The sequence below is a fragment of the Lygodium microphyllum genome, chromosome 1 (assembly GCF_053477565.2).
Source record: "Lygodium microphyllum isolate KBCC chromosome 1, Lygodium_microphyllum_v1.1.10, whole genome shotgun sequence".
Taxonomy (NCBI): domain Eukaryota; kingdom Viridiplantae; phylum Streptophyta; class Polypodiopsida; order Schizaeales; family Lygodiaceae; genus Lygodium; species Lygodium microphyllum.
Genome location: NC_141135.1, coordinates 128131985 through 128204073, shown reverse-complemented (window position 1 = coordinate 128204073; position 72089 = coordinate 128131985).

Genomic DNA, 72089 nt, shown 5'->3' with positions numbered 1-72089 from the left:
TACTTGCCATCAACCCTAATGGCTCTGTCCAAGTGCAGACCGTTGATGCCTCTGATGATCCCTTCCTGATCAATGGATATCGCCTAAAGAAGTACTTCCCTCCTTGGGGATCTTGACAATCATGGTCATCTGATCCTTTCCCTCGTTGGCGCGGCACTATACTTCTTATGATGCTAATTCTGATAGTCGTTCTTCAGCCATTCCTGATGAGGTGGATGCAACCCTATGTCCCCTCAATCCCACCTTCCAACCTTGATCTCTTATCCTCTATTTTCCACCAGCGACAGTGGCGAGGTGGGTTCTGACAAATGGTCTTTCTACCATTCCCTTGTTTAATTCGAAAAAAAAAGAGAGAAAAAAAATGTAAAAATACATATCGGTCATGGGAGAAAAGGACTTAGGTCCCTGTCATGCCAACCTATTCTTCGAGAAAAGGTGGAAACACCCTCGGGAATAGGGAAAAACAAGAAAAAAAAAGAGAGAGAAAAAAAAACAAAATTGTTATGAGAGAAAAGGAAGAAATTCCTTGTCATAGCAGGCCTCGTTCCAAGAAAATGTGGTAAACACCCTTGGGCGGGAAGCTGGCTGTGGAAAAGGTGGCAACACCCAACAGTCCAGAAAGTGGATTCATCACTTGAAATTTCCAAGATCCAATTCCGAAGCTGCCTTCCGTGGTACGCTGTGTCCTGGGTCTCTCTGCAAAGCATCTACCTGTCCTCTAGCAGACGCCATGTTCTATCCAACTCAACGTTCGATTTGATGGCTACTTCCTTGGGTATGCCTCTTCAACAACTGACGACGCGATCTTCATCGACAAACAATCGAGTGATATGAGCTTTCATCCTAATCGGATGGGGAAGTGAGTATGGTTGCCCCCTGTATCTATCAACAGAGAGTGAGACAGAGGGTGGGGCGAGTGACCAGTCTTTTCCCTTCAAATCAAATGAGAGGTGAGAAGTGTGAATGAAGTGTTGCACGCACGGGATGGGCCTCTCAATGCACAAAGCACAATTTGTTTCTGTGCACTGCACCATAAGGCTCCCTGGCCTTCCTTCTCACACCGTATGCCAGCACCAGGCGGGATGCATAGTTGCACCATCAAATGCGCACAAGGCATACAACCTTTGCACAAGTGACTGTGAGGATTACATCAACGGGTTTCAGGACAGGGTTGCCCCCTGTATCTATCAACAGAGAGTGAGACAGAGGGTGGGCTGAGTGTGACTGGAGTTTCTTCAATCAATTACCGAGAGGTGTGATTGAGGGATGTTACGACACTTGGAGTCAGGTACGTTCCCGTTTCCCTATACACGCACGGGATGGGTCTTTGCCGTCAACACAGGACACGTCACCCTGTTCTGTACACTACACTGTAAGGCTCCCTTGCCTTCCTCCTTGCACTTATGCCAGACGGGTTGGACGCACTAATGCACCATCAACTGTGCACCCTGGCATACTCCTTCTGCACCATTCCCCCTTGTCGATTCCTAAATCGGGTACGAGATATGGGTTTCAATCCTTATTCCTCGAGTGATATTAGTCATGGGACGAGTGACTGTTCTTTCATTTCATTTGAGTGATTGTGAGTTGAGTGCAATATCCCTCGAAATCGAATTTCCTGCGATTCCTTCAACCAGCTATCTCCTTGTTTCGGTACACGTTTTTTGAGTTATTAATTTTTGAAGCATTTTACGTAAATTAGCTGGTTTTCCATATGAACGCGCTTTTCTTGCTTCGGAACCATGATTTGACATCATAGCCCTAACAATCATTTTTCCCCTGATATTTTTTCTTTTTACTCTGAGTCATTCCGATGCACGGTTTGTCCAATATTAATTTTCCGGGCTTTTTAAGACTTTTTCGTGCATCTTTTTGACATTTTTCCATGTGAACCTGCCCTGTTTGCATCGAAACCTTGTGCCTTCCCCCACCTTTTTCCTTTTTCCTCCACCCTTTTTCACCTTCTAGATTTTTACTTATTAATTTTTAAATGAGTTTTTGGGCGTATTTTTGGTGTTTTTTGCATGTGAACCCCTCCTCCTTCCATCGGAACTGTGGTTTAATGTGACAACCCTGTGCCACTCCTTCCTACGGAGATTTTTCCTTCTTACTACATGTCATTCCGGCGCACGGTTCGGCCAATATTAATTTTCAATCCCATTTTTGGGTTTTTCCCACGTGAACGCGTCTTATCTCAGTCGGAACTATGTTTTGATGTGATAGGATTGTCGGCCATATCTTTTTGCATATTTTTCCTTTTTCTTGCACCTCGTTCCGATACACGGATCTTCCGATATTAAATTTTAATTACGTTTTTTGATCCGTTTTTTGTGTTTTTTGCACGTGAACGCCCTGTCTTTCTCCCGGAACTCCCGTTGCACATTTTCCCTGTCTTCCCCCTGCCGTCCTGCCCACTTTTTGTTTTTACGCCCTTTCGTTTTGACGTCCGGGTTGGGAGTTATTAATTTTTCTTTATTTTTATGAGTTTTTACGCGCTCCGTCCCGCGCGTGAACGTTGCCGTCCTGCCCACTTTTTGTTTTTACGCCCTTTCATTTTGACGTCCGGGTTGAGAGTTATTAATTTTTCTTTATCTTTATGAGTTTTTACGCGCTCCGTCCTGCGCGTGAACGCGCCCTTTTTTTATTTTACACGTTTTAACGCGCCTCAGTCGCATCCGCGTGCCTCATCCCCATATCCGGGCGCCCTTTCACTCCCGTCACGGCAAATTTTTTTACCCCCGCCCTGCGCACACGCGCGGGACGGGGGGGTACGCCTCTTCTTTATGGGACCCCCCACCCATTTTCCCCCTTTGGGCCCCTGCCCATCTTCCTACCCTACCCTACCCCCCTTCCCACCCCCTAGGCACCCCGCCCATTCCCAACCCCTGGGCACCCCCCCTATGGACCCCGCCCATAACCCTTTCCACCCCCCCCCCCCCGCCCCCCCATGTCCTTCTCTATCTCCCCCCCTCCCCCGACCCCTCCCCATCCCAACTGCCTCCCCTCCCTCTCTCCCTCTCCCGCTGCTCCTTCTGCGTACCTACCTCCATCCCTTCTTCCCCAAATCTCTTTTGAGCTTGTTCATATGCTCTTCTCAACTAAGAGCCTTACTCCCTCACACAAGCATCATACTAGGCATAGCTATTAGAATAGTTATTTTCCTTTTATAAATAAAACCACTCTCCTTTCCTTTTATACCAAAAACACACAAATACATCAACCTGGTGGAGCTCTTCATTGGAAAATCTTTTGTGAGGGTGCACTTAAAGGAAGATTCTTTTGTGGGTTAAAGTCAGTAAACATACTTAATCTCACACTTCGTTTCTTTTCAACCTTTTTCAGCTAGGTCTTTATATTGGGCACTAAAACACTAACCTAGGATAACTACAGTTTCCCTCCATATTTCAGGAGCGGCTCCTTATAAATTTCTCCTGCCATACTAATGGCGGTTTATCCAGGAAGCTTTGATGTTTGACTTTAAGAAGTTTTTTTCATGGTGTAGATCCCTTGGATCTATTTGAATACCTCCATTTAAATTTCCTTTTATATTTCTCTTCTCCAACTGATTAGAATTAATTCATTTTATTTATTAAATAACAGCAAACATTCAAATTAAAGCATCTAACGTTCTAAAAACCCATAAACTTTAATCCCTTGATAAACGTTTCTCCACTTCATACTGCAATTTCGTCGTTGCTTTTTAGTATTTAAATACTTAATTCGTTTTGCGAGTACGTCATTTCCTTCTTTCTCTTCACTAAATATCAATCAGGATAAAAATAGGTACTCTCTCTCTCTACTCTAGCGATAAACACATACATAATTCATTTTAAATCCCCATATTTCCGTTTAATTTATCAGTTAGTCCTAGTGGCCCTCCACTCTTAATCACAATCATCAGATGACTTCTTTTTAATATAAACAAAATGTAGATCTTAAATATGGATGCTGAGGCTTTCCCTCATGCCATCAAATAATTATTTTATTACGTTTCTGATATGTGTAAATTAAATTTAAGGTTATCATTTTCTTATCATCAGCAAACATCATAAAATACTATTGCATCTCTCATTTTTCACCCATCCCTGTGTTATTGAATAGTGCACCACGTATCGTTTTATTTACTTAAAATAAAAACACAAGGTTCATGTAAATGTTCTTACAGTAAAATATAATTAAACTGATGTTTCTTTTCATCTTAAAGCTTACAAAAATTCATCAGCAATCAAGAATTGTCTTTTCAGCTTTTCATGTAAAGATTCATATTTTTATTGATAGCGAACATTTTTAATTTAAATGTAAACTGCTATTTTGCTTTAAAAATAACTATTTTTGAATTTTTAAATATATATAAACCATCTTTAAAATTTTTAATAAAAATTTAGTAAATATTTTGAGTTGTAACCTTTATAGGAAAAATATCAAAACTTATAAAAATTCAATCAGTCATTTTATAAAAATTTATTTGTGTCATTTTTAAGTCATTTTAAAGCATCTTTAACAGTTTTTTATTTTTAAAATAAAAATAAGACCTACATAAATTCTAAAAACTATCTAGAGTTGAAATTGAGTTTCAAAGACATTTTGTAAAAATTCCAAACTAAAGAAATATTTATGTAAAATTATTATTTTTTAATGTTAAACAAGTTAAGGCACTTACGTAAAGTACGAGATTCGTAATTGCGTCTTTGGGAGCCGTGTCCTTTGTAGTCCAGCAAAGGGGAGTCTATCCAATCGTTCCCAATGGTGAGCTCATCATTTTTCCTCTCCCAAGAGATCAATTGGTCAATTGCATTGTTGCCATGGAAAAGCCACTTGTAACTCTTTTAAGACTTAATCTTGATTAAGTCCAAACTTACGAGCTTAGCTTCCATGGTTTTATGTTGATGACTAAGAGAGAAGAGAAGAGAAAGGCTTAAAAATGGAGGTAGAAGGAGAAGACATGGTAATGGCTATGGAATAGGCATGGGCTTTAATTCTCTCTTCTTGCTCTCTCCAACTTCAATTGTTTCTTCAAATCCTCTTGCTTGGATGGCTTGAATTGATGGCACTTCCTTCAGGATGATAGTGTCCCCTTCTTGATGAAAAATTCCAAATTAATTTCTGAAAAATTCCTAACACTTTCTTTAATATTTTTATTTATCTTTGGCATATTTTTCTTAGCTGTCATAATCTTTCCTTTCACACCTAAATTCCTTGAAATTTTTTAAAAAATAATTTAAAAAAATTCACCCAACACCCCAACTAAACGTCTAGAAAAAAATCCAGATATTTTTGGATTGAGGAGAGCACATTCTTTGCATTTCCATACATCCACTACCAGGTATTTTCCCTTTTATTTGTTATTTTTTTTCAGCTACCCCAAAACCCACGATTAATATAAAAATAAAAAAAAACAAACAAGAAAAAAAACCAAACAAACAAACAAACAAATACTACAAAAAAATGAGACCTAAACACCACCATGGCACGCGCATTCGCGCTAAATACACCATATTTTTTAATTAAAAATAAACCCGCCGTTCACTTAGCACGCGCTAAGTGCGCTACAGATGCACTTTAATTTTTAATTAAAATGAACCAGCCATCAACGGGAGCATGCGTTGGCAAAAAAACGCTCCACATCACCTTAATTTGTAATCAATAAACTTGCATTTAGAGACCCAGTCTGGGTATCGAAGTCCGGGATTCGAATTAAAGCACCGTTTTCACCTAATAATTGGTAATTAAATTTATAAGAAGAAACCGCTGTTTTCTTGCTAAGGTTTATCACTTAATAAAAATTCACCCATTTTTAATAATTTATTGAAATGAACCCTTCATTAAATTAATTCCCCCTCACTGTACTTAATTCCCCTTTTTAATGAACTCGTTTTGTGGGATGGGTATGCGCAGTCATTGGAGTTATTTCCATGGTCCAATACTGGTTTATCCAAGATGTAGTCTTGATATGTGTCGGATGTGGTGATGTTTTGGTTTACTGTCTTTGTTACGGTTAAGGGTATGGTGTGTACTTTTTTTTTCTTTTATTGCCTGATACGGGGATTTGGGTGTTTGTCTGATGCATAGCATGAAGCTTTCGGTCGCATATGTCTCAAGGTCATGTCAAATTTTTTTTAGGCTATGGTTTGCTTGGGGTTAGTTGGTCGAGTCACGTTTTATTGTTTTGGTTGTTCTCTTATCCTTGGTTTTTTATCTATTGCTTTGCAGGCATTCTCCATGATTGTTTGTGTTTGTGGTGTGTGTGTAACCATCTGAATGGCGCCTTCTCACGCTCCTCCTATCTAGTACGTCCCACTAGTCAGTAGGGATTACTCTTCCCTACTCACTTTTGAGCCTCTCACGAAGGCGGGACTCGCTGCTTCTGTGGCTACTTCCTTTCCATTGCTTCCCGAGTATCCGTCGTTATGTGATGAGTTTCTGGCCTCCTACAGCAAGAAGACAAGACTAGTCCAGGGAATTTCTATGACTTTGACACCTCGAGGCTTAGGGAAGGCTCTGTCTCTTCCCTCCAAAGGTGAACCTTTTGTTACCACTCGTCAGCTTTTCTCTAATGAAGAGATTCTGAAGCTGTTACAAAAGCAAACAAGGGAAATGCTGGATGTTAAGAAGGTGATCAACTCTTCAGGAGTTTCCTTTTCCATGATCACTGATCCCGTATGGAAGATGGTCTGTCAGTTTCTCCAGGATAGGTTTATGCCTGCCAAAACGCCATCCTAGTACTTGTCCAAAGAGCTTTTCACAGCTTCTAGGATGGTGTTGAAAGGATTCGCTATTGATTGGAGCACTTACCTCCTCACTAAAATGGATCAACATTTCGTCAAAGTCACCAGGGGTAATGTTACCAATGTCACATATGGATCATATTTGTCTGCCTTCTTGACCTATTCAGGTTTATAGACGAGTGTGCCTCCACCTCCTCCATCAGATCCAGTACCTCCTTCTCCACCTTCAGATGAATCAGAACCTATTGACATAGAGGATGATGATTCCCCACCTCCCCTGGTCATCCAGCGCAAACGCTTGAAGCGGGTAGCGGATAAAGCTCCTTCCGTACTTCCTTCAGTGCCCATTCCTGCTACCTCTGGCAGTGATCTCCCTGGGTATCTCACTTGTAATAACCTGTTCAGAGCACATCGAGAAGGTTCATTGGATATATCAGTTCCCTCACTGAACAGTCTAGTCTCGGGAGATGCAATTCCTTTTCTCTGTAAAGATATTCAGAGTTCCATTGAATTGTCAGTGACAGCCTGTGTTCAACAGTTGTAGCTTCCTTTTATGAAGAGCTTATGCAGTCTAAGGACCAGTTGCATAAGGCAACATCCGAGTTAGCTTCTGCTAAGGATACCCTAGCAGATTTGTTTAAGTAGATGGAACAACAAACCCAACTGGTTGCCACCCAACGAGATGAGATCTCTTCTTTGAAGATCCAGTTACTAGAGGCTCAATTAGAGGTTACTAGCCTTTCAGAGGAGAAGGAGAGGATTTCTAGAGAAGCGCAGGAGTTCCAAACTCTCTTAGATGACAAACTTTCAGCCTTACAGACTGCTAATGACACAGTGGCATCCCAAGCTTCCCAAATTAAGCAGTTGCAAGATCAACTGGCAAAGTCACGGTCTGTTCCTCCAAGCCCTAATGTTCCCTTGATTCCTTCTCTCTCACAGAAGGACTTGGCTACTCTTCAGAGACAGGCTACCTTGTGTCCTCTATTCCAAGATAAAGTGGAAAGATTGCAGTCCAGAATGGACTTGTTATGGTCTACCTTTGAGCAGTTTCAGGAATATGTTTCACCAGACCATTCTTTCTTTGTCCACTACCACTTACAGAAGTTGGTTTTCTACATGAAGCTTTCCACGATGGATTTACCTCTTCCAAAGGATGGATGGAGTGGGGCTTGGTCTGCTGAGTTGCTGACAGAGGTAGTCAGGATGGTGTTTGAAGATTCTGTCACGACAGATACCATGTTGATGTCATACATGTATCTACGAGGAGACTTGTTAATTCTAGATGAGGTGGATATGGCATGATATGTGGGGGATGTGGTTCTACAAGCTGTTTTATATGTCAACCATTTGGAGTTGCACATAGCTGACATGTTTCAGGGTTACTCCTCCAAAGTGGCTAATTGTCATAATAATTCCTGGCATACCATGATTGATTCTGTGGTCCTGAATCAAAGACAAAACACAGCCCCTACCTATGCCCAGAGTATTAATCAACTGAGGATGGATCTCTTAGCCTATCTTTCAAAACATAATCCGTTTGATTCTACATTCTTTGATGCCTATCATAGACGATCTCTCTTAGGACCTTCTGTTCCTACCCTCCTATATTACCAACAAATGGCTCACTGATATGATCTATATCTTTCCCTTTGTCAAACTAATTCCACCACTATTTTACCCCTTCTTTTCCAACCTTCATCTTTCCCTCAAATTCCCATTTTTACATACTGTTCCTTTATTGAGGATAGAGTATTTTCCCTTTCTCCACCCTGTCCTTCTCCATCCATTCATGTCTCTTCCACCTTTCCTATTTATCATTAACACCCTTCCTTAGTGATTCCCTACCAATTTCTGCCACTCCTTTTTTAAATCATTCTTCCTTTTATGATTTTTCCTATCCTTCACTTCATCCACTTTTCCTTATTCCACTACCCTCTCCTAACACTTCTATATCTCAACCACCTCAGTTGGTTAGTGACTATGACGGGTTTGATAATCAGATTCCCAGAAGAAGGGGATGGAGCTCGAATGATTCCCTTACAGGACCTCAGATCAATTGGTCAGTAATTCCAGGAGAATGGACAACTGCCAGTCAAGCTTATCAGAACTATATTCATTTTTCTTAGCAGCATTCACAATCTGCAGATCCTTCAGTGCGATTAACTACTCACTTTGCTTGGTATTTGGCGCATATGCATAGGCACTCTCATAATGATTCCAAGCCTATTCCAAATTTGTGCATGAATGTCAATGTGAGCATTGATTCCCAGCAGCTGGATATATTGTATTTTCATGCCCTTTGTTTGCCTAGCAGATACCTGGTCCTATTGGAAAGGATGTGCTGTCTTCAGTTTTTTCAAAATCCTCCCAAAACCTTTGTAGATGAATCCTTGTCTATGGATCGTTTCCAAAATCATCAATCTTTTAAGAGGGATCATCTTCATTGATACCTTTCCAATGTATGGTGGATGCTTTTTAATGAAAATCTCTCTTTTTGGAGGAGTCATTCAGATGGTTGTGTTGTGTGTAGTGTTTGTGTTGTGAGTTACTTTATGTAAAAAGAACATATTGGATTGGATTTTTTGCAAGCTACATTTTGAAGAATTGTGGTGATGAGGTCGTGGTTGGAGAGTTGAAGCTGATGCTGATGAAGAAGAAGAAAATTCTTATATCCTTTACAAGTTTGTTGTGATTTTCTAGTTTGATAAGTGTTAATGTATAAAGGGTTTTCCTTTCGTTGTATTTTTATATCAGATACAGGTTATAAGTTGGGGTCGTGGTGGATGGATTGTTTTTCAAGAGATATTGAAAGATCGAAGTTACGATTTTAAATGCACTTGTATTACCTTTTTCCTGGGTCGCGAGGATGCTTCCTTATTAAGTGTGGGGATATGTTGAGTGTTGAAATGACTTGTTTTTTGGCTGATTTTTGTTGTTTTTGAGAGCTGAATGGTTGATTTTATGAGATGATTGATTGGTTTGGAAGTGGTTTGAGAGTGTTTTGGATGACATTGATTGTGTTTGGAAGTTCGTGATGTTTATTAGTGGTTCTGTGATGTTCTGATAGGTTCTGATTGATTCTGTATACATTTTGTATAGCTTCTATTTTGTTCTGTTTTGTTCTAATTGTCTTCTGTAAGGAGGGATGGAGTATTGATTGATGAAGATTGAGATCTTATGAAAGCTTAGTGAATGGTTTGTGAGAGTTTGGAATGGTTTGAGTATGAGTTATGAGGTTTTGATGACCTTCTGTAACCTTTTGTAGGTCTTCTGTAGAGCCTCTGTTTCTGTTCTGTTCTGTTCTGTACTGTAGTTGTTCTGGTACTGTTCTGTGACTGTTCTGTATGCTTCTATATGTGTTCTGATGGATGAGAGTGTATCTTGGGAAAGTTTTGTAGCCTTGGAAAGATGTGAATACAAGTGCAAAAGAGCTGAAAGAAGTAGCTGTTGAAGACTCAAGTAAAGACTAGAGTGAAGTGACAGTAGTGAGCTATGAAAGGACACTGTAGTGGCTCTGGTGACTCTTCATATCAGACATGCCTCCTGGGAGGGGTATCCACGACCTAAGAGGGATTATTGAGAGTGATTTTTTGAGAGATTGTAGTGAGGATATGATGTATTATTGATGGAGAGAGAGAGAGAGAGAGAGTCAGAGATAGCCAATTCTACTGAAACAGAGTGATTGTATGTGAGAGATCGAGAGAGAAGACTATGAAGATATTGAAGATGAATACTATGTGATGTATTTCCATTCAAAGATGGTGTATTCCTTTGCTTTCTTTGTTCTATTGATGGATTTTGTGAAGATATTGAAGAATATGGTTGATTCTATCAAATCTGTGGGAGATCTACATGATGCTGTATGAAGATTTGTTGTGCCTGGTGTTCTTTTCTTCATTGTGATCATATGAAACATGATAAACAAGCTTGTTGATGTTACAAGATAGATTTTCTTGCAAGAGAATTCCCTTCTCCTTGGTGTTCCTCTTGGGGCTCCATACAACGTGGCATGCTTGATGCAAGGTGTATGACAATTGTGCACAACCATTTTACGATTAAAAAACCAGCCATGTGAGGTGCGGAAAACAGCCCTTTGTGTTACGCGCTGCGTTGCTTTAGGGACTAGCAATGGAACTTCCGTACTACTAATCACCTATATTTAATTATGGAACGATCCATAAATGCTATACACAAAGAGAGAAATCAGAATATCTTTTCAACAATTAGATCGTCACACAACCCTCATTCTCCCCTCACCGTTTAGGTGTTGCTGCGTTGCATAGGTGTAAATGGTTGTTTTGTATCATTTTTGTATGTAAAAACCAATAAACACGTACTATAACACAAAGGATGAGGCTAAATTGAGGCTTAACCTCATGCTTTAACCTTGCCAAAAGTTCATGCACATAAGTCTTATTTTTCCATATTTTTTAGCGTGAAAATTCTAATTTTCTCTATTTTTTACTAAATTTTCTATTTATTATTCATGGAAAATAGGTATTTTCTGATTTATTTGTGTTGGCTTGTTATTTTGACTAAAAATTAACATTTTCTCTGATTTTATTCCATTTTCATTCCTTTTTCCTAACTCAAAATCGAAAAAAACCACTAATTTCCATTAAAAATGACATTTTGCGGATTTTAGCAAATTAATAACGGCTCTAAATCATTATGGTTTCTATATTTTTGTAGTTATAGACCTCAAACATGATGCAAAAAAGGTTCAAACAAAAATTCATCGCATATAAACAACATTTGGACCATGAAACAACAAAAACAAGCAAATTTCTTCATAAAATTGGAGCATACTGCGTGTCTTGTGTGTTGCAGGTTTTTTAATAATTATTCCGGGCAGCCCACTGACCGAACAACAACCATTCTTCAGTGCTCAACCTCTTTCCTCAGCCTCCTCTTTATCTTGAAGCAATCAGATCACAGCCGACAAGCATTCTTCAGCCCCTCTTCTTCTTGATTTCTTGCACATGAATTGCCTCTATGCAGGAGAGAGAGGGAGGAGAGAGAAAGATTGATTTTTTATCTCCACAACCAGGTAGCCAATTGGCGCATGGTCTGGAGCAATGGAAAGTGAAGATCAAGGGTAGAACAGCCATGAGATCAGTTGGGGGGGTTGCTTGTAGGTGCCATAGCCCCCCTCCTCCACAAATAGAAGAATGGTTCCCTCTTCTTCTTCAGGCGGCAAAAAAAATGCTACCCCCCCCCCAGTTTTTGATTTTGGGCTCCCCAAAGGGAGTCCCAAAGGGTCACACCCTTTGGGCTCTCCTAAAGTCCATTCTCACTTGCCATTTTGGCCTTTGGCCTTCTGGGCACTCCCTCTTTCACGTCCGGTATCCGATTCTTGGTCTGAAAAATCCTAGGCATTCGTCTTGAAGTATTCCACTGCTCGGCATCTCCCAAGGTCTTGTCTCACATTCCAAAAATTTACGAATATTCTCTGACCACTGTCCAGTGGCTCTTTTAAGCACTTTTTGAGCATTACCGCTTAAAATCGTACTGATTGCCACCGTTGCCTTCGATAAAGTGTATTTTTCCCTAGATACTCGTAATTTTTGGCTATTTTTAAGCACTTCTCGACATCAAAAATATCTATCATTGGTGACCATGGGATAGGGCGGCTCAACTCGTCAAATCCCACGAAGAGATCTGCACATAAACAACAAAAAGGAACATCAAGCTAATACAAAAAATACACAACAGAACACATCACAGCTCATACCCTACCCCCTGACAAAACCAAGGCATGAAATCCACGAGGAGTAGGCCCAGCATTATCTGATAGAAAACCCAAGCTAGTCACTAACCAACTGCTGCAACACGACCAAACTATAAAGAACTATGAAAGAGGTCATCCTAAGTGGTGGTCTGAACTACCTACCTAACTAAGGACAACTCAACCAAGAGCTCCCACTAGGTGAGGACTCCTATAGCCTGATCAAGAAATAGTTTCTTTTAGCACATTACTCTTTTAACCTCTCATTTTCCATACTCAAGCGTCTAAAAAGGAGGGAGCTAAGTGTAGTGACCCAAGGAGAGCAAGCCATTGGCCTCAGGTCCTATCTCGGTACCCAAGAACCTACCAAGTCCCCCTTGCAAGGCGACATTTAATCCTTTTCTAATGCTCACTTTTATTTTCACTCCAACCTTCTTTTATTTTCTTATTTTATGGCAAGATGTCACCCCAAGGAAGACAAGGCATCGGCCCCAGGTCTTACTCATCCCTAGAAACCTACCAAGCCTTCGCAAGGCGATGAACGACTGCTCAAGATTTTTTCTTGCTTTTCTATTGTTATAGGGGTTAGAACCCCTTTTTACACACCTCCGTATATTCATATATTGTCTTTCAAATCTTTAGGGTTTTGTTCCTTTCCATTATTAGTTTAGTAGGCTTCTCTAATTGCCTCACAACTAACATGAACTCCTAGAACGGCTGCCTAGCAGGTCAGTAGAACGGGGTCACTAGAACTCCCATCTAAAACAGGTATTTCAATGCCTGACAATGCCTTGCAGGAGGCAAGGAATACTCAGACCTTCCCGAGACATACCTAGCCTAAAGTTGGGACTTCATGTCTTGATTGCCGATCCCCAACAAGAAAAAAAACCCCCTTCAAGTACACATATACATATAACATGAAAGAATGGGCACTCGTAAAGAAGAGATATCATCTGGATAGGGCCACGAGAAGCTTCCGCGCGACAAAGGCTCCTTCCAAGCGCTTCTTTGAACCTGTCTAGCATAGGACTAAAACTAGAAACCATTAATTACACCCGTACTAAATAGACAAGTGGCCCTCTTGGCCTAATGAAATAAAGCATTGCACTGCAAACTAATTGGCCCTCTTGGCCTAAAGAAATAGATTATTAAAACCTGAAAACAAAGGCCCTCTTGGCCTAAATAAATCAGACATTAACTACTTAAAGCTTCTGGACCTCTTGGCCTAATGAAATCAAACAAAACAGCTCATAGAGATCCCTCCTTGGAAGAAGGCAGATACACGCAAATATGCTCCATTCCAAGGGGAAAAATAGGGCTCTCAGTCCTAAACTAAATGCATCAAATTATGGCCCATACCTCTTGCATATATAGCAAGAGGCATATGCATAACATGTCGTCGGATCAACCTATGGGTTCAAGTTAATAGTGGTAGATGGGTCTCGACTACTCTTTTCATTACCCATATCAACCATCACCTGCCATATAACGTGTGGTCTGATAACATTTCCCACACGCGATCAAGTCCTGTCTCATTATCAATAATGACGTCCGGACTAGGACCACAGTTGAAAAAGATGTCCTCTTCATAAGCAAAATTAGCTAAGGAATCCGCAAACTCATTCCAATAACGTGGCATCAGCTGAATAGATATGCTCTCAAATTCATCAAGTAGGGTTATAGCAGTTTGATGATACATACGAAGGAGAGGATTCCGGACTGTATATGTCCCATTGAGTTGATTTAAAATCAGCTTAGGAATCCCCTTTTATTAACAACTGCCTAATACCACCTTTCTTAGCAATATTCAATCCCATAATCAGGGCTTTATACTCGGCCATGTTGTTAGTAAATCCTACCCCGAGGTAACCAGCTAATTTCATTGTAACTCTACGTCGGGGATCTCGGATAACTACTCCAACACTTCCTTTTCTATTAGGGCCCCTGGACGCTCTATCAAAGTATAATGTATACGTCCATAATGGGTTTACACAACCAGCCACCATCAAGAACTCCCCTATTCGTAATTATGATAGTCAAAGTTCAACATATTTAGAGGATAAACTGACAGCTCCATCGCACCTTCTTCTTAAACTCAACATGGATGTTTGTCAAGATTTGTAAGCAGTGATGGTAGAAAACTTTAATTTTCCACACAAAGGTACCGTCTTCTTGCTCAATCACTTTATATCCCTTGCTCCACCAGATAAGCCTTCCCTGATGATATCTTTGCTCAAGATATGGGTGCTCCAAATAAGAAATTAACCACACCATCAACCAATTTAAGCTCTCCTACAAGTCTCAAATCAGCCCCAGCATGGACCTGTAATGCATTTTTCCGTGTTAGCATACTTAGAAATAATAAGGTTTGATCTTATTAAGATTAACCTTATTCTTAAATTCCACTCCTTGTAGATCAGCTCTAATAGAACTGTGGACTTATTTTTACCTATCCGAACTATCTTGTAAGGGCCATCCCATCGAGGTTCCAATTTTCCTGGAAATAGCTCCCTATGCACATCGTAATATAGAACTAACTGCCCCTTTTTAAAAGCATATTTCTTCGCTTTCAGATCATGCAACCATTTCATCCGCCGTTTAGCTACCTCCTAGTGCAACAAACTCTGTAACTTGAGCTCGTCCAAGTGGGCTATAGTCGTAAACCGCTCAAATAGGGCATCTTCATCACCCAAAGAATGATTGATTGCGAATCTAATGGTCGACGACTCAATTTCTAAGGGCAATACACACTCCTCCCCGTAAACTAAATTGAATGGGGTATGGCTAGTGGCTCGTTTAAACATCGTATTATATGCCCAAACTGCCACATATAATTTTGTATCCCAGTCATGCTTCTTTTCAGAGACTATCTTGGTGGATAGTATACCCACAAGCTGCCTATTGGTACTTTCAACTTGTCCATTTGCTTGCGGATTATAGGGGGTCGTCTTGTTATGCTTGATTTTCCAATCTTCAGTCAGACTTTTAATCACTTTATTTAAAAAATGCATTCCATGGTCCGATATTATTTCCTTTGGTAGACCAAATCGGCAGATGATTTACTCAAGTAGGAAACTAGCAGTCTCTTTTGCATTGTCCTGCCTCGTCACCCGTGCTTCTGACCACTTTGTAAAGTAATCAGTTGCTACTATAATATATCTCTTCTGAGTAGTAAACAACAGGGTAATAGGACTCACAAAGTCAATGCCCCACTTCTCAAATGGAAGGATACCCATGATAGGTGTAAGTGGACGCTTCCTATTCTCTCTAACGTCATGCCTTTGAAAAGTATCACATCTCTTAATGTACTCAAAGGAATCTTGAAATATGGACGGCCACCAATATCCAGCTCCTAAAGCCTTCTGTGCCATTAACTACCCAGCAAAGTGCCCTCCACAAGCGGATTCATGGCACTCTTCCAAAATAAAGGAAACCTCGTCAGGCATCACACATCGGCGATAAATAACATCAACACCCTACCAATATAATGTTCTTGCGATCAAGGAAAATTTTAATGCCTGCTGTTTAATTTTCCTCAAATCTCCGATTTTGATAAAGTACCTCCAGTCTCTCCCGTAGAAAGATAGTGTGTTATAGCAGCATACCAGGAGAGAATAGATGCTGTATCAATCTTGAACAAAGTCTCCATGTCACTTCCTTCAGCCAAGACCTCTTTTGGTTCTTCGAAATCCACAAGACACTTTACAATGCCCTGAAGCTTTGGTGGCTTGCTCTTAATCTCATAATCAAATTCCTACAAAGTGTTTAACCACTTTGCTAAAACGATCAGGCAGTTGTAACTTATTCAACAACAATCAAAGCCCTTCCGCCTTTGTATAAAAAACCACCCTCTCATAAAGAATGTAGTGCCTAAACTTTTTGGTCGCAAATACCATCGCAAGGCACAACTTCTCCATAAAGGTATAGTTAATTTTTGAATGCCCAACTTCTGACTAGCAAAAGCTATCGGATGGTACCACTTTTCCTCCCAAATTTGAGCTAAACAAGAGTTGATACTATACATGGTTGCTGCTAAAAATATATAGAACATTTCACCCCTTTTTGGTGCTTTTAAAACAGGTGCTTTGAAAAGCTCCTACTTCACATCCTCAAAAGATACTTTGCAAGCATCACTCCATGTAAACTGACAATTAAAGGATAATAGGTTTGTCAACAGCAACGTTCTTTCTGCCAAGGCATTGATAAACCTTCGATAATACCCTACTGATGACAGAAAGCTATGTACTTCCTTTAGAGTATGTGGCGGACTCATGGCGACTATGACCTTGATCTTTTCAAGATCATCCCTACAAAACTAACCATATGGCCTAACAAGAGCCCATAAGGGACTCCGAAGATGCACTTCCGTGGGTTACGAGCTATGCAAAATTGTATGCAACGCTCAAAACACTTGCGCAAAATGATCAAATGTCTATCCCCTACAGTGGCTGCCCCCCCAAATCGTCAATGAATACTTTTTGCTCCTCTAGGAGATGTCACCAAAGGTCTTATCGGCTGTTCTTTGCCACGAACCAGGTGCATTACACAACCCAAATGCCATCACATGGTACGCAAAGGTATCGAAGACTGTAATAAATGTCGTTTTTAGCTTGTCTTGCTCACCGATCGCCATTTGATTATACCCTGCAAAGCAGCCCATAAACGAATAGATTTCTCTACCCGCTAGTTGATCCATATTTTGGTCAATAAATAGCAATAGATAGTAATATGTAACAGTCTGCTTATTCAACTCTCTAAAGTCTACACAAAGAAGGATTTGATTATTCTTCTTCTTCCTAATCACAACTGATGAAGCCTAAATATGCTCAAAATCTAGCACCCTATCGCATCTACATTAATAATATCACATATCAATGAAGTCTTATTACGGTTGTAAAAATGGTGTATTCATAAAGCAAGCCTATAAGTTTTGAGATCCCCAAGGAAACAATGGCTAAGGCCAATGTAAAAGAAAATATTATTCATTAATAAATTTTATACGAAGGGGTGCATGTGGGGGATGAAGGGGTGTGCTTCTTTCCATAGACACCCCTTCTCTCTCTCATGCACACCCTCTCTCATTGTGTGTCAAACAAGAAGTTCTCTCTCTCTCTCGTGTGTTTCAAAAAGGATAATTATGGAAAGCAATGAGGATGAAGAGGACGATGATGCAGATATGTGTTCTTTTCTTTATGTTCCATGAGCAAGAGAGATGAAATCTCGGCATAGATTTTGCTTTGATCGTGTTCCTGGGAGAGTCATTCCTACATGGCTCCATTTTTGGTGCATTGGCCGGGAAATCAATCGCTCATGGGGAAGAGATTCAAGACATTAATGGCAGGGTACTATTCAATTTGACTACAAAAAGGCGATTCAGAAAAGAATTGGGTGCATCAGTTCGCCATCATCAGGTTTCCTCTAATGTGATCAAGAATCATCGCAGCAACTGTCCTGTTCGGAGGCTTATACTACTATCTAGCAGTGCCACTTCGACGGGCATCCCCATCGACGTCCTATTCGAAGTGTTCATCTCCCTCCCTAATCATCGCAACAAGGCCGCCAATTTGCGACGGGTCTATTTTCTCTTTGTCGACATCTTGGATGTGCAGTTTCGTGTTCCATCAGAAGTTCTATAGCACTATTTGATCATCATGCGTAACAACTTTTCCATTATGAAAAATCAAATCACAATATTTTATGTTATATACATATTTAAGAAGGGCCATTGATACTAGTGTTTCTATTCAACACATCCTCAACACATGGTTCAATTGAAGAATCCTCATGAGCATGAAGAAGATGGTCATCCCTTTGAGATTTTTTGAGTGTGCAAGCTCATGACAAAGCAGGGGATAGCATCCTTGGTGTGGTGGTCCCTAGGTGGTCTCTTATGGCTCGGCTTCGTCATCGACGCTAAAGACATGTTCAACGGTGTTCTGGTTCTTTTTCTTCGTGCTTGCCGAGGATGGCTTCGCAATTGTGTCCGGGGAGAATGATGAAGCCTAAATATGCTCAAAATCTAGCACCCTATCGCATCTACATTAATAATATCACATATCAATGAAGTCTTATTACGGTTTTAAAAATGGTGTATTCATAAAGCAAGCCTATAAGTTTTGAGATCCCCAAGGAAACAATGGCTAAGGCCAATGTAAAATAAAATATTATTCATTAATAAATTTTATACGAAGGGGTGCATGTGGGGGATGAAGGGGTATGCTTCTTTCCATATACACCCCTTCTCTCTCTCATGCACACCCTCTCTCATTGTGTGTCAAACAAGAAGTTCTCTCTCTCTCTCTCGTGTGTTTCAAAAAGGATAATTATGGAAAGCGATGAGGATGAAGAGGACGATGATGCAGATATGTGTTCTTTTCTTTATGTTCCATGAGCAAGAGAGATGAAATCTCGGCATAGATTTTGCTTTGATCGTGTTCCTGGGAGAGTCATTCCTCCAAGGCTCCAACAACTAGTGATCACCATTCAGTATGCTGAATAGGGAAGATTAAACCCACGTTCTGCAAACTTCTGTAGTTCCTCATACAACCCGTCCCTTAATTCAAAAGGCATACGCCTTATTTTATGATGTACAGGGTGGGTACCTTCCTTTACAGGAATAGTATGCACAGCTGGGAGGAATACCCCGAAGTTCATCATAGCTCCAAGCAAAGATATCGTGGAACTCTCGAATTAAGGACACATAATCCTCTCTTTCTTCTGAACTGAGCATGGACCCTATTTTAATTGGCCGCGAATCATTTAGCATACCAAGGTCCAGCTCAATAACGTACATGTCTCTTATTTGATCATGAGGCTCTATTGGCTCATTCAAGGTTATCTGATAAATATCCTCTGTAGTGGGCCCTTCCTTAGATCCATCAGACGTCTCACTACCAGATGAATCATCTACTGTTTTTAGTTTAGTGGAGGATAGTGGAGCTCTCTCACTTTGAGGAGACTCAAGGTAAGTATCCACTATTACACGATGGGCACCTCGACCTAGAATCACTTGACCAACGGGTATGTCAACTTGAAAGTCTATCCGTAGAATCCATGGCCTGCCTAGCAAAACCCAATAGTTAGGAGGTCTTGCAAACCTTATCACCCTAAAGTCTAGATAGCATTCCACACTCGCAGTTGTAATGCGGACCTTAGTAATGCAACCTTCTAGTTGTCTTAGACTATCATCAACTATCCTAAGAAGTGCGAAGCCGTCTTTTTGGATCTCTAGACCTAACCTCTCCATCAAGTCTGAACTTATGATATTGATGGAGGATCTAGTGTCCATGATAGCATGCTCCACTAATATTCCATCCACATATGCTCGAACCCTAGGGCAATGCTTTTCAACATGATCGAACCAATCTTTCCCCACTCTAGCTATTGCCTAAAGGTTCTACTATATACCCTATACGCAGGATTTTCTTGAATTCCTTGTGTACTCCTGGAGAAAGTTAAATCAATTGCAGGAGGTTCATGTCTGGTTTGACTTCGCAAAGGGAACTTGCTAGATCAAAGTCGTGGTAATTAGCCAAAGTTCTCTTCTCACGTCAAACCATTCTCTCCTATGGTCTTTCCATCGGCTTTGGTGCCTCTTCTTTAGCCTTTACCTTATTTCTTGGAAATCCTTTATCCTCCTCGGGATTGGCTTTACTACCAACAGGTCTTAACGGTCCACCTTCTTTATCAGGATTCAGGACTCGCTTTTCCCTAGCATCTTGTTTAGGGCTTCCCTAGACAGGTTTTAGAATTCCTTTGTCACCCTCTTTAATCTTTTGACCTCTTGTTATGGCTCGTAGATTAGAAGTTTCAGCATCATCAACACGTATAGCCTCAATAAGTGTAATAGGCCATAGGAACCCTCCCCTAAAAATTTTTAAAAGAAAAGGAAAATTTTTATTATCCCTAGTTCAAATTACTCCCCCCTCTCTCCCGGTCGACAGCAGTCGGGGGAGGGGGAGAGAGAGTGGGAGTGGTGGATGATGGGGGGGGAGGCATGCAACGTCCAGGTGGAGGGGTGGCCATGCCACCTACCTCCTCCCCTCCCCTATTTAAGGGGAGGCTTCTCCCTTCCCCAAGCAGAGAAGGACAGGAGGCTACATTGTCATGTCACACCCCTGACTACTGCTATATCACCCCCCAAGCCATCAAAGCGAAGTCCTTCCCCCCTGTCAGTTAAGGGTTCCCCCCCCTCCTCGCTAGCGGCGCTGCTGGGCTGCCGACTAGGCATCTTCCCTCCCTGTCCATGCTGTTGAATAGCACTAGGCCATGACCACAATCCCACTCCCTTTAGCTACCGTCGTGCTACTGAAATGGCACTAGACAACAACCATAACCTCCCTTCCCCTGATCACCAGCTGCATGGCCCCGTGAGGAGTAGTAAGAAGCATTGGTCTATGTCCATAACCACCCTCCCCCTAATCACCAGCTGTGGGGGGCTCCGTGATTAGTTTGAAGAAGAAGGAGTGGTAGAAAAAGGAGAGTGTGGGAGAAAAGAAAGAAGGAGAGAGAGAGAGAAGAGGAGGAAGAGAGGGAGAGAAGGAGAAGGAGAGAAGAGAAAGAAGGAAGAGAGAGAAGAGGAGGAAGAAGGAGAGAGAAGGAGAAGGAGAGAAGAAGGAGTGGTAGAACAAAGGGAAATAGTGGGAGAAAAGAAAGAAGGAGGGAGAGAGAGAAGAGGAGGAAGAGAGGGAGAGAAGGAGAAGGAGAGAAGAGTAAGAAGGAAGAGAGAGAAGAGGAGGGAGAGGGAGAGAGAAGGAGAAGGAGAGAAGAAGGAGTGGTAGAGAAAAGGGAAGTAGTGGGAGAGGAGTGAGGAGATAGAAAAAGGAGTGAGAAAGAGAAGAGAAGAAGGGGAGAGAAGTAGAAGAAGAAGAAGAGAAGGAGAGAGGTAGAAGAAGAAGAAGAAGAGTTAGAGGGAGAGAGGAGTGAGGTAGTAGAAGAAGAGAAGAAGAAGAGAGAGAGAGGGAAGGAGGAGAAAAGAGGTGGGAGAGAGAGAAGGAGAGAAAGAGAGAGAGAGAGAGAGAGAGAGTAGAGAAATAAGAGAGAAGGAAAAGAAGAGAAGGAGAGAGAGAGAGAGAGTAGAGAAATAAGAGAGAAGGAAAAGAAGAGAAGGAGAGAGAGAGAGTAGAGGAATAAGAGAAAAGGAGAAGGAGAGAAGGAGAGGGAGAGAGAGTAGGAGAGTAAGAAAAAAGAAGAAGAAGAGAGAGAGAGATAAAGAAGGAGGAGAGGAGAAAAAGAAGAAGAAGAGAGAAAAAGAGAGTAACTGCCCACAAGTCACCCAAACCACTCTCTCAGCAACGAACCCCATCCAGCAATCTTTCCCAACCAAATGTGTCAAACCGAAACCGTTAAGGTCCGGACTACCCAATCTCCGCGAGGCGAATGGCTCCTAAGAAGAAAGTCGCGGGAAGCGTAGGCGTCCAAGCCAGTGACCAATGCAGCACACACGAATCAAGCCCATGTTCTAAGCATTAAAAATTAGTTTCGGAATTATTTCTCATGGAAGGATTGATGTCGTGCATAGGGTTTTTTGTTTACTCTAAGAACTAAGTTGCATGCGTGAACGGAAGAGTTTGAAATTCACATAAAATGATAAGACTATCGCCTTACCTCACATGGAATGATAGCTTTTACTCACATGAAATGATAGGGTTTACTCACATAAAATGATAGCTTTTTAACGAGTTCAGTGCACGAATAGTCATTTGGAATTTACATTTCGCAATCATGGTTAAAAGAAACACATGAAAGGTTAATTTCTGTTCATGAGATGCACTTCCATCGTTAGACAAAACCCTAGACTTTCATAGACGCAAGTCACATGTGTTCCGGTGCATTAGAAATAAGTATTCGTTGCCAGGAATAAAGAGACATAAAAGTCGCTTAGGAGGTACAACTATACTAAACACACAATGTGCACGATGGTTAAGGTTGATTGGGAAATCGTGTATAAAACTGCACTAAGAAAATTGGAAGGACCGCATGCATCTAGATTGCATCTTGAAAGTCTAAATGAAAAATCATGTGTTGCCATGTGTGTTAACTGAGCTTCGTTGGAATTAGAGATTAAAAGACCCTTGGTTGGGTTGCGAATAAGGCATGTCTATTGCCTTGACTAACCAACTAATACTTGAATTAGGAACTAAGATACCCTAAGGTAAAACCCAACGTAAAAGGGAAAGTATAAGTCAACTTACCAAGACCATTTGCTTGCGAATCTTGTTTGAAAGTATTGGGACCTCGCAAAGTCACGAAAAGACCAAGATCGGATGCTAGGAGCATCCGGGGAAAAAAAGGAGTCACACCTTAGCGGCCAGTCGTACAAACAACCTCCGAAATGTTCGTGCTTGTACTTAGGTACATTAATTGATCTCTTTGCTCAAGGAACTAATTCAAGGGAAAACACTTAATGCTTCAAATTGAAAGCCTAGAGGAAGAGGCAAGAACAGTTACCTCCGATTGTCTGCCTGGCCCTATCCAAGGGGGTTGTTAGCCGCGCCGGGTATATGGACCTAACTCACCGTGAGAGGTCTCTTTGTAGGTGCTACTTGGAGCGGGAGGACGCTTGGGTGCCAAGGGAGGCTCTGGCTGTAAATCCCTTGCCTTTAGATCCCGTACAAGATGTCAACGTGACTCGAGATGGGATCTCGAGGCCCGTGTACTAGTCAACGGGTGAAACTTGGAGCAGTAATCCTGTAGATTGTTGGGATAGCCTTCGGGCATGATATTGGATGTAATCTAGAATTATGATAAATAAAGAATAGATACTTGAGAAAAAGGAAATAGCTTGACATTGTTTTTGTGTCAATGCCTAAGTTACGTGAATGAACCTGTGATTAAATTATTCAATTAAGGAAGCTAATTTTGCATGTCAAAACGTAATGTGTTAGGTAATTAGATAACTAAAGCAAAGTGAGGAAAGTGCGGTGGACGTGACTTAGGTAAGGGTGGTTCTGGTTAGCTGGGAACTTTTCTCAAATGATGATATAATAAGACAATGAAGACCTAGTGTCAGTAGATGTATAATTTTCGGTTTATTCTATTTTAAGGGAAAGGAATGGGGCTATGCCGTACGGCAGAGAGGTTGAGCTTCGCATCCCTCTCGTTTCCCATTCTCCATGAACCAAGTGCAACTTGAAACTGCTTCGTCTCTGTTGTCCCTACGAAAGGTGGTACAACTAGAGCTCGACACTAGCTCCTTCCTAGAGACTTTGTTGATAGGAAATGAACCCCAACCTCAAGTCGATCCCAAGTGGGAACGGCTGGACACTTCCGCTTGGGGCAGACTCGGGAAGACCTAGATTGCAAACCCTTTATCATTCCCTGCGAAGAGTGCCAGGCGGAGCCTTCTAGACCCTCCTCCCAATGGGCTGCTAAGATGTGTCCCGCAAGCGGACAAGCGCACACGTTACAATAAGGCTGACTCCACTACCATGAGGTAACTCCTCTACAACAGCCTTTCCTCTTTGCAGTATTTTCATTGGTCCATCATCTTGCTGGAGATTATTCCCTTGTGTGTGATGGTTAACTCGACCTGGTTGTTTACTCCCTTGTTGGAGAGAACTGATCTTACTCCAACATGTAGCAGCTGAGTGGCCAGACTTCTCGCAAATATCACATTTGACATTCGGGCAATTCCAGGGGAAATGTTGGCCCCCACACCACTTACAGCTGAATCTTGAGGGGCCACCCTCTTCAGGGCGTCGCCTCCCTATCAAATTTTGTTGCTTCTTAAGAAAATTGGCATCCACAGCGATTTGTCGATACTATTCAGAGATCATTTTGGTGTAGTGCTTCATCATATCCTTAACTTCACCAAGGACATTAGAAGCACTCAACTCATAGCTGTGATCATCAGTCTGTCGTCCCATGGGCCTAATCACTTGATTAGGAATCATTCAAGATATTTATACTTAACTCAGTTTTATGATTTGCCTATGTGCAAGATTTTTTTTGTTTATGCACATATATTCAAGTGTTTTTTGCCCATGGTATCCAAGAAGTTTGTCATGTATATTCAAGGATTCAATGATATCCAAGTACCAATGCTTGGCATTTCCAATGGGTGTGGATTTGGTAACATATGCATATTCGACATAATACTCCCTCTGCCACTCATATTTAACATGGGGTCCCCTTGACTCCCATTGGTCAAGGCCAAATTATTATCATTCCAATTTATCATTGCTGCATAAGCCGCTTGCAAACGCGACTCTACTCCTTCTGCTTGGGTAATGGCAATGTCAATATCAACCAAAGCAACACTACTCAGCTGCACCTGGATATGAAAATCCAATCTCCATGTAGGAAATATTGTAGCTGCGTAGCCGTTGGAATGGGAATATAAGCGTTAAGTTTGGAAAGAACTTGCTTTGGTTTCTTGGTATATGTCTGGACATTCTCATTTGGCTCTTGGCATGTTACGTTCAAAACACGCAACTAATATTTTCCACCCTTCTCAAGGGCAAACTCCCTACGAAAAGCCGTAAAGAATTGGGCACTGCTAGTTATGGTTCCAGCTTCTAGACCGTGATACCACACTGCCGCTCTTCCTTTTAATGTCATGTTGAAGAACATCATTAGGTGTCCTTTGTTTTGGATTCGATAGTTGAACATGAGCGTTTGAAACTCCTTAATGTGGAGTTCTCCATCTTCTTCTACTAACCCATGGAAAATGGGCAATGGTGCTCCTAATGCCGGTAAATTCGGTGTACTTGTTGGAATTGCGATAGGTTGTGCCATGGCTACAACCGGATTGACAACAGGAGTTTGTATAGGCAACACTACACCCCCACTTGTTGTGGGTTGATTAACTGGAAATAGGGAAGTACCAAGACTTCCACTTGCACTCGAAGAGCTACATGTAACACCTAGGTTACTAGAACCGCTGCCACTGATGCGTAACGGGATACTTCTTTGAGGAGAATAGCATCTTACAATCTCCAACCACCATCTAGCTCTCTCAACACATTTTGCTTTTTGTATTTCGGCTTGACGGTCCTTATCAGAGGACATAAACCAACTATTTGGTCCCTAAAAATCCTAGATTTGAGAACCACCACTTGTTGGTGGCTCCTAGCAGACACACCACTAATGGGACCTAAAATGGGCTAGCACTAGCTATGGCACTAGCCGCGGACCTCATGCATACGACAGAGAACCCCACCACATGGCCTCGCGGGCTAGGAGCGTCTAAAACTCACTTTGCACTAAATACTTATGACGATTTTGCATTTGTATCCAATATACAGTCCAATGTTCACCTTTCCTTCTCCTCAGAGGGAGATCCCGTAACATATAGGCATAATTGGTGCACAAATCGGACGCTCTATGCACGCGTAGTGAGCGTCAGAAGGTCCCCAAGATCAGAAGAACTCTACTTTTTGCACAAAAAACAATGAAGAAAGCTTGCACGACATGAACAAGAGACCAATTGGGTGCAATCTCCCCCCATGCCTTGTGTGAGCGCTTCCCAAAACATGTATTTTATATATTATTTATCTTCAAGCTCAAAAAATAGCCCAATTTACAATTAGCACGCTTTAGCTTTTATTTTTGCTTTTGTTCCACTAAAGAATTAAAGCTATTGGGTGCCCAAGTAGTCAGGTGGTACCCAAATACAATGTCCAATACAAATATTTAAATCGTGTGTCCATGCGCATATAAAAGTAATAAATAAATATCAAGTGCTTTAGTAAATAAGCACGACAAAATATGGACGCCATGCCTAAGATATGCGCCCATAAAAAATCGATGATAATTTGAATACACGATATCCTCCAATGCTTCCCAATGCCACCGCTGCTTGCTCTACACATCAACTAAAGCATTCATAATTGTTAGAAAAATAATACTATTAAACTGACAAAAGTGAATACCTAGCATTCTTCAGCTACAAAAATAAATTGGTTTGAACTCAATCCTAACCTTAATTTATTACGAGTGCGCACTCTAAACTCATAAACGTTTATTAATTTAAATATGTATTTTACGAAATCACCTGCTATGGAATCACCCACTTATACATTAAATTAATAAAACGCCCGAAAAGGATAGGCATCCCCATCAACTTTTCGCACAAAGAATCCACCTTGTGTATGAGCCCCGGTAATAAAATTTTATGGAATCCACCGCAAAACCTCACGGAATCCACCGTGGAATATGCCTCCTGGCATCATACCCCCGAGGTGGGATAGAAATTTTCCTCAATTGCTATTAGCTCAATGTGGAGCTAGTAGTGTGGGGAAAGCACTTAGGTCTCTAGCGTACATCCATTGGGCCTCTTCAACAGGATGATTTTTAAACTTGACCAAATATCTAGAATATCTACGGCCAGTTCTAGTGGTCATAAATTCAGGATCTATAATAGTTTCAGGCTCAAGGATTTCAGTTTCATCATCTAGCAAAGGAGGGTTTTCATAGATAGGGTGTATAGGTAATTGTCCTCTAAAGGGTCGTAATAAACTGATATGGAAGGTGTTGTGGATTTGCCAATGTTGTGGTAATTCTAGTTTAAATGCATTGTCATTGATTTTGTTTATGATCTTGAATGGTCCATAAAATCTAGGTGCTAATTTGACAATGGAGTGTTTATCTACACTTTGTAATCTTCATTTTTCAATTCGTAACCAAACATAATCATCAACTTTAAAATTCATAGCTTTGTATTTTCTTGTTTGCTTGTTTTGTGTATGATTGCTGGGCTCTAGCAATCATATCTTTAACTTCATTAAAAATAGTAGCATGCATATTAGCAAAATCATTAGCAGTTTGAATTTTGTTTGATAATGATGTAACAAGTGTAGGCAATCGATATCCATAGATAATTTCAAATGGTGCTTTATTTGTAGCTGTATGTGGTGTGTTATTATATGCAAACTGAAGTAAATGTAGATATGTATCCCATGTATGTGGTTTTGAAATGGTGTAAGCACGCAAAATATCTAAAATAGTACTGTTAGTAGCTTCTGTTTGACCATTTGTTTCAGGATGAAATGCAAATGAAAAATCAATCTTTGTTCCTAAGTTAGCAAACAAAGTAATCCAAAAATTATTGCAGAATCTAGAATCACGATCAGAAATAATGACTTTTGGTAAACCATGGTTAGTGAAAACAGTTTTCAAAAACAGTTGAGCAGCTTGAGATGCAGTTAAGGTTTTTCTGCATGGAATAAAATATGCTTGTTTGCTAAACCTGTCTACAACAGTCCAAATCATATCATGATTAGCTTTAGTGTTAGGTAGACCACTGATAAAATCCATTGAAATCTGTTCCCATGGTCGTGATGGAATGGATAATGGCATTAATAAACCATATTGTTTACCATGGTGTCTTTTTACTTGTTGACAAATTAAACATTCAAAAACAAAATTAGATACATCAGTGTCCATATGTGGCCAATAAAAATCTTCAACCAATGTACGCAAAGTAGATATAATTCCTCTATGACCTTGATATGGGGGACAATGAATTTCATGCAAAAAAAAAAGATCGAAATGGAACAGTTACACATAATCTTTTTTCATAAAACATAAATCCATTAGTGTAAGACAATGAATCAATAGGAATCCAATTATTTGCAACTAATTTATTCCAATCAGCTTGAAAAGTAGGATCTTGGTGATAAGTATCTTTCATAGGAATAAGGGAATCAAATGATATCACAGAAATATTTTGAATTGTCGGTCTTCTACTCAAAGCATCAACAACAACATTCTCTTTTCCAAGTTGATATTGTATAAGGGGATGAAAACTTTGAATAAAAGCAGCCCATTTAATGTGTCAGTCAGATATTTGTGGTTGACTAAGAAGATGTCTAATGCTTTGTTGGTTAGTTTTGATCATGAATTCAAATTCCATTAAATAATGTTTCCATTGACGTAAGGCTTGTACTATGGCTAGCAATTCCTTGTCATAGGTAGAATATTTAAGTTCAGATGGTTTGAGTTTACAGCTAGAGTAAGCTATGGGATGAGAATCTTGTATAAGGACTGCTCCTATTCCAGATCCACTAGTGTCAGTAACTACTAAAAAGAATGGTCTATTTAAATAAGGTAATTGTAATACAGGAGCATGAGTTAAAGTATGTTTCAACAAATCAAAGGACTTTTATTGATTGTCAGACCAATTATACACGATACCCTTCTTTAAGAGTTTTGTCAAAGGTAATGCAAGTAATGAGAAATTCCTCACAAATTTTCTATAAAAGCTGGCAAGACCTAGAAAAGAATGTAATTCATGCACATTTTTGGATATCGGCCAATTTAAAATTGCTTCTATCTTTTTAGGGTCGACTTTAATACCTTCTGATGAAATAATATGTCCTAGATATTCAATTTCTGTTTGGAAGAATTCACTCTTTTTTGGATTAGCATATAATTGATTGTCTTTTAGTAACTTAAAAACTAAAGAAAAATATTCATAATGCTCATTCTCATTTTTACTGAAAACAAATATGTCATCAAAGAAAACAATGACACAGTGCTAATGTTTCAGAAATATGTGCATCATACAACTTAATGTGGCTGGTGCATTAGTTAAACCGAAAGGCATAACCAGAAATTCATAGTGTCCAAATTGTGTTCTAAATGCAGTTTTGAATATGTCAAATTTGTCCAATCTTACTTGATGATATCTAGATTTAAGATCTATCTTACTGAATATGGCAGATCCTTGTAGCTTATCCATAAGATCATATACCCTAGGAATTAGATATCTATTCTTAATAGTAATTTTATTTAGGACACGATAATCAATGCACATGCGATAATTATTATTTTTCTTTTTCACTAATAAGACAGGTGCACCAAATGGAGAACTACTAGGTCTAATTAATCCTCTGTTAAGCAATTCTTCTATCTGGTTTTGAATTTCTTTCTGTTCAATTTGGTTATATCTATATGGTGCTTTACATGGTGGTTGTGTTCTAGGAATTAAATCTATCTTATGATCTTCAAGACATGAAGGTGGTAATCCAGGTGGTAAATCAGCAGCAAACAATCTTGGAATTGGGAAAGAAATTGTATATGCCTAGGATGCATTTGTTTTTCTTTAGCTTAAATTTCATTCACCCATATTAAATAGGATTTGCTACTTTTACGTAATGCACGTTTAGCTTGAGTATGAGTACGCAATGGATAATTATTGGAAGCGTGCATACCATGCAGTGTGATTTATTTTTCTTGAAAATAAATTTTAATTGAATGCATAGTATAATCTATATCAGGATTGTATTGATGACGCCAAGGCATTCCTAAGATAATGTCACTAGACTGCAAATGTACAACTAAGGAATTTCTTCATTCAATATAATCACCAATTTTAATTTCTAAATTATGCACCTCTTGTGTTTCATTATATCTCGTACCTAGGAATGTAGCTTTGATGAGATAATTTGTAGAAACAATATGTAAATTCAATTCTTTGACCAATTTTGCAGAAATAAAGTCATGTGTGCTCCCATCATCATGTAAAATAGTCTTTTCTTTACCATGCACAAAACATTTCATTGTTAATAAGGAATGGGGAGTTGGCATACCTGGAATAGTATCAGAAGTAGTACCAATGTCGTCATCTTCTTCCGTAAAGTCTGGCATTTCTTCACATTCTTCATCTTCTATTGCTCCCAGATAATTGATATGAACAGATAGCTTTTTGGATTGACAATTGGCTGCTAGATGTCCAGGTTGATGACATTTGTAAAAAACTATGGGTTTTGCTTTGGATACATTATTGGTAATGGCAAGAAGTTTAGGAATGTTGGGATTTGACTGTAGAGATGGCTTAGGGTTCGGATTTGTGTTTGATGGCAAGGCAGGTGGTCATGTCCAAGATTTACGAAATGAAGATGGAAGAAAACGACTTTGATTGAATCTTCGAAAATTTGAATTGAATTGTTTGGAACCAAAGTTATCATTAGTTGGAAATTGTTGTGGTCGCTTGTCTCGTCCGTGAATTTTGTCTTCAATGTCATAGGCCAAGGAAATTGCATCTTCAAGGGTTGTTGGCTTAAACATATTGACCTCCGCATAAAAATGTCCAAGTAGGCCAGACATAAACTTGTGTTTATGAGTTGCTTCAAGTACATCTTCGAGCATTCATAGTTGCAATAGGACATTCTAGAAACGTTTAGTATATTGTGAAATAGGTTTGCGATCCCTTTGTTGTAGAAGATCCCATTGTTTGATTGCTTTTTCATGGAATTGGGGAGGAAGGAAATTCTGCAAAATTTTCTTTTGGAAAGTCTCCCTAGTAGTGGGACAATCAATGCTTTTGCGGACCACAGTCCACCATAAGGATGCTCGGTCAACTAAATGGTTAGTGACACATTTAATTTTGTCTTTCTCAGCATATGTTTCTTCATGGAAATAATCATCAAATTGACGGATAAAAGCAAGGATAGTCTTTCCATCACGTGATCCATTGAAAGTGCAAAATTTGAAATTTCTTTTACTTATCTTTGTTTCTTTCCGAATAGATTGGGCTTTAAGTGTTGCATCGATGGTACATCGTATAAGATCTTCAGGTTGTGATCCATCTTGGGCAGTGGTAGATTGTTGCAAATTGGCCAATTGAGCTTGCAAAGCTTGTCGTGCTCTTCGTTCCTCTTGAAGCTGCATCATAATCAAATCCAACTTTTGCTCCATTGTTGGTTCGGGTAGATCTCCTTCAGCCCATAAAATCTTCCATGGTTTGATCAGTCATCCTGCAAAATTCCAAAAGACCTCACACACTTGAAACCTTGTTAGCGGGATGAGCGTAGCTCAAAGGCGGGTTTACAAGGCTTGTATATATATATATATATATATATAAGTTTGGATTTTGTAGTATTTCTCCTTTACGATTGCAAAATTCGATGTCACAATCATCTTCCAAGAAAGTAATTGTGCATATAGACTACGTATAGTCTGCGTGTTGATGATTGTTTGCTGTAATCTGCTTCTGTCAGTTCACATGTGTGAACAAGGGCTTCTAGAGGGTAGTAAAGTGAGTCGTGTGTTGCTGAATACAAATTGCCGCTATAGTAGTTGTTGAAGATGACTTATAGGACTTAGTGACTTGGAGTAACTTAAAGGACTTTTGGTTTTAAGCTTTAATGACTAAGCTTGGATTTTCAGGACATGAGTATGTCGTCGCCAGATTCGGCGACGGCCAGTTCGTGCTACCGCCCCGCAGATGGATGAATTTGAATAATGAAGCTTTTTATTAAGATTCTTTTGAAGCTTTATAACTAATCCTTAAAGCTTAAAAAGCTATGGATGAATTTTCTTATCTGTACTCAACGACTTGATGAAAGATCTTCCTGCATGGTCCTCCGCCTCTGTAGAGGCCGGTCCTTCGTGATCTGAGTGTACAATAGGGGATTCTTGACTGCCAAGAATACGCTGGCATCAACCGTTTGCCACGTGACTGGCTATAGAGCTCGATCATTCCAAGGACTTTGCCTTCACGCGAGATGGTAAGCGATTGGGAGCTCTCGATCTCAACTTCGCTCTGATACCACTGGTGCACAGATCGGATGCCGTATGCGCACGTAGTGAGCATCAGAAGGTCCCCAAGAATAAAGGAACTCTACTTTTTGCACAAAAAACAATGAAGAAAGCTTGCACGACATGAACAAGAGACCAATTCGGTGCAATCTCCCCCCATACCTTGTGTGAGCGCTTCACAAAGCATGTATTTTATATATTATTCATCTTCAAGCTCAAAAAATAGCCCAATTTACAATTAGCACGCTTTAGCTTTTGTGTTTGCTTTTATGCCACTAAAGAATTAAAGCTATTGGGCGCCCAAGTAGTTAGGCGATACCCAATGTCCAATACAAATATTTAAATTGTGCATCCATGTGCATACAAAAGTAATAAATAAATATCAAGTGCTTTAGTAAATAAGCGCGACAAAATATGGACGCCATGCCTAAGATATGCGCCCATCAAAAATCGATGATAATTTGAACACACGCTATCCTCCAATGCTTTCCAATGCCACCGCTGCTTGCTCTACACATCAACTGAAGCATTCACAATTGTTAGAAAAATAATACAATTAAATCGACAAAAGTGAATACTTAGCAGTCTTCAGCTACAAAAATAAAATGGTTAGAACTCAATTCTAACCTTAATTTATTACGAGTGTGCACTCTAAACTCATAAACTTTTATTAATTTAAATATTTATTTTAAGAAATCACCCACTTACACATTAAATTAACAAAACGCTCGAAAAGGATAGGCATCCCCATTGACTTTTCACACAAAGAATCCACCTTGTGTATGAGCCCCAGTAATAAAATTTTACGGAATCCATCGCAAAACCTCACGGAATCCACCATGGAATATGCCTCCTGGCATCAATAATGCCTCGTAATACACACATAGGAAAGCACCTCTCGGCTTATTGCTGCGGCTCCATTACGACTCTCCTACACCTCGGGGATTGGCCTCTCGATGCATCGCTAACACATATAACATTCGCACAAACTCCACTCTTTCATAATTCAACGTTCCAAGAGATTTTGATTTGCCTCACAAAACTTTCCCCAACAAGGAAGCACCCGTCTAACCCTACAGCTTGGGTTTCCTGCCCTCTCAGTGTTGATCAAAGTTTATCAATCAATTACAATGCATTCCAAGAGATATCACGTGGCATGCTTGATGCAAGGTGTATGACAATTGTGCACAACCATTTTATGATTAAAAAACCAGCCATATGAGGTGTGAAAAACATCCCTTTCATGAATTTTAACTAGGTGTTATGTGTTGCACTGCTTTAGAGACTAGCACCGGAACTTCTGTGCTACTAATCGCCTATATTTAATTATGGAACGATCCCTAAATGCTATGAACAAAGAGAGAAATCAGATTTTGTATCTTTCCAGTAATTAGATTGTCGCACAACCTTCATTCCCCCCTCACCGTTTAGGTGTTGCTGCATTGCATAGGTGTAAATGGTTGTTTTTTATCATTTTTATATGTAAAAACTAATAAACACATAATATAACACAAAGGATAAGGCCAAACTAAGGCTTAACCTCATGCTTTAACCTCACCAAACATTCATGCACATAAATCTTATTTTTTTATATTTTTTGAGCGTGAAAATCCTAATTTTCTCTATTTTTCACTATTTTTTAATTTATTATTCATGAAAAGTAGGTATTTTTAATTTTTTTTGTGTTATTATTTTGACTGAAGCTTAATATTTTCTCTGATTTTATCCTATTTCCATTCCTTTTCCCCAACTCAAAATTTAAAAAAACCACTAATTTCCATTAAAAATGACATTTTGCGGGTTTTAGCAAATTAATAGCGGCTCTAAATCATTACGGGTTCTACATTTTTGTAGTTACAACCCTCAAACATGATGCAAACAAAGTTTAAACAAAAATTCATCGCATATGAACAACATTTGGACCATGAAACAACAAAAATAAGCAAATTTCTTCATAAAATTGGAGCATACCGCGTGTCTTGCATGTTGCGGATTTTTAATTAATTATTCCGAGCAACCCACAGACCGCCGACCAGCAACCATTCTTCAGTGCTGAACCTCTTTCCTCATCCTCCTCTTCATCTTGAGGCAATCCAATCATAGCCAGACAAGCATTCTTCAGCTCCTCTTCTTCTTGATTTCTTGCACATGAATTGCCTCTATGCAAGAGAGAGAGGAAGGAGAGATAAAGACTGGTTTTGGATCTCCACAACCAGGCAGCCAATTGATGCATGGTCTGGAGCGATGGAAAGGGAAGATCAAGGGTAGAACAACCATGAGATCAATTGGGGGGGTTGCTTGTAGGTGCCATAGCCCCCCTCCTCCACAAATAGAAGAATAGCGCCCTCTTCTTCTTCAGGCGGCGAAAAAAATGCAACCTGCTCCCCCCCCCCCCCCCCCCAACGTTTTTTATTTTGGGCTCTCCTAAATTCCATTCTCACTTGCCATTTTGGCCTTTGGCCTTCTAGGCACTTCCTCTTCCACGTCCAGTATCTGATTCCTGGTCTAAAAAATATTGGGCGTCCATCTTGAAGTCTTCCACTGCCGAGCATCTCCCAAGGTCTTATCTTGCAGGCCAAAAAATTATGAAATTTCTCCGACCGCCATCTAATGGGTCTTTTAAGCACTTTTTGGGCATTGCCGCTTAAAATCGTACTGATTCACCGCCGCCTTCGACGAAGTCTATTTTCCCCCAGATATTCGTAATTTTTGGCTATTTTTAAGCACTTCTTGATATAAAAAATATGTGTCATATGTTCCCATGGTCATTCAAGAATTGGTAAAGGCATTAACAAACCATGTTTCTTACATGGTGTCACTTGACTCTTTAATAAATTAAATGCTCAGAAACAAAGTTAGAAACATTAGATTCCATTTGTGACCAATAAAATCTTCAACCACTGTTCTTAAAGTGGAAATAATACCTCTATGGCCTTGATATGGAGGACAATGAATTTCGTGCAACACAAATGATCTAAATGGAACATTGACACACAATCTTTTCTCATAAAACATAAATCCATTAGAGTAAGACAAAGAATCAATTGGAATCCAACTATTAGCAACTAATTTGTTCCAATTAGCTTGAAAACTGGGGTCACGGTCATAGGTATCCTTCATAGGAATAAGGGAATCAAAAGTTAGAACATAAATATTATGGACACTTGGTCTTCTACTCAATGCATCGGTAGCAACATTCTCTCTTCCGGGTTGATATTGGATAAGTAGATGGAAATTTTGAATGAAAGCAGCCCATTTAATATGACGGTCAAAGATTTGTGGTGGTTGACTAAGGAGATGTTTGATACTTTGTTGGTCAATTTTGATCATAAATTCGGATCCTATTAGATATTGTTTCCATTGACATAAGGCTTGAACTGCATCTAACAATTCTTTATCATAGGTAGAATAATTCAGTTCAGAGGGTTTAAGTTTGTAACTAGAATAGGCCATGGGATGTGAATCTTGCATTTCTTACAAATTTTCGATAAAAGCTAGCAAGGCCTAAGAAAGAATGTAACTCATGCACATTTTTAGGGATTTGCCAATTCAAAATTGCCTCTATCTTTTTAGGATCAACACGAAATACCATTAGAAGAAACAATATTACCTAAGTATTCAATTTGGGTTTGGAAAAATTCATTCTTGTGAGGGTTAGCATATAATTGATTCTCTTTCAACAATTTGAAAACCAAAGATAGATGTTCACAGTGTTCATTCTCATTCTTACTGAAAACCAATAGATCATCAAAGAAAACAATTACACAATTCTGATACTTTAAAAATATTTGATTCATCATACGACTGGATGTAGCTGGTGCATTAGTCAAACCGAAAGGCATAACAAAAAATTCATAATGACCAAATCGAGTTCTAAATCTAGTCTTGAAAATATCAGGTGTATCCAATCGTACTTGACAATATCTAGATTTGAGATTTATCTTGCTAAAAATAGTGGCTCCTTGTAGTTTATCCATGAGGTCATCTACCCTAGGGATCGGATATCTATTCTTAACAATGGTCTTGTTTAGCGCATGATAGTCAATGCACATCCAATAGTGGCTCCTTGTAGTTTATCCATGAGGTCGTCTACCCTAGGGATCGGATATCTATTCTTAACAATGATCTTCTTTAGGGCACGATAGTCAATGCACATCCAATAGGTATTATTTTTCTTCTTAACTAATAGGACAGGTGAACCAAAAGGAGAACTACTTGGCCTAATGAGTCCTCGGTTCAATAGTTCTTCAAGTTGTGCTTGGATTTCTTTCTATTCAATATGATTATGTCTATAAGGTGCTTTATATGGTGGTTGAGAACTAGGGATTAAATCTATTTTATGATCTTCAAGATGTGTAGGTGGTAAACCAAGGGGTACATTAGCAGCAAAACAATCTTTAAATTGTGAAAGAAATCGTGCATGCCTAGGATGCATTTGATTTTCCTTAGCTTCAATTTCATTCACCTATACTAAGTATGATTTGCTACCTTTTCTCAATGCGCATTTAGCCTGTATGTGACTAAGCAAGGGAAAATTATCAATGGTGTGTGTTACATGTAATGTGATTTGTTTTCCGTTAGAATGATTTTTCATGGAATGTATTGAATAATCTATGTCAGGATTATATTTGTGACGCCAATGCATTCCTAAAATAATATCACTAGTTTGCAAATGCACAACTAAGAACTCAATATAATCACCAATTTTAATTTCTAAGTCATGAACTTCTTATGTACCATTGTATCTAGTGCCTAAGAATGCAGCTTTATGCGATAATGAGTTGGAACGGTAGGTAAATTCAATTCTTTTACCAACTTTGCATAAATAAAATCATGAGTGCTTCCATCATCATGCAAAACAATCTTTTCTTGACCATGCACAAAATATTTTATTATTAATGAATGAGGATTTGGCATACCTGGTAAAGTATATAAAGCATCACCGATATCATCATTATCTTCAGTGAAGTCTAGGATGTATTCATGATCTTCGTCTTCCATTGCTCCCAAGTAATTGATTTGAACACTTGGCTTATTGGATTGACAATTCACTGCTAAGTGTCCAGGTTGTTGACACTTGTAGCAAACTATAGGCTTTGCTTTGGAAACATTATTGGTAAGGGCTGGAAATTTGGGTATGTTGGGATTTGGCCGGAGAGATGGCTTAGGGTTTGAATTTGTGTTTGATGGTAAAGTAGGGGGTCAGCTCCAAGATTTACAGAAAGAAGAAGGAACAAAGTGATTTTGATTGAATTTTCAAAATCTAGAAAATTGCTTTGTACCAAAGCTACTATTAGTTGGAAATTGTTGTGGTCACTTTTTTCATCCATGAATTTTGTCTTCAGCATCATGTGCTAAAGAAATCGCGTCCTCCAAAGTCTTTGGCTTGAACATGTTCACTTCCGCATAGAAGTGACAAAGCAAACCGGACATATGCTTGCATTTGTGGATCACCACAAGAACATCTTCAAGCATTCAAAGTTGTAGTAAGGCACTCCAAAAATGCTCACTGTATTGTGGAATGGATTCACGATCTCTTTGTTGTAGAAGATCCCACTGTTTAATTGCTTTTTCATAGAATTGAGGTGGAAGGAAATTCTACAAAAATTTCTTTTGAACGGCCTCTTAAGTAGTGGGACAATCAATACTCTTACGGACAACATTCCACCATAATGATGCTCTGTCTGCTAAATGGTTAGTGACGCATTTAAGTTTCTCTTTTTTAGCATACTATTCTTCATGGAAAGAATCATCAAATTGACTAATGAAAGCAATAACTATTTTTTCGTCACGTTGCCCATTAAAAGTACGGAATTTGAAATTTCTTTTACTTATCTTGGTTTCTTTCCTGAGAGACTGTGCATCGAGTGTCACGTCAATCGTATGTCGAATAACATCTTCGGGTTGTGCTCTGTCTTTTGAAGTTGCATCATAATTAGGTTCAATTTTTTCTCCATGGTCGATTCCAGCAAATCACCTTCGCTCATAGAATCTTCCATGTTTTGTTTCGACATCCTACAAAAATCTCAAACAACCTCACACACTCAAAATCTCATTAGAAGGATGAGCGCAGCTCAAATTTGGGTGTACAAGGCTTGCTTTTTTTTTATAAATAAATGACTTTTATGATCTTTCTTCTTTCACAGGTACTGCAATTGATGGCGGTCTTCTTTCAAGTGAGAAATAGACTGCATGTGATAGCCGGCTTGCTAGAAATCAACTCTGTCAAAGTGCAAGTAGGAACATAGGCTTGTTGGAGTTATGAAATAGGTTTGAGATAAGCTCGGTGTGAACACTTGCTAGAAAGGAGATTTAAGATTGAAAAATTTAAGCTTTAATAAGCTTAATAACCTTAAGCTTTATAAAACTTAATGGTTTTTATCTAATCGAACAGGACAGTGGCATGTCGTGATCAGAGTCAGTGACCGTGAGTACATCCTTCTGCCATCGATCATTGAATTGTGAAGAGCTTAAGCTTTTTTTTAAAGCTTATTAAGCTTTATAAACTCAATCTTGATTAGCTTCTTCTCTACAAACAAGATGACTTGCAAAGGAGCTTGGAAGGTAGTCCTCCACTTCCTAGAAGAGGTCCTTTGCGATCTGACAACACAGCAAGGGGTTCTTCACCGCTAAGAACACGTTGGTATTGATGGTTTGTCTATAAAAGCTCATAAAGCAAGAAGAAAGGTTTGCTCAACATGAGACAAAAAGACAAATTGGGTACAATCTCCCCCTATGCCTTTGTGTGAGCACTTCACAAGGCATGTATTTATAAATTTATTAATCTCCAAGCTCAAAAATAGCCCAATTTACAATTGGCATCCTTTTGGCTTTTGTGTTTCCTTTTGCCCAAATAAAGAGTAAAACGTTTGGGCGTCCCAAAAGTTAGGTTGTGCCCAAATACAATGTCAAATAATGAAATATTTAAACCAAGCAGCTATGCGCATACAAAATAATAAATGTTTATCAAGTGCTTTAATAAATGTGTGCCTAAATAAATATTGACACCATGTCTTTAGTGATAAGGCATGCGCCCTTCAAAAATGATAATTTCTTCTAGTTAATCTCAATACACACCATCGCTCGGTGCTTCCCAATGCCACCCTTGCCTACTCTACACATCAACTGAAGCATTCACACTTGTTAAAAAATAATAAGATAAAAACCACAAAAGTTAATACCTAGTAGTCTTGAGATACAAAATAATTAAATAGGTTGGAACTCTGTCCTAACCTTAATTTAATACGAGTGCACTCTAAACTCATAAATGTTCATTAATTTAAATATGTATTTTGTAGAATCACCCGATGTGGAATTGCCCACGTGCACATTAAATTAATTTGATGCTCGAAAAGGATAGGCGTCCCCATCAACTTTTCGCACAAAGAATCCACCTTGTGTACGTGCCCCAGCAAATACATATAGTTTTACAGAATCCACCAAAAAACCTCACGGAATCCACTGTGGAATATGCCTCTAGTTTTACAGAATTCATCAAAAAACCTCACAAAAATCCACCGTTGAATATGCCTCCTGGCATCAATTTTTAATTGAGAAATTTTCTTTTTTTTCCTATGTAGAGAATGATTAAAAGTTCCTTATGTTTGTGCAGGTTATCTTTGATGATACTTAAAGAGCAGGATGAGTCAAGGGATAAATGATGAGGAGCTGCGGAAAATCTTCACATGTATGACTCCAAATTAGATGTCCCACTTTAGAGATATGGTGGACTAAGAGTGGTCAAGGACATCATCAAGCCATTCTGTGAGATCTGCTTCAACATCCTCTAATGCTTTGATCTTCAATAGGCTAGGTCGATGCTCCAGAGTAGCCCTAGATATGGAGAGAGTGGTTCTAGGAGGCATTGTGGAGATGTCTCAGAGATATAGATTATGTGAGCCCATAGTTGGTTCCAAAGAGGGTTGCTACTTCTTACTCTTGTACAAGTTATAGAGAAGGTGGCTCAGGTGGGCATTGTGGAGGCACCAATGTAGTGTCTCCATCTTGTCGGTCTGGTGGACACTTGTCACCTCCAAGATTTGTCACACTTGTAGGGACATCTACTCCCATGACTTTGGATTTTGCTTAGCCATCCATAGGTAGCACCCCTATGAGTGCTACTCTAAGAGATTCTACCGCCATAGGTATGCTATATGTACAGGGATCTCCTAGTTATGCCAAGGAGCATGGTCATTGGTGGGAGAGGCTGCACCTTTGACATATCCTAGTAGGGTATGAAAACCTCATAGATGACAAAATAGGTGCTATGATCATAAATGATGAGGGAAGGAGGGTGATGTCTCGCATGAGAGAGTTGCGCCAACAAGTATTTAGGCACAACATTCTAGACCATTGGAAGAATATACTAGAGGAGAGCAAGGACTATGCAGTGGCATCTTTGCATGAGGAGATTTCGAAACCTACAGCAATAAAGAGAGGTTTTTCACTAGGTGGATGATGGAGTGTATCTATGCATGTCAGGACCAAAACTAGGCACCCTAGCTCTAAGGCTCTAGTTGGGGGCCTCTATGCTCAACCAAAATACCCCACAGTCTTGTGACCAAGAGCGTCCAAAGGCTACACATAGTAATCTAACTTAGACATGCATTTGTATTGTCTATAGTCCATTGAATCCCTTCCTGACTCCAAACAGTTAAATTTTCCAAATAGATCAATGTCTATCACCTTGTAGCACATACATAGGGCACCCCTCAACTAATTGCATTGTGGCCCACTTCAGCTCCCCTACACCTTGGGGATTGGCCCCAAGATACACAATTCAAACATATAACACGTACAATACATAGTTCTCTCTTATCACCAATCGTTCCAGCAGATAAAGGACAACCCTCACTAAATAAGTCCCCCAAGGGAAATGGATCACTAACCCTATAGCTTGGGACTTTTCACACTCTCAACGTAGATCAACGTTCATATAAGCAGGTGTTATGCATCCGGGATATATATTTCCAATAGCATGTAATGAATGCAATACAAGAGTGGATAGTTTGTCGTGCCCAACCATTTTATTGATTCAAAATAGCATTGTGACAGTGCACAAATAGTTCTTTTCACACTTTTCATACTAAACATTTTCTTTGTTATACACTATAATATGGAAATGGGACTAAACCTCATTTAGACCCATCACACATCCACAAATACATATGTACTTTCATGTAATTTTTTTGTGCATAAAATCTATTTTTTCTATTTAAAAATTATTTTTTATTTTTCTTTATTTATTAATTAATAAATTAATATTATTTTCTATTTTTAATTCAATTCCATATTAAGAATATGATTTTTCCACCCGAAGCGATAAAAACCTTTATTTTTCCACTTAAATATCGCAATTTAGGCTTTCGATTATGATAACAACCACATTTGATTACGGGTTTTGCATATTATTTCTCATGGCTCTCAAAGATATGGTAAACAAGGTTCATACAAATTTTCATCCCATATGCACTTCATTTGGACCATTAAAAAATCAAAACAAGTAAATTTTCTTCACAAAATAGATATACAATTAAATTGTGTGTTTCATGTTATGAAAATTGAATGCATGGACAGTCATTGGACTAGCCATTAATCTCTACATAGCACTTGACATCAATTCTTAGCATCTTGCAACAATTTGATACATGCCACCTGACAAGCATTCTTCATCCTGTTCTTCTCTTTCTTTCACCCATATGAATAACCTCTTGGAGGAGAGAAAGAGAGAGGAGAGAGAAATACTGAATTCTATTCTATGCAATCAAGCAGCCATTGTGCGAGCAGAGAGTGGTGATACGGAGTGAAAAATAAAATCTCAAGCCTGCATATTTGATTGTATGGGTTGCTTATTGCGTCCAAATGCCCCCCTTTCACAAAACAACATGGCACCCCATCTTCTTGCTATCGCCAAAAAAAAAAAAAAAAAAAAAACACTCCCCCCTCCCCTCATCATTAGTTTTTTGGGCCTTTTGCCCCAAGGGTCATGCCCTTCTATGTCTTGGCCAAATTTTTATCCCTAAAAGTTCTGTTCCTCCTCCATTCGATACCCGATTCCACGTCTAGAAAATTCTACACGTCCGTCTTGAATTCATGAACTATCAAGAACTTGTCTTGCTTTGATCCGGCATCCAAAAAATTTGTGAAAAATGTGCAACCACTATGAAGGTTGGTCTTTTGAGTAAATTGAATTCTCATCTTGCACGGCTACTTAAAATTGTCGAATCCGCATCTTTCGCTTCTGTTGAGCTTCCATTTTTTCTTTAAATTTGCATCATTCCACACTTATCCGACACTTGTTAGTATTTAAATCCCACTCTCCTTGGTGACCATGATATTGGCCCCTATCTGCAATGGCATCCTAGAAAAATGCTTCTTTCTTCAGCCTATCAGTGTGAGAGGAGCTGCAATAGTGACATAATGTTGAATCCACAAACTAATCTGCACATAAAACAGCCATAAAGAGCATCAAGCTGCTACAAAACAAAATACACAACAAAGTACACAAACAATTCTTACCCTAACCCGTGACAATATCAAGGCATGAAAACCCACAAGTGGCCAAGTATAACCTGATAGAGATCCAAAGATAATCACTAACCAACTGCTCCAACACAAATAAGCTGAAAGAACTACCAAAGAAGTCATCCTAAGTGGTCATCTGAACTTCCTACCCACCCTAGGACAACTAGACCATGGACTCCTACTAGGCAAGAACTCCTATAACCTAGTCTTATGTTCGTAGATACTTTTGATTCACCACTTTTTAAATATTTCAGGAATTTATACTCACACATGTAAAAAGGAGGGAGCTGAGTGCAGTGACCCAAGGAGAATAGGGAACCGGCCTCATGTTCATACTAACTCAGTACCCAAGAACCTACCAAGCCCTCGCAATGCAACACTTAATCATTTTTCCTTTTGCTCACTTTATTTTTATCTAGCTAGACATCATGAAGACAAAGCATTAGCCTAGGGTTAGTGCCTCATCCCTAGGAACCTAATAGGCCTTCGCAAGGCGATGATGAACTACTCCTTGATTTATCTTTCATTTCATCACTTTTTCTTTTGTTTAGGAGTTAAAACCCCTTTTGCACACCTCTGAACACTATAGTCTTCAAATATATGCATGGTTTATTCTCTTTCTTTCATTTAGAAGGCTTCTCTAACAACCTCACAACTAACAAAAACTCTTAAAAATAGTTGCCTAGCAGGTTAGCAAAATAGGGTTACTAGGACTACCTTCTAAAACAATTCTTAGAGTGCTTAACAATGTCTTCATAGGAGGCAGACAACTACTAGGACCTCCCTAGACACAAGTAACCTAAACTTTAGGACTTTATGCCTTGGTTGCTAGTCCCCAACAAAAGAAAGAAAAATCCCCACATATACATAACCATTCAGCATAAAGGAAAATAACTCATAAAGAAAGGATATCACCTGGACTTGGTCACAAGAAGTGTCGGTGTAGCAAGAGGCTCGCTCCAGGTACTCTGTCAGACCTGTTTGGTACAACACTAAAATAGAAAACTATTAAACATACCTTCACCAAATAGATACATGGCCCTCTTGGCCTAATGAAATATAACATTTCACAACAACCAAGTTGGCCCTCTTGGCCTAACTAAATATAGCATTGTGCATCCAAAACCAATGGGCCCTCTTGACCTAAAGAAAAATAACTAATATAGCTTATACACATCCCTCCTTGGAGTAGTACTAACATACAACAAGACGCTCCATTACAAGGAGAAAAAAATGCTCCTAGCCCTAAATTAGATGCATTAGATCATGACCCATACCTCTTGCATATAGACTAGGTGGTGTATGCATAAAATGCCATTGTCCCGATCTTCAACTAAGCCATATTCTCTTACCCTCTCTCATCTAAAATCTATCCCACCTTCCCTATCTCTCAAGCCCCTCGTGGACGATGGCTCCAAAGCGATGAAGTGGAAAAACCATGGAGATCAACACAACCGGTCAAGCAACGGGTATTGCCAATGATACGATAGTGCCCGAGGTTGCGGGAGTTGCCACTACAAATGGAACATTGGGTGTGGCTAATGCGAGCATGAGTAAAGATGAAGTTCCTAATGTCGTCATGCTGCCAAACCAGGTTATTCATTACTAGATTATTATTTTACAATATAAGATAATTACATAAGATATTAGCTTCCATATTCTTCACTTACACATTAAACTGATAACTCATCTAGGAAACATATTAGTACAAGCATAAAATGATTAATCACTATGATTTGTAGCTAGAATAGTTACTATCCTATGGGTCCAAGATAACAATGGTAAATGGGTCTCGGCTACTCTTTGCATTACCTATACTAACCACTGCTTGTCATATAAAGCATGTTCTGATAAAAGTCCCCATAATTAACTGAGTCCTATCTCATCATCAATGGAGAGATCTAAGCTCGGACCATAGTTGAAACAAATGTCTTCTTCATAAGCATTATTTGCTAAGGAATCAACAAAAACTAATTCTAATATTGTGGAACAAGTTGAAGGAACACTCTCTCAAACTCATTAATTAGGTTCCTAGCAACCTGATAATACATACGAAGAATGGGATTTTGTACTATGTGTGCATCCCATTAATGTAAGAAGCTGGGAATAACAAATAAGGTTTAATAATATTGATATTATGCCATGTCACACTGACATTGGTATAAAAGGAGAGAAGATGTAAATTTTCACATCTTTTTGACACATTAATACAATTACAGTCTTTCTCTCCCTTCTTGCTCACAGCTTCTATGGCTTCCCCTTCTTTCTTGTATTTCTCTCTCTAAATCTAGTCTTTCTCTCTCCTCGTCACTCTTATTCTCTCTCTTCTTACAGTCTTTCTCTCTCCTCTGCAGTCTTCTCTCTCCTCTTTCTCTCTCCCTGGTTCTCTCTTTGACAAGTGGTATCAGAGCTTGAGTCTTTGATCCATTATTTTCTTCCATTTTCAGTCCCATTTTCCTATTTCAAAATCAATTTCAGACAAAAATGGTACAAGACAGTGACTAGTGGAGTGCTACAGGACATCTACAATTAGTAGGAGACTACATCTGGAGATATCCAAGGTCAGATATGGCGGATAATGGCTTAAATGGCTGGACGTCATCAAATTTTATGCAAAATTGAAGGTAGTGGTAAAGGATGGTTAACCGGGCCTAGTTTGGGAACAAACTGTGGTTACTTTGAAAAGAGGGGTTTCTCTTTCCCCTTTCCTGGAGTTTCCTACAGGTTTCATGGAAGATCAGCCCTAAAGATCTGTTCATTTCTCTCAAAACCCTGAGTTTCTTGGCCAATAATCACTTGGAATAGTTTCCTCTGATCAAAACCTTCAGAATGACCACAAGGTTGCTCAGCTTTTCCTCAGCCATGGAGCCAGAAACAACCCCGAAAATTGCAGTGCAATTTTCAGGCTGATTCCAGCCCTGCCTCCTGCTCAGCTTGCACCATCCTCAGCCATGGCACTTCTTCCTGATCATTGGTGACCAAAATCATCAGTTAGATGACAAGATTCAGCTCCATTAAAGGTTTCTCAGCCTCTTCATAAACCCTAGGTGAACAGTCCATGGCAGCCATGAAAGCTTCAGCCCGACCTTTCAATTTCCAACAATTTCTTGAAGATTCTTCATCCTTTTAGCTCGTGGAATCACCTCAGCAAGGATTCTTCAACAAATTGCAAGGAATAAACACGGAATGGTTAAAGATTGAAGATCAAGAGCTTCTATGGAGCAAAAATTTGGGGGAAACGGGTTTAATGCTTCAATTTCAAGCATTTGAGGCTCCAAGTTTGTTCTTAAGCACCGGAGAAGCAAGCCTTATGGATTATTTTACCAACATTGGACAACCGGGGGCTCTATCAACCATATGAGATTGATCAAGTCATCTTCAGCCATGTCAAAGGTACTCTTCTTCAATTCTTAATCTCTCTCATTAATCCAATTGCTGAGCTTAATCCATTTGATTGAGAGATTAAAGAATTGAACATTATTCATCAAATTCTCAGCCAATCTTTGCTTGAATCCATCTATTCATGAATGCAATGCTTGCTTTATGCATATTAGTTCCAATTAGTGAATTAGAGGCTTCAATCTGAAATTTCAGCATAATACTTGAATCCTATTGACTGAATCCATTGATTGATGAATTTGTTTACTCTAATCCAATTGATTGGCTGAATTTCTTTTGCCCAAGTTGAAATATTGTAAAAGGGTAAGTACTAGCAATCAGTGAGTCACTGAATTGCATCGGTAAGACCCTTCTCCTATCCCAATTTTTCAAATCTCATAAAATTGCATCTCATGAAAGGCTGAATGAATATTTCAGAAATGCATATCATGCTGATTGCTTAGAACACTAGCCTCTGCCATGTTGATATTCCCACCGAGAAAAAAGGTGGATGCCGGGGGAGATAGTGGGACAAAAGAGAGGTGACCCTCCCTCACTATCGAAGATCCCGAAGGGGTGCAACCAACCAACCCGGGGGGAACTTTGCCCACATCCCAGTGATTCGGAGCCCGTTTAGGGAGCCTGTCATGCCGTTTTATCCCTCACATAGTTACATCGAGTGGAGGATTGAAGATTGAAGACTTTCCAAGGACTCAAGTACCTACAGGATCAAAACAGGGTAAAATAGGGAATTTACATGTCACTTACAGGGTATTTACAGGTGGTTACAGGTACACCATTCATTGTTGAAGAACAGGTATAGGTACTACAGGGTACCCACAGGTCCTATATATGCTTTTGCAGAGTTTGGTAGCCATTTGGGGTTACTATCTTGCGTTACAGGGTCAAAACAGGGCACTTACAGGTCTAGACAGGGTGCAGGACTGGACAATTCAGACTCTGAAATCCAGCTACAAAATTTTCTGTCCTAAACCTGTTATAGTGTACTATAGCTCATCTCAAAGAGGGCATTCTTAGCTTGGATTTGCACAAAAAAGTTCTGAAGTCAGAGTTTCCTAGCCAAAGTTATAGCCGTTTTTCTAACAGGGGGTACTGCAGGACTGCACTAATATGGCAGGACATAAAGGCAAAAATAAGGTCCAAGAGGATTATGCTCAACAAATCAGGGATTCCATGATGGATAGCCACTTCAAGAGAACCCTAAAGAGATTCAATAACTAGGAGAAGTCAATATACTCAATAATACTTTGTGTGCCCATGAACAAAGATATAGGGAACGACATGAGGCCATCTTGTCAAGAATGGAGCAAATGGTTCTATCTACTGATCAGACCAAGGCTTCTATTGATAAGTTGGTAGAATCCAACGAACAACTCATGGCACAAATCTCTAAATTCATGCAGTTGAAAATGGCATCAAAAGAAGTTAATGAGAAGGCTTGTTCAAACAGTGGCCCTTCAGTCCCACTTCAGCCATCTAACCAAAATGGTCATGGAAATGGGATTATTGGAAGAAGAGGCATTCCAAATAGTCAGTATGAAGTAGGAGAAGCTTCACAAAGGCATGATGACTATTTGGGTAGTTTGAATGGGGCCAATACTCAAGCTTTTGGACTGCATACTCAAAATTCCAAGGGTACTTTACCAACAGGAAGATTACTTAGTAATTCTCAGCCACCTGTTGGAAGATTTCAGTCTCAATTTGGAGGTTCTGTACTTGGTAATCCTGATCAGCCTATTTTGGGACAGCAAACCTTTCATGAAAGGGAGTTTAAGGACAAAATTGTTTTAGCCAAATTCAATGGCCAATCATCTTCACCATCAGACTTAGAGGAATGGACCTCTAAGATGGAGTCCTACTTTGATATATACCCTAAAACTGATGATATGAAGATTCACTTTGCTTCCTTGCATCTAGAAGGATTTGCCCATACTTGGTGGAGGTATATCAAGAAAGAGAATATACTTGTAGAGAATTGGGAAGCTTTCAAGGCACTTATGGCTGAAGTCTTTGTTTCGCCTCTTGAGAAAGAGAAGTTAGCACGGAGATGGTATGGTTTGGAACAAAGGGGCCTAAGTGTAAGAGAGTATACAAACCAATTCCTCAACTTGACCATGTATGTTGAAAGCATCAGTGATGAGGCTAAGCTTCACAAGTTTATGTATGGTTTGGAGCCATCTTTGTGAGCTGATGTTATGGCACAAAATCCTACTTCACTTTTCAAGGCTATTGAGCTTGCGGAGTGCTATGGAAGAAAGTATAGGAAAGAATCTCCATTTCAACCTAGTTATGGATAGCCAAGGACTGTTTTAAAGCAGGGACAAGTTGGTAACATTTATGGCAGCAATCATGTGCCTAATGGGAGCTTACATGTACCAACTTATCCTCCATTTAATGCTTCTAGGCCTCAAAGTAATTTCAGGACAGCAAACAGTCCAAAGGTTGAATTTAAACAGGGTGACAACAAGCCTAAGTCTATTTCAGCTGATACAAATCCCAAATCTATTCCCATGGATCTTTACAAGGAAAGGAAGGACAAGGGCTTATGCTTCAAGTGTGGAGAAAAGTATACACCTGATCATGCTTCAAAGTGTGTATACAAAAATGTCAAGCCAAAGCTTCAGAGTATGCTAGTTTTTGAGGACTTTGAAGATGACATAGATGAAGCTAATGCAGTGACAATCAATGCTGAAAATGAAGATCTTGAGGAGGACGTTGGATAGGAGTACTTTTATGATCCAACCGACTCTTTTCCTTTTGATCCAGGTGAAAATGCTCCGTTTGACCCTAGTGGATCTTGTGATGAGTCGCTTGCTGCCACAAATTGTTCTATTTCTATGGATGCTTGGATGGGATCTAAGAGCCCTAATACACTTCGTATGAAGGGAAGCATATGTGGAAAGCCAGTGTTCATCCTGATAGATAGTGGCAGTACTCACAGTTTTGTCAATAAGTCCATCATGGACAAGTTAAATTGTGTTCCCACAGACTTACAGCAGCCCATTAGAGTACAAGTGGCTAATGGTGAAGAGGAAATCAGCACACAGATTTGCCCACAGGTTTCTTTGTAGTTGGCTGAAAATTTTGAAGCCAAAGTAAACTTGATCACTCTGCAAATGGGGCCCATAGATATTGTACTTGGTTGTGATTGGTTGATGACATTAGGCAGGATCACTATGGATTTCTCACAGTTATATATGGAGTTTATCTCCAATGGACAACTCATCCATTTACAGGGAATTCCTAGTAGATCTTATTTTCAGCTTATCACCATTCAACAACTCAAAAGAGAGTACAAGAAGTGCTCACAAATATTTGTTTTGCATTTGAACAAAGAAACACAGGATCAGCCCAATAATTCAGCAAACCATCCGGCCTTGACAGCTCTTCTTGAGGAGTATAGAGATTTGTTTGAAGTACCTACTTCATTGCCTCCTAAAAGAGCGGTGGATCACCCCATTGATTTGGAGCCCAACTCAAAGACAATTAATAAGCCACCTTACAGATTATCAAAATGTGAACAAGAGGAAGTAGCCAAGCAAATCAAAGAGCTTCTTGAAATGGGATTCATTGAACCAAGTTCTTCACCTTATGCATCTCCAGTCCTGTTAGTAAAAAAGAAAGATGGATCTTTCAGAATGTGCATTGACTACAGGGATCTCAATAAGATAACAGTGAAGAACATGTATCCTATACCCAGGATTGATGATTTGCTTGATGAGCTTAAGGGGGCTCGATTCTTCACAAAGGTTGATTTGAGATCAGGGTATCATCAGATTCGCATGTGAGAGGGTGATGAAGTCAAGACTGCTTTTAGGACTAATCGTGGGCTCTATCATTTCTTGGTGATGCCATTTGGGCTTACAAACGCTCCAGCTACCTTTCAAAGCCAGATGAAATAGATCTTGCAACCTTTCCTCTTTCAGTTTGTCTTGGTGTTCTTTGATGAATTTTGATCTATAGCAAGACTTTACAGGATCACTTGGCACATATGAGGAGGGTTTTTGATATGTTGAGACATCATAGGCTTTTTGCTAAGGAGAAGAAGTGCTCTTTTATGCAGACTGAAGTGGAATACTTGGGACACATAGTCAGTGAAAAAGGAATACAGACTGATCCCAAGAAGATGCAATGCATAAGAGATTGGCCAACGCCTACTATCACTACCTCTCTTAGAGGATTCCTTGGTCTCTATCTTCATTCTATCGCCGATTTATAAAGCATTATGCGGCAATTGTAGCTCTTTTGACTGACATGTTGAAGAAGGAGGCTTTCTTTTGGGATGCTCTTACAGATAGCAGCTTCAACCAGTTAAAAGAACTACTTACTTCTGCTCCTATCTTAGTATGCCCAGATTTCTCCAAAGAGTTTACTATACAGTGTGATGCTAGTGGCTGTGGCATTGGGGCTGTTTTGTTTTAGGAGCATGGAGTAATTGCATTTGAGAGCCGTAAGCTTACAGATAAGGAGATGGCCATGAATGTTTATGACCAGGAGATGTTGGCTATCCTGCATGCAATCAAGAAGTGGCACCATTACTTATATGGCAGCCGATTCAGAGTACATAGTGATCACCGGGTACTCAAGTATTTCCTTACTCAGTCAAATCTCACTCCAAAGCAACGTCGCTGGGTAGCTACATTACAGAATTATGACTTTGACATCACTCATACAAGGGGCAAAGATAATATAGTGGCTAATTCTCTTTCTCGTATATGTGGGCCTGCAAAGTGTCAGCCATGACAGAATTATATAATGATTGGATTGCATAACTACAGGAGGCTTATCTTTTAGATGAGGAATTCAGCCTAATCTTTCAAAAATTATAGCAAGGTCTTATGGAAGAAAACTCGCATTACCAGCTTAAAAATGGTCTTATTTGGTGGAGAGGCAAGATTTTTATTCCCTCTACTTCTTCTTTTAAGCGGAAAATTATGGAGGAGTTACATTCTTCGCCTTTAGCTGGACATTTGGGAGTTTGACAGGATCAGCAAAAGCTTTTATTGGAAAGGACTGTGGAAAGATGTCAAGGACTTCGTTATGAAGTGTATGCCTTGTCAGCAAAATAAGGATAGCACCCATAAGCCAGGAGGTTTGTTATAGCCATTGCCTATTCCTATGGATAAATGGACTCATATTACTATGGACTTTATCATTGGCTTACTTACTACTAAGAAGGGGTGGAATAGTATTTATGTGGTGGTTGACAGACTCACCAAAGCAGCTCATTTTATCCCAACAAAAATTCAGTTTACTGCTTCTCAAGTGGCCAACCAGTTTATGGAGCATATTTTTAGACTACATGGATTACTGCAGGTGATTGTCCATGATAGGGACTCAAAGTTTATGAGTAACTTCTGGCAGGCGGTATTTACATCTATGCACACTAAGTTGGCTCCATCAACGACTTATCATCCCCAAACTGATGGGCAAATAGAGAGAGTTAATAAATGGTTGGAGACTTATCTTCACCATTTTTGCTATGATGTCCAAACCTCATGGGATTCTTGGTTACACCTGGCTGAGTTTGCTTACAACAATTTCACTCATGCGAGCATAGGAGTTTCACCCTTTGAGGCTTTGTATGGTTACAAGGTGCCCTTACCCACAGTCATCTTTAATGAAAAGATCAATCCTCATGGGAAGGAGGAGTTGGAAAGAATGCAGACCCTTCTTCAGCAATGCAAGGTGAATCTAAGGCTCAAGATCAAATGAAGATGTATGCTGATGAGAAGAGGAGGCCTTTAGAGTTCCAAGAAGGAGATCTGGTTTTGTTGAAGGTGCCCAAATCCAAGTACTCTACCTTAAAAGATGGATCCAGTAATAAGCTTGCCCACAGGTTTTATGGCCCTTACAGGATCCTTAAGCGGATGGGAGATTTGGCATACAAACTAGAGCTTCCCTCTTCTAAAAAGATTCATAACGTCTTCCATGTTAGTCAGCTCAAGCCCTATTATGGTGATCCAGTGGATATAGTTGATGAGCTGCCACCTATTGATGAAGATGGTCTTGTTCAGTACATCCTAGAGGTTGTTATAGGTCAATGCGAAAAGAAGCTTCGATCACATTCTATTGTGGAATATTTGATCAAATGGAGAGGTTTACCATCTGAAGAGGCTTCTTGGAGACCTGATTCTATATTGGATGAGTATCCATACTTGAGGGAGACATTGGTTGGCTGAAGCCTATTGCTTATGGAGCTAGTAATGATGCAGACTAGTTTAGGACAGCACGTTGTTTTAGAATAGTTTTTATCGTACCCAATTTTCAGAATTAAGCTATCTATATGGGCTTAAAGTACTCTTCAAGAGCTTCGTTTTGATATATGGTACATCTCATTTGGACACTTCTATCAAAAGTTATGGCAGATTTGGTCCAGCAGAGGGACTGTTTATTCAACAAGCTGTCTACTTTGTTCTGGGACTATTTGTTGAAGACTTTATGGCTCCATTTGCTTCTAAAGTATTTCAAATCATGTATATAGTTGGGCCTTACTTCCATTCTTCAAATTTAGCTCTTGTAATGGTCATTTTTCATTCATTTCCCATTTGTAAAGCTGTAAAACAGAGTAGTACTCTGTTCTATCCATCTCCTTTCTAGTTGTTTCTAGGTTTGTTTTTTAGGACAAAAACTTATGGGAATGGATGGATTGTAAGAAGCTGGGAATAACAAATAAGGTTTAATAATGTTGATATTATGCCATGTCACACTGACATTGGTATAAAAGGAGAGAAGATGTAATTTTTCACATCTTTTTGACACATTAATACAATTACAGTCTTTCTCTCCCTTCTTGCTCACAGTTTCTATGGCTTCCCCTTCTTTCTTGTCTTTCTCTCTCTAAATCTAGTCTTTCTCTCTCCTCGTCACTCTTATTCTCTCTCTTCCTACAGTCTTTCTCTCTCCTCTGCAGTCTTCTCTCTCCTCTTTCTCTCTCCCTAGTTCTCTCTCTAACAATTAAATTAATTCAAAACCAATTGGGAATCTTATTTTACTAGTAACTGGCAAATACCACATTTCTTAGCAATATTCAGTCCCATGATGAGGGCTTTATATTTTTCCATATTATTAGTAAATCCTATGCCAAGGTAGATAGCTAATTTCATCATGATTCTACATTGAGGATCTCTAATGACTATCCCAATACTCCCTTTCTAATTGGGACCCCTAGATGCTCCATCAAAATATAATGTATATGCCAATAAAGGGTTCACGCATGCGGCCATCATCAACTCCTTTATTCGTAACTATGATAGTCAAAATTCAACATATTCAAAGGATGAACCAAAGGCTCTATCCCACCTTCTTCATTGAATCCAACAAGGATGCTTGTCAATATCATTAAGCAGTGTTGGGGGTAGAAGACTTTGATCTCCCAAACAAATTTCATGTCCTCATGCTCAATCATTTTATAACCTTTGCTCCACCAAACAAGTCTTCCATGATGGTATCTTTATTCCAAATATGGGTGTTCGAAGTAGGGAACAAGCCACCCCATCAACCAACTTTTAGCCTCTCTTGCAAGTTTCAAATTAGTATAGCCTTGACCTACAATACATTTATCTTATTAGTATGCCTAAAGATAATAAGGTTTATTCTTATTTAGATTAATCTTGTTTTTAAACTCCACTCCCTGCTGCAAATCTGCTAGTAATGTTGTGGACTTATTTTTCCTGATTCTGACTATTTTGTAGGGACCATCCCACTTAGGCTCTAGTTTTCCAAGAAACTGCTCCCTACGTGCATCATAGGATAAAACTAATTGCCTTTTGTTGAAGGTATACTTCTTCGCTTTTAAATCATGAAGTTGTTTAATTCAATGCTTAGCTATCTCTTGATGTAACAGACTTTGCAATTTGAGCTCATCCACATGTACTAAAGTCGTGAAGCGCTCAAAGAGTGCATCTTCATTCCCCAAAGAATGGTTAATTGCAAATCTTATAGTTGGTAACTCAATCTTTATGGATAGTATGCACTCCTAGCCATAAATTAACTTGAATGGGGTGTGTTTGGTAGCTCCCTTAAAGGTAGTATTATGTGCCCACACATCCTCATATAGCTTCTCATCTTAATCTCACTTCTTCTCTGATACTTCATTGATAGAATATCCACAAATTGTGTATTTTGTACTTTCAACCTACCCATTCACTTATGGATTATAAGATGTTGTTTTATTGTGTTTAATCTTCCATGATTTAGTTAGGCTCTTAATCACCTTATTCAAAAAATGGGTTCCGCAGTCCAACACTAACTCCCTTGGCAGACCAAATTGATAGATAATCTACTCAAGCATGAAGCTAGCAGTCTTCTTTGCATCGTCCTTCCTCATCGCTCATGCTTTTGACCACTTTATAAAATAATCTATTGCCATCTTCTCTACAAAGGATGACAAGGTAATAAGACCCACAAAATAAATGCCCCACTTCTCAAATGGTAGAATAGCCATAATAGGAGTCAGTGGGGCAAAATTTAGTGCAACACTCAAAAAAATTTCTTAAAATAACCAATTGTCTCTCCCTTATGGTGGCTGCCCCCAGATCATAAATAAAGGTTTTCAACTCTTCTGGAAAATATCACCAAAAGTCTTATTAGTTATAAGCTGCCAAGAACCCGGCACATTGCATAACAACCCAAAGGCCATAATATGATATGCAAAGGTTTCAAATACATTGATGAATTTCATTTTCAACTTGTCTTCCTCTGCAATAGCCATTGGGTTATATCCAGCAAAGCTGTCCATAAATAAATAGATATCTCTATCGACCAGCTAATCCAGAATCTGGTCAATAAATGGCAACAACGGATAGTAATCTTTTACTGTTTGCTTATTAAGCTCCCTAAAATCTACACAAAGTCAAATTTTATTATTCTTTTTTCTTCTAATAACTACCAGTGAATACCACTCCATGTGATGTACAAGAAATATTAGGCCAGTCTTACATAATTTTTACAACTCCTCAAATAATCCGCCCCTTAGCTTGAGAGGTATATACCTCACTTTTTGTCACACAAGGTGACTACCTTCCTTCAAGAGAATGGTATGCACAACTATACTGGGAGAAATATCCCGCAACTCATCATAACTCCAGGTGAAAATATCACTGAATTCTTGGATCAAGGACACGTAGTCCTTCCTTATTTCCAAACTAAGCATAGACCCTAATTTAATTGGTCATGGATCATCCAATGTATTGAGGTCCAACTTGATCACATCCATGTCTCTTATTCTATCTTAAGCTTTGATTGGCTCATTTAGAGTCACCTGGTAAACATCTTTTGTAGTGGACCCCTCTTTTGATTCGTCACTTAACAAAGTTTCACTACCAGATGAATCATCTAATTCTGGCAAAGATAAAGGTCTTTCACTTTGAGGAAATTCAAGATATGGAGATAACTTGATTAATTGTAAGAGATTCACATCAGGCTTTACCTCACAAAGAGAACTTGCTAAATCAAATTCATGATAACTAGCAATGGCTCCCTTCTCCCGCCAAACCATATCAGCAGCTTTTAATGGACCAGCTTCCACATTAGGGTTAAGGCCTTGTGTCCCCTTTATCATCCTATTTGGGGTTTGTCTCAATAGGTTTTATGTTATCCCCATCACCTTCTTTAGCCTTTTTTCCTCTTGTAATGGCTTGCAAATTAGAAGCCTCAATGGTGTTAACACACACAGCTTCAATAAGGCTCACACCACTACCACTGTGGGTAGCTCCTCTACGGTAGTTTTTTCTCTTTGCAATATTTATTTTGGTCCTTCATCTCATTGAAGGTTATTCCCTTGTGCTTGATGGTTTATTAGACCTAGCTACTTAATCCCTTGCTAAAGAGAGCTGATTTTACTCCAACAAGTACTAGCCATTTGGCCAAACTTACCACATATGTCACATTTGACAGTAGGGCATAAACATTCATCCTTCAATAAGAAACCATATGTCTTTCTCTTGATCCTCTTGAACTCCTCTCCTGACCATTCTTCTCTCTTGGAAAAAGTGCTAAGATATTGGCCTATTCCTAGCCATTCTCCCTCATATTCCTCTTCTAAAACCCATCTATAAGTGAAAAATAACACCTATGATATTTTCTTCTTGTTGTACCTACTTTTTTCATGGCTAAAAACTCCTTCTTTGTTGAATTCCCTACAATAGCAACATTCCCAAATAGTGTACCTAGTGTACTTACTAAATTTATTGATGTTCCAACATTTATGATAGTTGTATGAGCATTTAAGACACATGTACATGAATATAAAATAGTTGTACAATCAGACCCTACTATAATTTCATCATTTTCAACAAGAAAATCCCTCTCTTCATCCTCATTCATAATGCCATTTTCATATTCATAGCATGTTTGTGATAACATATCATCCCCATTGTTAGTGTTCCTCCCGACAATATGTTGTAAATTAGGGTTTAGTGACTTAATATAAGCTATCCAATGCAACATGGCAATGTCAATAGTAGCACAATTACTTATCATACCCAACAATAGTAGACAATATGTCTCCACCACTACATGAGCACCCATGAAATATTATCTATCACATTTAAGTGTTGTAACCACTCCCCAAAGCTCCCTCTTTACTTGCAAATACCTCCATTGCCTCTCTTCAATACCTTTGTTCCAAATCTAATAGCATATCTATTCCCTTCAGTATCATCCTATCCCACTACCCATTCAATACCAATGGGGTTCGTATCGACAGTAAGGATGATAGGTCTTCTATCTGAATAATCCACCTTCAAGGTTGGTGCAAAATTCAGCTACTTCTTTAGCTTTTGAATAGTCTTTGTATGATGACTTCCCTAGTGAAACTTTTTCTCCTTCCTTAATAACTAATAAAGGCTTTCAACCACATGTGTGAAATGAGGGATCCATATCAAATAGAAGATGCATACACCCAAAAATCTCCTAACTTCTAATACATCGGAGCATACCTACTCCATCCTCCTAATCCCATCAATCTTAACTAGTGAAGGCGTGACCATAGGAGCCATGCATATTCCCTACAGTTAGCATCTCCTCAACACCAAAGACACTTTTCGCACTCGACAAAGTGAGATGTACTTTCTCTAACTGAGTCAAAATCTTCTCGCAATTAGCTATATGGTCAGCAACAAACATTATGCAACCCATATTATCTAACTCTCTCAATCTTTTCTTGCACTTCATAGCCCTTAATAGGTACATCATCAAGAAAGGGCATCATGAGCAATAGGATATAGCTCTAAAGAACTTATGCATCGCATTCATCATGTGGGCAAATGAGTTAGTCACCCTCTATAGAAGAATATACATGTGCTCCAAGACAAGTGGTGTTTTCATAGTAGTGATATCTCTGCTCTCTAATGCAAGCTCAAATTGATCATAGCCAAAGTATAAATCTCCCGTGGAGTAAACAACCTTGCTAGCAAAGGCTTCTACAAACTCATCTATAACAGGCCCTACACCTACATTCCATATCATGACCTTGTTGAGTGACTAGTTGCATATCATGTATAAACCACAGTACTCCATTCTTCTTCGGGACTATAAACCAATGACAAGATTATGGAGTTGAAGGTGAGTCCAAATTCTTCATCTTGGTTTTCTCCTTTAAGAGCTCCATCAACTTACGCAAGTATACGTGAGGCACATGAATCTATTTGAGATTCCATAAAACAAGATAAAATGTAAAATCCTTTCTAAGCTTTGCTAAAATCTACATAAAACAATCCCTTTCTATTGGCAAAAGAAACCCATCACATCCAACCTTCAACTCTTTTAATGTTTTTGTAGTAAATTTATGCCCTACATTATTCATATCATGAAGACTTGGTTGTTTAGATACTATCTCATTTAGCTCATCACTGTCAGGGGGGTAAAGACAAAGCCACAAGCTTAACCTTTTGACAATCGTTTATATTTTTTCAACCCACTTTTGTAGCCTTTTACATTCCTATTCAACAAATTCACTTATGACATAAAAAATGTACATGGTACATACATGAATGGCATGCTTTTCAACCCTATTTTTTGTATTAATTACCACATTCTTTTCAACCAATGTATAAGTAAAATTCATCCCTAGAAATAGCCCCAAAATATAGTCATCTCTATACCAAAACACTATATTTTTCAAATTTTTTCAACCTGATGCACATAACTCTTTTTAGCCTTGCATATGGTTGCAATACTCTTGAATCTACCTACACTACTTGTTGCTATCCATTCCTGAAAACCACCTCACAAAGATAGTTTTCCATTTTCTTGGAGGCAAAAATATGTTCTAGGTAGCACTATCACAACCTCAATTTCTAACAATGTTGTCTAAAAACCCTTAAATTCTGTAGCATTAGATGGAACTAAAAAATCTCTAAACATATCCCAATTACGGGGATGATTGACACATACAATAAAAAATTGAACTACCCTTCTGCCATCTTTACTTCACACACAAGTATAAAAATTGAACCCCCTTATATGTAGTACTACCCACTATAACATTTTTAACCATAACATCATTATTTTCACCCTTATATAGCCCATTTTTAGCATTAGCCTATTTTATGACAACAATGGAATCATCAATAGATTCCAACTGAATACCTTGTGAACCTATGTCTTCTTCAACCTGCAATAGTGCTTGAGTAGGTTCTCCTGTAAATTGCATTTTTTGCTCAATGATGTCTATTATCTCATCATGGAATTCATACTTAGCGATGCCAAGAACCTCACTAAGCATAAATTCAACCCTACTTTCAAGAATGCATTTATCGGGCACTTTCTTTATATTAGTTATTGTCTCTGTAAAAACTACAACTTGTAACTAGGCTACATGTGTCTCTTTTTTCCTTCTTGTCTTTTTCATATAAGATATCTTCCATTACACATTCTAGACTAGCTTTTTCAATAGCTTTCTATTGCTCCATCTTGCTTTGTGGCATGCGCTTTGAAGGATTTGCAATGGAAGAACCTGCATCCTCATCCCTTTTTCTATTTTTCTCAACAATAGCATCCATATTATTCACCTTAGCCAAATATGCATGGGTAGTAAATGAATCAATATGAGCATTCCATCTAGTTTTATCCCATATACTCTTACTAGCACCTATCAATTTAGCCCTAGCCATCTTCCCCTTCTTTGCACAAGCGAAAGAACATGATCATATTGCAAAATTTTCATCAGATTTACATGCATGCAAAGAACCATATGATTTCTCAAGTTCTAATCCATATGTGGTAGCATGTATGGCTACAAATGCATTTCTTGGTGCCAATTCTTCCAATCGCTTCTGCATACCCCCACATTGCCAAATTTTTCCTCAAGAGGCAACCTTGTTTCAGTTGCATGAATTTTTCCATCTTTCCAAAACATCAAGTTCTTTGCTTCTATATCACGATAAGCCATACACTCTCACTTTTCATGCTATAAGCTATCACACCATATACATCACCTCCTAAACCCTTTTCTAATAAGTTTTTGGACTACTATGTGCCCCTTCTCTTTCACTTTCTTATCCAATTTTACAATCTTTGAGTAAATGTCTATCATATTCAAGTGCATGTCACATCTTTTTGCCAATTCATTCATAAGATCTCCTTTTTGGGTTAGACCAGCTAGAATAACAAGTTGTTTAGCCATAGATACAAATGGCTTTGATGCAATTTTAGGATTCTTCATAGAAATTGTAGACATAGACCTTGTTTCCAAACTCAATGTCATCCTTTCTTACTTCACATTTATATCTACAATAGCAATGACATGTGGGACTCAAATTACAACCAATTTCTAAGGTTCATCTTCTAGCTGATCAATTAATTTCTCCTACAACAAAGGGTCAACATCTTTCAAGAATAACTCAAATTTTTTAATTTCCAACTATTGTTGGTCATCCATATCCAACTATGCATAGTAGCTTTCAAATTCACGCAATAAGATTATAGCAGCAAGACCCTTGTTAGGTTTTTCCACCCAATCTGTAAACATCTTCTGTGTAACTAATCTTGTGTCTTCAAGAAAAAACTCCTCTTAAATGCAACCCAATTATCATCTCTTTGAAACAATTCAACCATATGATCTTACAATGCATGCTCAACAAAATGGAAAAAATAATGCATACTAAGGAACCTGAGGAAAATTCATCTTTTTTGCATATATCCATACATAGGTCGATACATTCTACACATTAAATTGCTTCATCTCATGTTTCACATCTTGTAAAGCATGCACACCTATAACATCCAATTTTTCAAAATCCCACCTTCTTTGTGGTTATTGTGCTTACTACTATTGTGACTATAATATTAAGACCACTTGTTGCATAATATCTCCTAAACCAACACCTCATGGATTCCCCATGATTACACTACTTCTGCCAACCTTCAAATTGGGTTTACCAATGTCAAAGTACGTAGTAGGGTTAAAGGTCTACTGCAGAGGGAAAAGATAGAAGGGTGTAGAGAGATTGAGAGATGGAAAAATATAAAATAAAGAGAATTTTAAATTTTAAAGATTTAATGGAGACACATAGAGGTGAAATCGAGTGACTTCATTTCATACAATTCAACAGAGCATTCAATTTTCAATACATCTAATAGATCTAATATGCCCAAGACAAAGGCAATGAATGCACTTGGGACAATTGCCCAATACAAGTTGAGACTATGACTCAATATACATACTATTACATGAACAGTATCTACTAAACATAATCCAAAAGCTATAGATAACACCTCAAAATCTCATGCATACATCAATCTATTGATGGTATATTATAGGTGGAGCCCCCATAGACAAGACACATGAATCGAAATGCATAAATCCCTGTAAATACATTCTGTGGACCATCAAAAGCACTTCACTCCTATAATTATAGTATTATTAAAACAATAAAACATGGTATAGATACTATCTCAAATCCAAGAGAAACTCTACATTTGTTGTCTATCGATGTCTACCAAAGGAAGAGATCAAGAATCAAGGAGAAAAACTCAAGAGAAGCTCTATTTGAGCATCAAATCTCCATTTTCAACTTTTTTACTATTATTGACTATTATTCATAGCCCAAACTAGTCTAGATGAAGAGCATAACACCCTTCAAACCTTCTCTTTGATGATTAAGGAAGGTTCCCTTGATGTTCAAGACCAAGAATCAAATGAGAGGTCACCTCAAAGGCCTTGTAAGAGATGAAGATCTTCAAGGATAGCTTACTGCATTCTCTTCCCTTGTTTCTTCCTATTCAAAATAGTGTCAATACACTCCTCTATCCTCTCCAATGCATAAGCCTCCAACCCACTTACTTTCTTTTGCCTCTTTCCCCGCCTTTTCCTTGCGTGCTCTCCTAGTTAGCATGAAATTTCCTTCATCTTTGTAGCCACATTACCACCCAATTAGTCATGTTGCTACCTAATTAGTCCCATTGGGTGGTGGTGCTCAGAGAGTCCACCTTATAAAACATGTAAGATACCATGTGAGTTCAAAAGAGTGTGTATCATATTTAGTAAAATTTATAGGATTATATTTACAAAAGGGGTTTTTTTATTACGATTTGAAAAAAATCTATAAGTTTAGTAAAGTAAAAGGGGTCATTTTAAGTCCTTATAGCATGTAAAGAAAGGGCATTTCTTAATATCCTTTGAACACACATTATATAGATGATTTCTTATAGGTAGAACCTCCGGAGTGTTGGTGTTCCTAAATCTATGTTGAATGGTATTCTCGATCTCACAATTCATTCTCCACCATTTCACGCACAAAAAAAGCACTTAAGTGACTACTAATCACTAAAAGCCACATTATCTTTAACTCCTAAGACTCCACTTGTGGGGCCCCAAGAGGAACACCAAGGAAAAGGAAATTCTCTTGCAAGAAAATCTATCTTGTAACATCAACAAGCTTGTTTATTATGTTTTATATGATCACAATGAAGAAAAGAACACCAGGCACAACAAATCTTCATGCAGCATCATGTAGATCTCCCACGAATTTGATAAAATCAACCATATTCTTCAATATCTTCACAAAATCCATCAATATAACAAAGAAAGAAAAGGAATAAACCAACTTGGAATGGAAATACATCACATAGTATTCATCTTCAATATCTTCATAGTCTTCTCTCTCAATCTCTCATATACAATCACTTTGTTTCAGTAGAACTGGCTATCTCTGACTCTCTCTCTCTCTCTCTATCAATAATACATCATATCCTCACTACAATCTCTCATAATCACTCTCAATAATCCTTCTTAGGTCATGGATACCCCTCCCAAGAGGTATGTCTGATATGAAGAGTCACCAGAGCCACTACAGTGTCCTTTCATAGCTCACTACTGTCACTTCACTTCAATCTTCACTTGAGTCTTCAACAGCTACTTCTTTCACTTCTTTTAGCTCTTTTGCACTTGTATTCACCTCTTTACAAGGCTAGAAAACTTTCCCAAGCTACACTCTCATCCAACAGAATACATACAGAAGCATACAGAACAGTCACAGTACAGTAACAGAACAGCTACAGTACAGAACAAAACAGAGACAGAAGCTCTACAGAAGACCTACAGAAGGTTACAGAAGGTCATCAGAACCTCATAACTCATACTCAAACCATTCCAAACTCTAAAAAATCACTCAATAAGCTTTCAAAAAATCTCAATATTCATCAATCATCAATCCATCCCTCCTTTCAGAGAGAAAACAGAACACAACAGAAGCTATACAGAAGGTACACAGAACCAATCAGAACCTCTCAGAACCTCATATCTCTACTGATAAACATCATGAGCTTCCAAAACATAATCAATATCATCCAAAAAACTCTTAAACCACTTCCAAACCAATCAATCATCTCATAAAATCAACCATTCGGCTCTCAAAAACAACAAAAATCAGCCAAAAAACAAGTCATTTCAACACTCAACATATCTCCACACTTAATAAGGAAGCACCCTCGCGACCCAGAAAAAAGGGAATACAAGTTCATTCAAAAGCTCAACTTTGATCTTCAATAAATCTTCAAAAACAATCCATCCAACCACAACCCCAACTATCACCTGTATCTGATATAAAAATACAATGAAAGGAAAACCCTTTATACATTAACACTTCTTATCAAACTGAAAATCACAACAAACTTGTAAAGGATATAAGAGGTTTCTTCTTCTTCTTCTTCATCAGCATCTTCAACTCTCCAACCACGACCCCATCACCACAATTCTCCAAAATGTAGCTCGCACGAAAGCCAATCCAATAGGAAACCACCACGATCTTTTTACATAAATGAACTCACAAGACAAACACTACACACAACACAACCATACATTGGAAAAGGTATCAACGAAGATGATCCTTCTTGAAAGATTGATGATTTTGGAAACGATCCATAGACAAGGATTCATCTACAAATGTTTTGGGAGGATTCTGAAAAAACTGAAGACAACGCATCCATTCCAAGAGGACAAGGTATCTGCTAGGCAAACAAAGGGCATGAAAATACAATATATCCAGCTGCTGGGAATCAATGCTCACATTGACATTCATGCACAACTTTGGAATAGGCTTTGAATCATAATGGGAATGCCTATGCATATATGCCAGATACGAAGCAAAGTGAGCAGTTAATCGCACTGAAGGATCTGCAGACTGTGAATACTGCTAAGAAAAATGAATATAGTTCTGGTATTCTTGACTGGCAGCTATCCAATCTCCTGGAATTACTGGCCAGTTTGTCTGAGGTCCTGTAAGAGAATCATTTGAGCTCCATCCTCTTCTTCTGGAAATCTGATGATCAAACCCGTCATATTCACTAACCAACTGAGGTGGTTGAGATACAGAAGTATTAGGAGAGGGAAGTGGAATAAGAAAAAGTGGATGAAGTAAGGGGTAGGCAAAATCATAAAAGGAAGAATGATTTTAAGAAGGAGTGGCTGAAATTTGTAGGGAATCACTAAAGAAGGGTGTTAACCGATAAATAGGAAAGGTGGAAGCTACATGAATGGATGGAGAAGGACATGGTGGAGAAGGGGAAAATACTCTATCCTCGATAAAAGAACAGTATGTAAAGATGGGAATTTGAGGAAAAGATTGAGGTTGGAAAAGAAGGGGTAAAATAGTTGTGGAATTGGATTGACAAAGGGAAAGATATATATGATATCGGTGAGCCATTTGTTGGTAATACAAGACGGTAAGAACAGAAGGTCCTAAGAGAGATCTTCTATGATAGGCATCAAAAAATGTAGAATCAAACGGATTATGTTTGGAAAGATAAGCTAAGAGATCCACCCTCAGTTGATTAGTACTCTGGGCATAGGTAGGGGCTGTGTTCTGTCTTTGATTTAGGACCACAGAATCAATCATGGTATGCCAGGAATTATCAGAGCAATTAGCCACTTTGGAGGAGTAACTCTGAAACATGTCAGCTATGCGCAACTCCAAATGGTTGACATACAAAACAGCTTGTAGAACCATGTCTCCCACATACCAAGCCATATCCACTTCATTTGGAATCAACAAGTCGCCTCGTAGATACATGTAGGACATCAACATGGTATCTGTAGTGACAGAATCTTCAAACACTATCCTTACCACCTCTGTCAGCAACTCAGCAGACCAAGCCCCACTCCATCCATCCTCTGAAAGAGGTAAATCCATCATAGAAAGCTTCATGTAGAAGGCCAACTTTTGTAATTGGTAGTGGATAAAGGTCTGGAGGAACATATTCCTGAAACTGCTCAAATGTAGACCATAGCAAATCCATTCGGGATTGCAATCTTTCCACTTTATCTTGGAAGAGAGGACACAAGGTAGCTTGTCTCTGAAGAGCTGCCAAGTCCTGCTGTGAGAGAGAAGGGATCAAGGAAACATTAGGGCTTAGAGGAACAGACCGTGACTTTGCCAGTTGATCTTGCAACTGCTTGATTTGGGAAGCTTGTGATTCCACTGTGTCATTAGCAGTCTGTAAGGCTGAAAGTTTGACATCTAAAAGAGTTTGGAACTTCTGTGCTTCTCTGGACATCCTCTCCTTCTCCTCTGAAAGGCTAGTAACCTCTGATTGAGCCTCCAGTAACTAGATCTTCAAAGAAGATATCTCATCTCTTTGGGTTGCAACCAGTTGGGTTTGTTGCTCCATCTGCTTAAACAAATCTTCTAGGGTATCCTTAGCAGAGGCTAACTCGGATGTTGCCTTATGCAATTGGTCCTTAGACTGCATCAGTTCTTCATAAAAGGAAGCGTACAACTGTTGAACACAGGCTGTCACTGACAATTCAATGGAACTCTGAATGTCTTTACAAAGGAAAGGAATTGCATCTCCTGAGACAAGACTGTTCAGTGAGGGGACTGATATATCCAACGAACCTTCCCGATGTGCTCTGAATAGGTTATTACATGTGAGATAACCAGGGAGATCATTGCCAGAGGTAGCAGGAATGGACACTGAAGGAAGAACTAAAGGAGCTTTATCCGCTACCCGCTTCAAGCGTTTGCGCTGTGTGACCAGGGGAGGCGGAGAATCATCATCCTCTATATCAATGGGTTCTGACTCATCGGAAGGTGGAGGAGGAGGTACTGAATTTGATGGAGGAGGTGGAGGCACACTCTTCGGTAAACCCGAATAGGTCAAGAAGGCAGACAAATACGATCCATAGGTGACATTGGTAACATTGCCCCTGGTGACTTTGATGAAATGCTGATCCGTCTTAGTGAGTAGGTAAGTGCTCCAATCAATAGCTACTCCTTTCAACACCATCCTTGAAGCTGTGAAAAGCTCTTTGGACAAGTACTGGGATGGCGTTTTTGCAGGCATAAACCTGTCTTGGAGAAACTGATAGACCATCTTCCACACAGGATCAGTGATCATGGAAAAGGAAACTCCTGAAGAGTTGATCACCTTCTTAACATCCAACATTTCCCTTGTTTGTTTTTGTAACAACTTCAAAATCTCTTCATTAGAGAAAAGCTGGCGAGTGGTAACAAAGGGTTCACCTTTGGAGGGAAGAGAAAGAGCCTTCCCTAGGCCTCGAGGTGTCAAAGTCATAGAAATACCCTGGATCAGTCCCGACTTCTTGCTGTAGGAGGCCAGAAACTCATCACACATCGATGGATCCTCTGGAAGCAATGGAAAGGAGGTAGCCACAAAAGCAGCGAGTCCTGCCTGCGTGAGAGGCTCAAAAGTGAGGAGGGAAGAGTAATCCCGACTGACTAGTGGGACATACTGGATAGGGGGAGGAGCGTGAGAAGGCGCCATTCAAATGGTTACACACACCACAAACACAGACAATCAAGGAGAATGCCTGCAAAGCAACAGACAAAAAACCAAGGATAAGAGAACAACCAAAACAATAAAACATGACTCGACCAACTATCCCCAAGCAAACCACAGCCTAGAAAAAATTCGACATGACCTCAAGACATATGCGACCGAAAGCTTCATGCTATGCAACATGCAAACACCCAAAACCTTGTATCAGGCAATAAAGAAAAAAAACTACACACCGTACCCTTAACCGTAACAAAGACACTAAACCAAAACATCACCACAACCCACACACATCAAGACCACAACTTTGATAAACCAGTGTTTGACTGTGGAAATAACTCCAAAGACTGCGCATACCCATCCACGAAACCGGGTTCATTAAAAATGGGAAATTAAGTGCAGTGAGGGGGAATTAATTTAATGAAAGGTTCATTTTAATAAATTATTAAGAATGGGTGAATTTTTATTAAGTGATAAACCTTATCAAGAAAACGGCGGTTCCTTCTTAAAAATTTAATTACCAATTATTAGGTTAAAGCGGTGCTTTAATTCGAATCCCGGACTGTGATACCTAGACTGGGTCTCTAAATGCAAATTCATGTTTTAAAAATTAAGGTGATGTGGAGCGCTTTTTTGCCAGCGCGTGCTCTTGTGAACGGCTGGTTCATTTTAATTAAAAATATGAAAGTGCCTCTTTAGCGCACAACGCGTGTTAAGTGAACGGCGAGTTTATTTTTATGTTTTAAAAAAATGGTGTCTTGAGCGCGAATGCGCATGCCATGGTGGTGTTTAGGGTTCTTTTTTTTGTTTTTTAAAGAAATTAATCGTGATGTTTGGGGTAGCTAGAAAAAATAATAATAAATATAAAAGGGAAAATACCTGGTAGTGGGTGTATGTAAATGCAAAGAATGCGCTCTCCTCAATCCAAAAAATATTTGGATTTTTTCTTTGGAGGGTTAGTGGGTATGTGGATGAAAAAGGAGTTTTGATTTTAGTTTTGGTTTTGTATTTGTATTTTATTTTATTTTTTTAAATTGGAATGAGTGTAAGTGTTGCATGAAGTAGTTGGTCAGCTTAGAAAATATGTCCAAAAATAAGTAAAAATGGTAATGGAAGTTTTAGGAATTTTTTGGAAATTAATTTGGAATTTTTTTGCATTTTTAATGAATTTGTTTCATTTTTTGGGGTAGTTTGAAAAGTTTTTCGAATTTTAAAATGGTTGGAAATGTTTTTGCTGAAATTTACAGGTTGAGAAAAATAGGGCCACGAGTGACAGAAATAGTAGGAATTTTGCTAGATTTTTCTGTATTTTTACAGAATCTTTAAATGAGTTTGTATAATTTTTCAATGTTTTGTTTTGTGTCTTTTGTGGTTTATTTTTTTCTTTTTTTCTTTTTTTTGTTTTTGTGTTTTTAAAAGGGTTGGCGGGATTTTGAATAAAAAAGCTGGGAAAATACCCAGAAATAAGCTGGTGGCAGCAGCGTGGGCGTCGGCGTCCACAACGGCGAGGAGGGAGAGCGCTCGTCGGGCAGGCGGGGAGGACGTCACGAGCAGGGAGGGCGCGAGAGAACACCGTGGTGGCGGCGTGCAGCAGGGTCGTGGGCACCAGTCGACGGGGGCAATGGCAGCGTGGCACGGCGGACTCGGCGTCAGAGGTGGTGTGCAGGGCGGCAGAAGAGGCCGCGTGGGGCTGGAGGGCGACGGCCCACAGAGGCGGGGCAGGTAGAGGGCGGCACAGCAGGCAGCGACGAGGAGAAGAGGGAGGGGAAGGAGAGGAGGAGGGGAGGGGAGAAGAATATGGAGGAGGTGAAGAGGGAGGAGGAGGACAGGCGGGAGAGGAGGGAGGGAGGAGAACAGGCACACGCAGAGAAGGAGAGGGAAAGAGAGGGGGAGGCAGTTGGGATGGGGAAGGGGTCGGTAGAGGGGAGGGGGGATAGGGAAAGGTGGGGGTGGGTAGCGTTAATGGGCGGGAGGGGTAGGGGTAGGGTAGGGGTAATGGACGGGGTGGGGGAGGGGTATGGGTGGGGTGGGTAGGGTGGGTAGGGTAGGGTAGGGGTAATGGGCGGGGTAGGTAGGGTTAATGGGCGGGAGGTGGTCAAGGGGAAAGGTATACCCCCCGTCTCGTGCCCGTGCGCGGGGCGGGGTAAAAAAATTTGCCGTGACGGGATCGGAAGAGCGCACGGATGATGGGACGAGGCACGCGGACGCGACCGGGGCGCGTTAAGACACGTAAAATCGAAAACGGGTGTGTTCACACACGGGACGAGATGCGCGAAAACACATAAAAATAAAGAAAAATTAATAACTCCCAATCCGATCGTCAAAACGAAATGGCGTAAAAATAAAAAGTGGGCAAGACGATAGGGGGAAGACAGAAAAAATGTGCAACAGGAGTTCAGGGGGGGGGGGGGGGGCGGGTAAAGGGCGGTCACGTGCAAAAAACACAAAAAACGGGTCCAAAAACGCAATTAAAAATTAATATTGAAAGATCCGTGCATCGAAACGAGGTGCAAGAAAAAGGAAAAATATGCAAAAAGACGTGCCCGACAATCCTATCACATCAAAACATAGTTTTGACTAAGATAAGATGCGTTCACGTGGGAAAAACCCAAAAAATAGACCCGAAAATGGGATCGGAAATTAATATTGGACGAACCGCTTGCCGGAAGGACATGCACTAAAAAGGAAAAATGTCCGAAGGAAGGGGGGTACAGGGTGGTCACCTTAAAACGCAGTTCCGGTGGAAGTAGGAGGGGTTCACATGCAAAAAACACCAAAAATATGCCCGAAAACACATTTAAAAATTAATAATAATAAATACAGAAGTCGAAAGAGGGTGGAGGAAAAAGGAAAAAGGTGGGGGAAGGAACGAGAGACACGGCTGTCAAATCAAGTTGGAATTCTGATCCAAACATGGCAGGTTCACATGGAAAAATGTCAAAAAGACGCACTAAAAAGTCTTAAAAAACCGAAAAATTAATATTGGACAAACCGTGCATTGAAATGACAGGGAGTAAAAAGGAAAAATGTCAGGGAAAAAGTGCTTGTCAGGGCTATGATGTCAGATCATGGTTTCGAAGCAAGAAAAGCGCATTCATATGGAAAACCGGCTAATTTATGCAAAATGCTTCCAAAATTAATAACTCAAAAACCGTGCACCGGAATAGGGGTAGGTAAAAAGGAAAAATGGTCAGTTCAAAGGGAGGACCATGGCTATAAGGTTGGATTTGGACTTCAGTGAATGTAGGATGCATTCACATGGCAGGACTGCAAAATCAAGGAATGAAGGAAAACTGCAAGGGAACAGCCCCGAGGGTGGGGGAAAAATGAACGGTTGGGTGGGAAGGGACCCCATCAAGGTAAAATCAAGTCATGGCATAGAGGCATTAGCAGGTTGAGGCATATGCAGAAGGGTATGCAATGTAGACGCGTAGGGACGCGTCCCCACACTTAAGACCTTAACGGATAGGGTTAACCGAGCAACAGGGACCTAGAACCATATAACAGACCATCCACTAACATCCCCACACTTAAGACATGAACGTCACTGAGAAACCGAAGGTGTAGGGTTAGAAAAACTTGGCCCATGTTGTCGAGGATCAAGGTTGATTGTCAATGGCACGTCCTGTGTCGTTGTCGGTTTGCAGGAGGTACCAAGGCATCTTTACAGCACACGTCCTTCATAGCAGGGACCACGCGGCAGCTCCCAGGGAGGTAGCTGGTTGAAGGAATCGTAGGAAATTTGTCGATGATAAGGAATGTTGCACTCAACTTACAATCACTCATATGGAATGAAAGAACTGTCACTCACCCCATGACTAATATCACTCGAGGAATAAGGATTGAAACCCATATCGCATACCCGGTTTAGGAATCGACAAGGGGAAATGGTGCAGAAGAAGTATGCCAGGGTGCACAGTTAATGGTGCATTAGTGCGTCCAACCCATCTGGCATGAGTGCAAGGAGGAAGGCAAGGGAGCCTTACAGTGCAGTGTACAGAACAGAGTAATGTGTCTTGTGTTGACGGAGAGAGACCCATCCTGTGGGTGCATAGGGAAACATGAACATACCTGACTCCAAGTGTCGTAACGTCCCTCAATCTCACCTCTCAGTAATTGATTGAAGAAACTCCAGTCACACTCAACCCACCCTCTGTCTCACACTCGGCTAATAGATACAGGAGGGCAGCCTTTTCCTGAAACCCATTGATGTTATCCTCACAGTCACGTGTGCAAAGGTTGTATGCCTTGTGCGCATTTGATGGTGTAACTGTGCATCCCGCCCTGTGCCGGCATACGGTGCGAGAAGGAAGGCCAGGGAGCCTTATAGTGCAGTGCATAGAAACAAATTGTGCTTCGTGCATTGAGAGGCCCATCCTGTGCGTACAACACTTCATTCACACTACTCACCTCTCATTTGATTTGAAGGGAAAAGACTGGTCACTCGCCCCACCCTTTGTCTCACTCTCTGTTGATAGTTACAGAGGGCAACCCATACTCATTTCCCCATCCGGTTAGGATGAAGACTCACATCACTCGATTGTTTGTCGATGAAGATCGCGTCATCAGTTGTTGAAGAGGCGGACCCAAGGAGGTAGCCATCAAATCGAACGCTGTGTTGGATGGGACATGTCGTCTGCTAGAGGACAGTTAGACGCTCTGCAGAGAGGCCCAGGACACAGCGTACCAAGGGAGGCAGCTTCAGAATTGGATCCTGGAAATTTCAATTGATGATGCCACTTTCTGGACTGCTGGGTGTTGCCACCTTTTCCACAGCCAGCTTCTCGCCCAAGGGTGTTTGCCACCTTTTTGTGGAACGAGGCCTGCTATGACAGGGAATTGCTTCCTTTTCTCCCATAACAGATTTGTTTTTCTTATCTTTTTTAAAATTTCTTTTTCTTTGTTTTTCCCTATTCCGAGGGTGTTTCCACCTTTTCTCGAAGAATAGGTCGGCATGACAGGGACCTAAGTCCTTTTCTCCCATGACCAATATGTATATTTTTTTTCTTTTCTTTTTCTTTTTTTTCTCTTCGAATTAAGAAAGGGAATGGTAGAAAGACCATGTATCAGAACCAACCTCGCCACTATCGCTAGTGGAAAATAGAGGATAAGAGATCAAGACTGGAAGGTAGGGTTGAGGGGACAGAGGGTTGTGTCCACCTCATCAGGAGTGGCTGAAGAACAGCTATCAGAAGTAGCATCATAAGAAGTACAGTGCCACGCCAACGAGGGAAAGGATCTGGTGACTGTGATTGTCAAGATCCCCAAGGAGGGAAGTACTTCTTCAGGAGAAATCCATTGATCAAGAAGGGATCATCAGAGGCATCAACGGTCTGCACTTGGACAGAGCCATTAGGGTTGACGGCAAGTACCTTATATGGGCCCATCCACAGCTGTCGAAGCTTGCCAGGAAACTTGCCAAATCATGAATCATAGGTTAGGACCAAATCACCTTCTTTGAACTCCTTGTGCTTGATGAAGCTGTCATGGTAAGCCTTGCGTCGAGCTTGCGTGGCTTCCATGCACTATAGAGCCATCCTGCGAGTTTTGTCCAAACATTCCAAGTGTAGGAGGCGGTGTTGTAGTGAATCATCATCCCGCAAACGCTCTTTGATAGCCACTCTTAAAGAGGGTAATTCCAGTTCAACAGGGAAAATAGCTTCTGTACCATACACGAGCTGGAAGGGTGTCTATCCTGTTGCTGCTTTATGGGAGGTTCTATACGCCCAGAGGGCCTCTGTAAGTCGATCATCCCAATCACGACGATGTGCGGCAATCGTTCTTGTTAGAATCGAGCAGAGGATATGATTGGTGACTTCGACTTGGCCGTTGGCTCTAGGGTAATAAGGAGTGGACTTGCGGTGGCGGATCTTATACAACTCTGTCAACTCTTCCATGACTTTATTAATGAAATGAGTGCCTCTGTCACTTACCAGCTCTAAGGGACTGCCAAAACGGGTGATGATATTCTCGTACATGAATAGGGCCAT